The 72,089-nt window shown below is 38.9% G+C and overlaps 1 long non-coding RNA gene across 1 annotated transcript; it reads left to right on the plus strand.

Moving 5' to 3' along the window:
• The first annotated feature begins 9,269 nt into the window (after positions 1-9,269).
• On the plus strand, positions 9,270-22,351 carry LOC135968543 (uncharacterized). Its single transcript, XR_010583404.1, has 3 exons — positions 9,270-12,087; positions 20,412-20,619; positions 21,660-22,351. It is a non-coding gene; the product is annotated as an uncharacterized lncRNA (long non-coding RNA).
• Positions 22,352-72,089: the final 49,738 nt, after the last annotated feature.

Genomic DNA, 72,089 nt, shown 5'->3' on the forward strand with positions numbered 1-72,089 from the left:
GGCACCTCTGCAGTTTGAAAATCTCTGCTGTGTTTGGTCTGAGGAGAGAATTGCATCTTTGTTTCTCATTCTGAAATTTAGACATGCTGATTTATTTTTGTGGCTCATTTGGGGAGTTCGTGTTTATTTCTTTTTTAATTGCGACTAAGAGACAAAGTATAAACTTTTGAAAAACTTCTAACACATCATAATGAAGAAGCATTAAACAATTATAATGAATCATAAGGAAGAAGCATTAAACAAGAAGTTTAGTGGCATAATATTATTTAGCAACTATACTTATTTGTGTTGAAAGACATATATACAAATGTAAACATTGTCTGCTGAGTTACAACAGTACAGAGAAAAATGAAACTTCTGGTGCTGTTCAGGATAAGCCATTTTTTTCTTCAAATATCCCATTATAAATTTTCTGTGCAGTTTTCTCTGCAGACAGAATTCTGTGCCAGATTTCAGATTTGAAATCCTTTTACACTTAAAATGGAGTAAGAAAACTATGTGGTAACTATACCAAAATGGGGGATGCAACTTGAGCTTCCAATTAGCTTAAATTGGAGAATTATAGCAAATGCAGAAAACAAAATGGAGACAATGGAAGAACCAGTTTTCAGTCAGAATATGATGAGTGTGATTTGGGGCATGTTGTGTTCAAGATTCCCACAAAATATTTAAATGTTGCTATGGTTGTGCTAGAGCAATTGACTCAACAGGACAGAAGTATGGAATAGAATTTCTATTTGGGGTGTCATCTCTGTAGTTCACTGAGCTATTACTATATGTAAACCAGTACTGCATATCTATTAATCATCTTATAAATGGGAAACTGAGGTAAGGAAAGGTTGAATAAATTGCCTAAGAGCCCAGAGTTTATATAAGTTAGAGCTGAAATTCAAACTCAAATAGTTCTTGAGATGTTATGTGGTTATCAAATAACTTTCTGGAATAAAAAAAAAACCTAGCAGGACAGAACATTGAAAGGATATGCTCTTTAGTGTCTACCAACACAAATTTTCTATGTGTACTTTGCCCACTATTTATAGTGAAAACAATTTAAGTTTTGTGCCATGATGTGTTATAGTCTCAGTTGTAAGGATATTTTATTGAGCTACTAAAATAATAAATTTGATTTAGTTGAGAAGTACAAGGGCTCCAATATAAATTCCATATAGAGTCATCCCCTGGTATCCACAGTGTATTAGTCCTAGGACCTGTGAAGACACCACAATCCAAGGATGCTCAAATCCCTTACATAAAATGGCATAGTACAGTCATCTGTCGCTGAACTATGGGAATTTGTTCTGAGACATGTGTCCTTAGGCAATTTTGTTGTTGTGTGAATGAGCATCATAGAGTATACTTACACAAATGTAGGTAGTATTTATCTACTTAAGCGTATCTAAACATAGAAAAGGTACAGTAAAAATATGGTACTATAATCTTATGGGACCACCATACGATATGCGGTCTGTCCTTGACCCAAATGTTGTCATGCAGGACTTGGTTATATTTGCATGTAACCTAACCACATCTTCCTGTGTACTTTAAATCACCTCTTGATTACTTATAATACCTAATGCAGTGTAAATGCTATATAAATAGCTGTTATGTTGTACTGTATTATTTTTACTTTATTTTATTTTTTTAAGGCTAGTCAAGTGAAGCAGTGGGAGTGGAGAAAAAGAACTCTGTATTGGTTGTGATCAGTTAGTTGTAAACACCACTGCATTCAGACCAGACTATTTGTGTCATTTTTAACTGATGTGTTCTTACTTTTTATTGTTTTAGTTTTTAAACAATATTTTGGATCCATGGTTGGTTGAATTCATGTGGATGGGGAACCTGAGGATACAAAAGTATCAATTGCAGTGGGTAATCTTGAAATGCATCATCAGAGAAATCTCCAACATTAGATTGCTGGGATGAGGAAGGTAATTCTGCAATACAAACAGTATTTTCTCCATGCTGTTGACAACATTGGATAAATTAACCTTCAAAAATCTCACAAATTAATCAAATTTGCTGGATTTAGGTATTGGAACCACACTAGCCTTTTAAACATGCTTTGGATAAGTGGATTCTTCTGTAATTGGCTAACAAATGCCACTGTTCCCATTTCCAATCTCTTAGTAGAAATATTCTGAATACGGTAGACCCTAATATCTCACTTCTGCCTCTGTACCTAGAGGACCTCCTTCTGAGTCCACTAAGGACAGGAGACAAACCTCTTTGTACTTCAGCTTGTTGTTGTTGTTGTTGTTTTCCCTTTCTTAGCACTCAAGCCAACTTGTTTTACCAGCATGTCAGTGAGAAGTTGAGGATCTATGTTTGAGCCAATGAATTGTCAAGAGCCCTACAGTCCCTGCCCAGGATGCTCAATTTTGCTTGTTTTCAGAGAGATTACAGACCTCTAAACATAGAACTCTTAGGCTGGGTGGTATTTTGACTAAACAGATTAGAGATCAATGTAAATACTAAATCTGTTTCAACTTTAGGAAGAGTTCTTACCAATTGCTTTTCAGGGGCTTTTTACAGTGCTACTGCTGGCAATTTAGTCGTAGAAATCTCATCATATCTGCCAAGGATTCGAGAATGTATAGATCTTCAATAATTTATATTTTTTAAGATACGGGGTCTTGCTATGCTGCCCAGACTGGAGTGCAGTGGCTATTCACAGACACAATCCTAGTTCTCCACAGCTTAAATTCCTGGTCTCCAGTGATGCTCCTGCCTCAGCCTCCTAAGTAACTGGAACTAGAAGTGTGCACCACTGTGCCCAGAGACATTTTTAATTAAATAACACTTACAGGTAAAAGCCCTATTTAAATTATGATGTAAACATTAATGTAAGATCATCCAGATAATAATACAAGTCAACAGGCACAAAGGCCTTTGGCCTATGCAATGGTACTTGAAAAAAATTCCAGCTCAGTAGTTTCCATAGGATTTATGACTGTTTATGGTTTTTGACATGTCTAATATTTCATTTTCAAAGATTCTGATAACGAATATCTTAAGAGAAAAAGTATAATTTTTCTCTTAAAGGACCCATATGCTTTACCAAAAACCTGAATTTTTTTGCATCTCTATTAGCAGTTCTAGGAAGCACAGGAATACTACTTAAAAGATAGTAACAATAATATTTTTAGTATCTCCTAAATTCTATTTTTCCAGAGCAGTATGCAGGTCTCCCATATTTTCTACTTCATCACAAATGCTATTCTCCATCCTAGATGTGTAGCTGTGATACTATTTTTTCTCTGTTTCACTGAGTTTTAATTTGGCATGTGAAAGAAAGATAAATGTTGTGGACTCCAAATCACTAAGCTAAAGGGAAAAGTCAAGCTGGGATCTGCTCAAGGCCAACCTGCCTCCCATTCTATTCAAAGTCATCCCTCTTCTCACTGAGATAAATGTATATCTGATTGTCTCCCTGGAGAGTCTAATCAGAAACTCAAAAGACTGTAACCATTTGTCTCTTATCTACTTATTACCTAGAAGCCCCCTCCCCATTTCTAGTCTTCCCGCCTTTGCTTCCAGTTGTCCTGCTTTTCCAGACCAAACCAATGTTCATGTTGCATATGTTGATTGATGTCTTATGTCTCCCTAGAATGTATAAAACCAAACTTGAGCACATGTTATCAGGACCTGATGAGGCTGTGTCACAGGCACACTTTCTGAACCTTGGCAAAATAAACTTTTTAAATAAACTGAGACCTGTCTCAGATTTTCTGGGTTCACAGGCAATATTTATTTTTAATTTTTAAAATATCAATAATCTTGGTGTTTATCATTTACCTATTATGTACATAGTGCTGGAGTGGGTGGTATGATTAAGAAATGTTATCTAATTGGAGATATGATCTGACAGACCCAAATAAACACCCCTTTATCAACTGAAATGAAGCCTAAGGTTAAAGAAACAAAAGTTGTCTACAGGTTGACAGTTCAGGGCTTGGCTGGCATGGCAACTTCCTAAATTCTTATGGCTACAAAAACAAACCACACTCTTGCTAAATTATCCAACAATAGGAAATATCAGCCAAATTGTCAGAGCTTTCCTAACTCTGACTTACATCCCAAACCACTACAACTCTGATTGGACAGGGGACTGGCCTTGCAAACATTCTTTTCTAATAAGCAACTGCAGAGCTTAAACCAGTTTCAGTCCGTTTATAATGGCTGTGCACAAACTGTCTTTGTGTCCTGTAGTTCACCTTTTGAATCAAAAAGCCAAATTCCACCTTATTTTAATCCTAAAACCCTACCCCAAAGTGAACATTGGATGTATCTTACATATATGTGTCCCCATTGCACATGTGCTTGACTCCCTTAATAAATATGTTTATCTTGTTCCCTAAAGCTGCTCAATATGTATGACTCTATTGAGTAATACAGATGCTGTGAGGCATAAAACCCGACTTACCTATTCCTGTTTCGAAGACAGCATTTTTGGTTCATTCTGGAGACTGACTGTTCCTGGTCTGCAAATTGACATTGTTAATAACGCTCTCCTTTCTACTATTTAGCCACCCTGGTGGTCTTTTGGAGGACAGAGAGAAGAGATATACCTATCTTTATTAGTTAGGGTAGACTGTAACAAATAGAACCAAAGTGTTATATCTCAAAAACAGTAGAAGTTTATTTCTCCCTTGGGTAATTGTTAAGGTTATTATTGATTATTCTGGGGTGGTGGAAGCCTTCGCTCACTGTAATCATTCAGGAACCCAAACTGCTGGAAAGCCACCATCTTCAACATGTTGCTCTGGTCTTCACTGACATCATTCAGCTTTCAGGAAGGGGGAATAAGATGGAAAGATACTGCTGGGAGGTTTTATGGGCCCAGCCTGGCAGTGGCATACATTACTTTCACTTTCTTTCCATTGGAAAGAACATAATCATTTAGCTGCCTAACTCCAAGGGGTTATAGAAACCATAAAAGAAGGGAAGAATGGATTTTGATGGACAATTAGCAGACTGACAAAATGTCAGAGAGATGAAGCAATGAGAAAATAGCAGGGGGTACATGCCACACAGAGAGGTGGAAATCATTAAAAAAATATTTAGGAGTTGAGAGAAGGTAGAAATCAGTATGGAATAAAGCCATTGGGAAGAGCATCACTCAGGAGATGGGACATGATGAGACAAAAGAGAATACATTGGATAAATGGATAAGAAAGGTGAGAGGTGGGGGAGGGGATGCCTTTCCCTTGTTTCTTTGTTTTTCCTCCTTTTCCTTTTTTAAAAAATTAGTCAAGTGCAGTACTGAGAAGCAGGGAAACAGTAGAACAAGGTAGTTGGATCTGTAACTCACTGTGAATGATCAATTGAAATAACTCACTACCTTCAGACAGCTGGATCTTCCTCCTTTACAAATGGAATCTGTCTTCCCCTCACAATGTCTTTAATGCTGCTGTCATAATAAATCAGGCAGCTATGTGTCTTCTATTTTTTTTTAGACAGTGTCTCACTCTGTCACCCAGGCTGGAGTGCAGAGGCACAATCATGGCTCACTGCAGCCTTGAACTCCTGGGCTCAGGTAATCATTTCACTTCAGCCTCCTGAGTAGCTGGGAGTACAAGTGCATTCCACCACATCCAACTAATATGTCTATTTTTTGTAGAGTTTGAGTTTTTCCATGTTGCTCAGGTCAGCTATATCTCTTTTTGATAATGCTTTGACCACCCTACTCAAACTGCCCTAATTTCCTCTCTTTTCCTTTCTTGTTTATTACTATACTCATGACACTCATGCACACACACACAGAGACCAATGTTGACTTTGAAAAATTTGCCTTTTGTTTTTGGCATTTCTTCTCTGATCTCAGCTTGACGATCTATGGCCTAATGATTAAAACACCTAAAAAAACTTTCATGCATTTACATATTGGACATGTGATATGGTTTGGTTATGTCCTCACCCAAATCTCATCCTGAATTATAGCTCCCATAATCCCTACATGTCATGGGAGAGACCTGGTGGGAGGTAATTGAATCATGGGGGCGGGTTTCTCCTGTGCTGTTCTCCTGATAGTGAGATCTGATGGTTTTATAAAGGGCGGTTCCCGTGCACATACTCCCTTGCCTGCAGCCATGTAAGATGTGCCTTTGCTCCTCCTTTGCCTTCTGCCATGATTGTGAGGCCTCCCTAGCCAAGTGGAATTTTGAATCCACTAAACCTCTTATTCTTTACAAATTACCTAGTCTCAGGTATGTCTTTATTGGCAGCATGAGAACAGACTAATATAGCATGTATTAGAAACTGGGTACAAAGGTAAATGAAACAGAATTCTTGCTCTTGAGAAACATGCAAAAGGGAAGATAATAGATTAATTCTTGAACATCATCTAATTTGGATCCTTACTCCAATTTTGTGTGTTTTGCAAAATAGATACTATTTTAATTATTTTGTTGATGAGGAACTTAGAAATCATAACTTAACTGATTTTCCCAAACTAGGCAGTATTGTAGCTCGTGATGGAAATTATTCCCTAGTCAGTGCTGCCCTGTTGCTGTTCCAACCCACTCATTTTTTTTTTTATTTTTTTCTAAGTTGTTTTCTTGCTTATTCCTGTTTATAGCTATGCCCAGTAACTAAAATAATGTATTTCTTTTTAAATTTTTATTTATTTTATTCATAATTATTATTAATAAAGATGAGGTCTCATATTGCCCAGACTGGAGTGCAGTTGTATAATCATAGCTCACTGCAGTTTAAAATTTCTAGGTTCAAGTGATTCTCCCACTTCAGCCTCATGAGTGGCTAGGACTACAGGTCCACACCACCATGCCTGACTAATTTTTTAACTTTTTGTAGAAATGCTTGGTTGCCCAGGCTGGTCTTGAGCTTCTGGCTTCAAGTAATCCTTCCACCTTGGACTCCCAAACAGCTGGGATTACAGGCTAAAATGATATATTTCTTGCAATCAGTTGTTATTTCTGTAAATTCACTTTAACCATATATTTTCTTATATTCTCAGCTACAATATTTCTACTTTAATTATTAAAGCAAAGGAATATACACAAAACAATAAGCATATTTTAAAGGTAAAACATGAAGAGCAGACTTCTGGAATGAAATATATATATTTATGTATATACACACACATATAAAATACATAAATTATGAGCTTTGTGGGAAATTCAGGAGTTGAGAATTTAGTACAGAAACATATTATATTGCCAAAATTATGAAGTGGGAAAATTGTCTCATTCATGTTTCCTCCAGTTCCTCATAACAGACCTCCTTCCCTTCCTCCCTCCCTCCATTTATCCATCTATTCATTCATTGTTTTTCACAGCACAGTTATTGTAGGTCTAGTATATGCTAGATACTGTTTTGTGCTGAAAGTACCAAGACACAGGTTCTGCCCTGGAGGGGGAAGGCAAATGAACCAAAAATTGCAGAATATTCTTCAGTTGCCCAGAGTCCTTTGACTTCAAGGCCAGGTCCAGGTCTGGATTCCCAAGACATAAAACTATGTCCTGGACCTTTCCTTTCCTGGCCTATTTACTCTATCTGTAAGAGATAAATGATTTTCTCTCATATGGGACATGGAACTCATTATCTCAAGACATGTCACAAGCTAAAAATATAAACAAACAGCTTAACAAAAACAAAAGGGTTAAGATAAATTCATGTCCGATATTCATAGTTGGCTCCAAATAAAAACTAGGACACTTTAACTTCTGAAAGTTATGGCAAGAACAACCAAGCCTTTCTATGATACTTTGGAATCACTGTCACCAGGAAAATTGAGATTGTCAATTGAAGAATGAGGAGGTTCATAAAAGGAAAGGAGAACTTTATTTCTTTTTTTTTTTTTTTTTTTAGACGGAGTCTCGCTCTGTTGCCCAGGATGGAGTGCACTGCAAGCTCCGCCTCCCGGGTTCACGCCATTCTCCTGCCTCAGCCTCCCGAGTAGCTGGGACTACAGGCGCCCGCCACCGCGCCCGGCTAGTTTTTTGTATTTTTTAGTAGAGATGGGGTTTCACTGTATTAGCCAGGATGGTCTCGATCTCCTGACCTCGTGATCCACCCGTCTCGGCCTCCCAAAGTGATGGGATTACAGGCTTGAGCCACCACGCCCAGCCGAACTTTATTTCTTATAAAGGATTGTAGCCTACAGGTAGCCATTTTGACAGGCTTGGAAGTGTAGTCTCTGACAGAAACTGATAACAGGCACTTCAAGAAGGTAAAATGTAAGACAGGAATTCATACTGAATAGGGTAGCCAAATATACATATTCAATAAGCTAAAGGGACGTCATGAGTATGAAGGGAGAATATGCAAATGTGCAATTGAGCTTCATGCCTTTTCATGAGTCACATGTTGAAAAAATGATGGTGTTAGCATGATCTGAGGGTGGCGTTTTCAGCCCTCTGATGTCAAAAGGTGAAGCAGAAGACACAAAAACCCACACTGCACATCCTCTGTGAGTGGCTCAAAACTAGACATGGTGGTCAGTTTTTAGTAAGAGGTGCATTGTGAAACTGGTGAATTGTCATGTTGAAACTGCAAAGAGGTAGGTGGAGTCTGGTAGCAGCCTCAGATAACTGGCAGAAGATGGTAAAGAAATGAGTTGTCTGTTTCTTGTTTTCTAGAGCTGGTTTCTGCTTACTCCTTAGGAAAGAATTCTGGTTAAAGATCAATAAGGAAGGGGCATGCTAAGGCATCTCTGACCTCTCATCCCATCACCGTCAGGAACTCAGTGTTTAAGGTTTCTCTGTTTTCCCCTTGGTTGAGAGGGGGTCCTTTTAGTCAGTTGGGTGTCAGGGGGCAGTTTAGGATTTTGCTTTTATTTTTTAAAAGGAACAAGGGAAAGAAAGAAATGGAGAAATAAATAAATAAACAAATACACTTCATTAGGTTGGGCTTCCATACTAGGAAACTTAATTGATGTTTTTTCTGGTTGTGACATGGTGAAATTTAAAAACAATGTCTCTTTTTTTTTTTTTTTTTTTTGAGACGGAGTCTCGCTCTGTCGCCCAGGCTGGAGTGCAGTGGCGCGATCTCGGCTCACTGCAAGCTCCGCCTCCCGGGTTCACGCCATTCTCCTGCCTCAGCCTCCCGAGTAGCTGGGACTACAGGCGCCCACAACCGTGCCCGGCTAATTTTTTGTATTTTTAGTAGAGACGGGGTTTCACCGTGGTCTCGATCTCCTGACCTTATGATCCGCCCGCCTCGGCCTCCCAAAGTGCTGGGATTACAGGCGTGAGCCACCGCGCCCGGCCTAAAAACAATGTCTCTTTTAGGGCAGAAAAGTATGCAAAAAGAAAAAGAATACTTTTGAGAAAAATTGGTGGGTGGTTTATTTATTATCTGAACTATGCATAGACTTTAATAATCTTTTGATTAGAGTCTTTAGTGTCCTTCAAGAAGGGAAATAACATTTGAACTACAGCATAAAAATGACACATTTTAATTGATAAATCTGAATGCAAAATGATGACGACTAAACCATAAAAAGATTGTGTCTTTCTAAAGCCTAAAGCTTTATAGTTGATTGAATATTTGTCTTCTATTAGTATATTGCTGTGCTCATTTTCCCTAGGCACCTAGGTCTCTCAGCACCAGTAAGTATGTTCCATTTGACTAGATTTAAAGTGCTAGTGGATAAAGCTCTGGATTCTGGGCCTGGCAGGCTATTTCTCATGTTCTCTAATAAACATTGAAAAACACCTCTAAGTTCTTCCAACATGGGACATGTGCAAGATGCATTTCAATTTTCCATGGCATTACAACTGTAGTTGCCTGACTGGTTCTTCTTGCCCACTGCACAAACAAAACCAGTTCACTGAGACTATGGTACTGTGGTACAGAATTAATTATTAGCACAAGGCCAGCTATGCAGAAGAACTGGAGTTATCACTCAAATTAGTCTTCCTGAAGGGTCAGAGGTTAGGGTTTTGCAAGCATAGTTTGGTGGGAAGAGAACTAGGGAATGGGTACTGCTGATTGGCTGGGGATGCAATTATAGAGGTGTGGAAAATAGTCTGTGTGCATTGAGTCTGTCTCTGGATGGGTGGTGGTGGGGTGGGTGGGGGCCCACAGGACAGATGAGTCATGAGTGACTAGTCCAGGTTGGGTAAGTCTGAAAAACATCTCAAAAGAGCAATCTTAGGTTCTACAATAGTGATGTTACCTATAGGTGCAGCTGGGGAAGCAACAAATCTTGTGACTTCTGGCCACATGACTCCTGAGCAGGAAGGGATTGTAGAAACAGCACCTACATTTTAGCAGAATTCAGGCTCCTCCCATAATCCTAATCTTGGTAGGTTTCATTAGTTTTACAAACCTCAATATAATATGATTAGCTATGGCATTGAAAATCAGTATAATATTGGTCCATCTTATTGTAGGAACCAAAGGAAAACTTCCCCTTCACCCTCCAAAGGATCACTAAAAATCAGTTGACAAAAGACAGATAAGTAGGAGAAAAGGCACGTTATTTTAACATGGTTAGCACTGGGGAACTTAAGGAGAAAGATTGCCTAATAACCCAACGTGGTACAGAAGTTTATATACTCTCTTCCATAGGGGAGAGGAGAGATGGGGACTGTAGGCAATTCCTTTGAGGGACCACAAATGATTATTAGGGAGAACAATGAATTTGTAAATGATTCTCTTTGGAATTTGAATGAGCCCTAGAGGCTGGCATTATATTGTGAAAAAGTCCATCTCCCTGTGGTTGCATTCCTTAGTCTTCTTTTCTGAGACAGATAATGAGATTTCAGAGAAGGGAGGAAGACAATTGTATTTCTCTTAGAAAGAAGCTTTCTTGGTTAGATAAGGAAATTCCAGAGAGAGTCCCTCCCTGTGCTTGAGGCAAGGGCTGTGGGACAAGGCAAAGATAGAGGGACCTTGATTTGGGGGCTGTGTCTAAGGCCTCTTAGCCTGTCATAGCGCCAGTGTTTGGGTTATTGCTTTCTGAGCCCCAATGTTATACTCTATCCAAAGGTTCATTTTATTTTAATTTTTGATAAACTCTATGTCCAAACAACTGTAAAATTCACAACATGTGACCTAAGGGTATCATAGTGAGGTTATAGTGACCCAGTAGTTAGTGTGTCATTCCTAGGATTTAAAGAGTAAGCTGTTTTCTCTGTAGAGTATGACACTATAGTACACTATTTGGGGTTATGGGCAAGCTAATAGATTTGGCAGTTCTCATTTTTTCCCCTTGGTCAAAAACTACTCAAGTTCTGAATGCAAATAAGAGATCTCAGAGCAGCCTCAAGTCCCCAAAACACTGAACATGGCAGCTCTATAAAACAACAGGGTACAATGAGCTGTCCTGGTTTCCAAACTGGGTCTGGGATTTTCCAACTTTTACCCCAAATACTGTCCTTTTGGCTTTAATACTCTCTGTACCAGATATATCAGAATGAGAGAATCAAGAGTAAAACAAACTTGCATTTCCCAAGCAGGGAATCAATAACCTTTTTGGAAGAAAATTTTAAAGGATATCAATCATTAAAATAGCAAATCTGGAAACAACGATGTGTCACTCATTATGCAAATACCATGCTAACTCTTAAGGGTGCTTTTCAGACCAGATTCTTCTACTTTCAGACAAGGCCACCATATTAACTTCATTGCACAATATTTAATCTCTGTCCTTGAAGTTCACAAATTAACTTGCTCTGTGATTTCCTCCTTGTGATAGCCTCTGGATGTGTTTTTACTGCCTTAACAGCTACTGGCAGGCAGCTTGTCTCCCACATTCACTACAAAGTAAACAGGAATTTGGTCCCAGGGTAATTGGCTGTTCTCCAGCATAAGAATGCAAGTTATTCATGAGCTTTGTGAGTTTGCTTCTGACTAACACAGACTGTTTTCACTAGGGAGCATAGGGACAAAAAGAGTTGTGAAGTTTTGAATTGTCAGGATTATTCCTTTCAAGTATGTGATAACCCGTGATTCTTCTCCGCAACTATTTTCTACCCTCCCCGACCTTTTCCACTTCCTTTCATTTTCTAGTGACTACCAGAAATTTACCAAGGAAGCTGCCATGAAATAACATATTTCTTTTAGAAATACAACTGACTCAATAGACAGCTATGGATGTGCTGTTATTTTGGAGATGCAGTAATTTTACAGAACTTTTAAAATTAAATCTTCAGGAAAATGTGTGGGTAAATGCCAAATGGATTGGTGAGAGCCTAGGTTAACAGTAATTCAAATAATAATAATAATAATGATGGAGAAAAAGACTTGCAGTTTTAAAGATAGGAGCATATATACTTTAAATTTTGAGATGGTGAATAATAGATTTAAAGTTTACAAAAAATTAAGAGGTTTAAACAAAAATCAAAGAAAGCAAAAGAGTTACCCATTCATCATGGTTGGAAGAAAGTATAAAGTGAGAATTCTAAGCTCCTAAAAATAGGGGCACCTAAAAAGATTTTCCTCCTTTATTGTCTTACCTGAGAGGTCCATACTGTAAATCTAGATAACGTGTTTTCTAAATTATTCTGTGAACTACACTACCCAGAAGACTGTAATATTTAAAATTATTGTCCAAAAATTTATTTAACAGAGATACCAACAATTGTTTTGAGACTTACAAACAAGATAAATTTTTTAATTCCTTTAGTTCACTCAAAGCTGTACAATGATCAAAAGACAAAATATTAAATATACTATACACCCTGATTTATTTAAATTTTTATGATTACTTGCTGAAAACTTGAATGGAAAGATTTTGTTGTTTTGTAATGTAATTGTCAATTAAAAGAGTTAAACTCTGTAAAATATTTGAAGAGATTTATTCTGAGCCAAATGTGAGTGACCATGACCCAGGAGGTCCTGAGAACATGTGTGCAATGTGGCTGGGGTGCAGCTTGGTTTTATACATTTTAGGGAGGCATGAGACATCAATCAAATACATGTAAGAAGTACATTAGTTTTGTACACAAAGGCTGGACCATTTAAAGTCGGGCTTCCAGGCTATAGGTAAATTTAAACATTTTCTGGTTGACAATTGGTTGAGTTTGTCTAAAGACCTGGGATCAATAGAAAAGAATGTCTGGGTTGCGATAAGAGGCTGTAGAGACCAAAGTTTTACTATGCGGATGAAGCTTTTAGCTAGCAAGCATCAGAGAAAATAGATTGTAAAATGTTTCTTATCAGACTTAAAATCTGTGTTGATGTTAATGCCGGAGAGGTATAATGAAGCATGTTTAACCCCCCACTTCCTGTCATGGCCTGAAACAGTCTCTCAGGTTAAGTTTTAAAAGACCTAACTGAGGAGGAAGTTCACCCAAATGGTTGAGGGACCTTAGAATTTTATTTTTGGTTTATGTAATTTATAAGCGAATCAATTCTTTCATACTTCAGTTCCCCATCCTTGTGTGGCATCATCTCTCTTTCTTGATCATGCTTCTACCTTTGGCTTGGCGTTTGGCAGTTTTGTGGAACTCTCTGAGTAGATACACGGAGATTTGCAAAGATCTGTTTTCCTTAGATATCCGAGGAGGTATATTCATTAATTTTAGCATGCCACCTGCGGCTGGTAAACCCAGTATAGTTCACAGATCAAACACTTGCATTCCAGCTGCTGGAGCACTAAAGTTAAATGGTTGGGATTTTTGCTCTCAAGGAGTCTTCAGTCCAGTGGATAATCCAGATGCACAAACATTGATGATGAAATATAAGTGTAGGAAAGAGGAATGTGGCAAATTGTGTAGGGGTGAAGGGAAAGCTTCCCCTTTACTCTCAGAAGGTTCCCTGAAAAATTCAGTTCACAAAAGGCAGATTAATAGGAGAAAAAGGATACTAAAAGAAACTATGGTCAAACTTGTTTGACCATAGTTTATTTGATCATAGTTTCCCATGACACAGGAGTCTTCAGAATGAAGATTCAGCTCCCCAGTGGGGTGTAGGAGCTTGTATATCACCTTGAGGTTACAGAAAGAACAGGAGCTCGGAGCATGGCCAAAACTAGGTTATGTTGGTAAATCAGATTTTAGTGGTGAGACAGGTTATGGGAGGGAGAGGAGGAGAGACTTGGCTAGAAAAAGTGGTCTTGGTATGGAGATGAAACGTCACAGGTAGCAGCCCTCAGAGAAAATAAATGGACAATGTTTCTTTTGGATCTTTAAGAGATGTCACACTCTCAGTTAATGTTTTCTAGATCTGGACTAGGGAAGGCCTGGCTGCGTTAATGCAGATTGTCTAATGATGCAAATTTCCCCCACAAAAGACAGCTTTGCAGGGCCATTTCTATTTACTGACCCTCTGACAGCTATCACAAAATATGTCAAAGAAATATATTTGGGGCTGAAATATTTTTATTTCCTTTAGCTGCCATGGGAGCCTGGATGAGAAAGCAATTCATCTTGAAATGGAGATTGCTAAATGTGAGCCTTAGAGAGGATGGATGTCTGAGTATGTCCGGAATTGGTGGGTTCTTGGTCTCGCTGACTTCAAGAATGAAGCCGCAGACCCTCGCAGTGAATGTTACAGCTCTTAAAGATGGTGTGTCCAGAGTTTTTTCCTTCAGGTGTTCAGATGTGTCTGGAGCTTCTTCCTTCTGGTGGGTTCGTGGTCTCGCTGACAGGAGTGAAGCTGCAGACCTTCATGGTGAGTGTTACAGCTCTTAAAGCCAGCATGTCTGCAGTTGTTCATTCTTCCCAGTGGGTTTGTGGTCTCACTGGCTTCAGGAGCAAAGCCACAGACCTTTATAGTGTTACAGCTCTTAAAGGCAGCGTGGACCCAAAAGGTGAGCAGCAGCAATATTTATTGTAAAGCGCAAAAGATTAAAGCTTCCACAGCTTGGAAGAGGACCCAGACAGGTAGCCCCTGGCTGGCTCCCGCAGCCTGGTTTTATTCACTTATCTGGCCCCACCCACATCCTGCTGATTGGTTCGTTTTACAGAGAGATGATCGGTCCGTTTTACAGACAGCTGATTGGTCCGTTTTGACAGGGTGCTGATTGGTGCATTTACAATCCTCTAGCTAGACATAAAAGTTCTCCAAGTCCCCACTAGATTAGCTAGACACAGAGCACTGATTGGTGCTTTTACAAACCTTGAGCTAGACACAGAGTACCAATTGGTGCGTTTACAATCCCTTAGCTAGACATAAAGGTTCTCCAAGTCCCCACTAGACCCAGGAGCCCAGCTGGCTTCACCTAGTGGATCCCAAGCTGGGGTTGCAGGCAGAGCTGCCCGCCAGTCCCAGCCCTGCGCTGGCATTCCTGAGCCCTTGGGTGGTCAATGGGACCCGGCGCTGCTGCGGCACGGGGCAGCTGTGCTCGTCAGGGAGGCTCAGGCCTTGCAGGAGCCCCTGGTGGTGGGAGGGGATTTCGGGCATGGCCGGCTGCAGGTTCAGAGTCCTGCCCTGCGAGGAGTCAGCTGAGGCCCTGCGAGAATTCAAGCACAGCGCCTGCCGGCCAGCACTGCTGGGGGAGCTGGCACACCCTCTGCAACTGCTGGCCGGGGTGCTAAGCCCCTCATTGCCCTGTGCCGGCGGCACCGGACAGCTGCTCCCAGTGCGGCCGATGAGCACGCACCACCGCCCGCCAGAACTCACGCTGGCCTGCGATCACCATGCGCAGCCTCGTTTCCACCAGCGCCTTTCCCGCCATACCTCCCTGCAAGCAGAGGGCCTTGGCTCTGGCCTAGGGCAGCCCAGAGAGGGGCTCCCACAGTGCCATGGCGGGCTGAAGGCCAGAGTGGACTCCAAAGTCGAGGAGGCGCTGAGAGCTAGGGCTGCTAGCATGTTGTCACCTCTCATGAGCAGAGCCTTGAATCACATGCTGGGGAGGTAGAGTTTGGAAGGAGGAAGGCATGATGCTATGAGAACAGGGTACTTCTGGGGAGTGGTCAGGGGAGAGTGGCTAGAGAAAGAGGTGGACATAGTGAAGGGCCATGAGTTTTGAACTTTGGATTTCCTTCTGTAGATAGGAGTCTTCAGAGAAAGTAGCATAATCACAGCCAGGTGCCACTTGGAATTTTACGAGTGAGGCATCCAAGCATTTGTTCAATGCTTGTAAACCAACCTCAATGTAGGAGTGGATTCATAAACTGATTTACACACTTAGATAATGGGTTATTATGAGTCAGTTATTTCTTAGAGACTGAAAAAGTTCTTAGTAACTGAAACCCTCTGCCTCAGGACATAGGAAGGGCAGGATAAAAGTAATCAGGCTTAGAATGTTTCTCACCAAGACCAGTTTGAGCAAGATTAGACATTTTAATAGTCACATCTTCTCTCTTCAGGGCAGCTGCAGCAGCATAGCAAAACTCAGATGTGAGTGCCAGGGTCTGTTTGAAGCTTCCTCATCAGCTGTGAACTATTTGGCAAGCCACTTGACTTCTTTGATTCTCAATTCCTCTGTCTATAAAATGAGGTATATACTCATACCTATTTGTCTCAGAGGTGGTTGTGAGGATTAAACAAAATTAAATGAACTAATATAAGCATTTTTTGGATGTCATAAAATATCGCGAGAAGTATGGGGTTATGGTTATGACTATCAAAAGTAGAAGTCTAACTGATTATAAAAATACCAATAATGATTATTATTTATTGAAGATGTGTTTTATGCTGGCACTATTCTAAATTCTTTACATACGTGATCTCATTTATCCTTATAGTAATCCTATAGGGGAGGATTTTACAGAGAAGGAAACTAAGGCTTGACAAGGCTGAACAATTCATGAGCAATAGAGCCAGAAATCAGAAGTCATACTTTCCTGACTACGAGCCTGGGCTTTTAATCACTACTTTTCCAATCAATCTTTTATATTCCTTTCTTTGTTTTTTTTTTATTATTTCTTTATTTTTATAGATAGGTCTTACCTATATTGCCCAGACTGGTCTTGAACCCTTGAGCTCAAGTGATTTTCCCACCGTGGCTTCCTAAGTTGAATCTATCTTTTCAAAATACTTGTTTTTTACTTTAAAGTTTAGGCAACTGACAAAAAATTATCAACACATGATAGTTGCAGAATTACTAGGCTAAAGTTTATCGTGTTCCTTCTCACTACAGAACTAGGAATCTAGAGATAGAAAATGTGATCCCTTGCTTTTTTTCTTATATACAAACAAAAGCTATTGTTGTTGACTACAAATAAAATACGCTATGAGTTTTGTTGTCAAAATATGACTTGAGGAATAGTTTAATATGAAAGTCATTTCTTTTTTTAGGGAGGCAAAACCATACCGTCTTTCCAATTATGTTATCTATAATTTTGTCCTTTAATGACAACACTGTTTAAGAAGAATAGAGCAGAGAAAGCCTGGAATACTGTTCCTCACCTCCTATTCCAACATTAAAGATCCATCTTCCCTTGAAGAATGAATAAAGAGGACACAGTTTGTTACTTTCAGGTCCAAGAGATACTGAGAAAACTAAAATAGGGGCAGCTGTGTTTCCATAATGTTGTTGACTATTCAAAGGGGCTATATAAATTGAGCTTTTACTCCAATAGTGTTGAAGTTTTAAAAAGGGGTGGACTATAATTAGTTATACATACACCATATTAGAAACCCTGAGTTGGTCTAATTATTAAAGGGGTTAAATCAAACCCAGTGTCTGTTCTATGTTGATGGAAACCTTGCTGCATCTCTAGGATATAATCTCAGTGGCTTTCATCCCATCTTTCTCTAACTGGGTGTCAGTGCCCTAGCAATGACCTTGGGTACTGGAATAGACATAGGTCTCCCCCACACATGGTTTTACTGCTAGGCAGTAGATGGCAGAATTGAGCTTGGCTTTTGTAGTTGCCTTTCTTCTCACTTGCCTTCATTGGTGAAGTTGAAGTACTCTTAAGCTACTTGTTAAAATAGCTTTTTTTTTTTTTTTTTAAATCACAAATAATTCTATGTGTCTGTTTTATTCCACTTGAATCTCATACACTGCATACCATATAATGCTTTTTTTAAAAAAAGCTTATAGGAACTATACTTCATTTCTGCCTCTTGTTCCAAGGTTTTCTAATCTCAAAAGAACATCACCCTCATTTTAATACTTTTTTACCTCTATTTTCTGCTATCCAATGTTATTAAAGCTTTCTTTTATCCTCTTCCCCATCATTTAAAAATTTTTAAAAAATCAACACTAGATTTTTTCTTTTATGTCCTTCAGATTATTTAGACAACTCTACTGGTCTTAAGACTATTATAAAAATTCCTCTCTCCACAGCGTGGGAGAATTGTCAAAGAAGGCAGGATCCTCTTTTGATGTAGTAAGTTTGTGCAAAAGTAATTGCGGTGTTTGCTATTTCAAGGCAAAAAGACACAATTACTTTTGCACCAATCTAATAAATGTGGGCTTTGATAAAGCTGCTGTTTTAAGGGACATACAACTTGAAACCATGAAGTGGCCCTCAGGACAAAATTTAGGGGTTGATTGAGAAAGAACAAATGGAAAGTTTGTGAAAGCAGAACTCTTCAAGTAGGATATTTTGTTTAAAGATGGGAGTGTTATGGGAAAAGGCAGAAGTCAATAGACTCAACCCTATTATTGAAGACTGAAAAGAACATATATTTTTTAAAAATCTACCATTGAAGTAGTTTAGGAAAAATGACTGTGAGCTGCAAACCCCCAAAAGGAAAGAACGAACTGAGAGGAATACCTCTGCAAGAACATGTTGAGATGACTAGGGTACAAATTGGGCCTAAAATTCAATGTATATTCTGGAGAGACTAGATAAACACTTAGTACTTTAGCATTAGTAGAACTAAAAGAAGACACTTAAATCGGCTTAGCATGGAAGTAGACTGCAAAAGTTCAGCCTTGAGTAAATTAAAATAGTCAATTGTTTTACTTACTTATACATAATATGTACCCTGTATTTCTCCATGCTAATAGATAATATGATTTTTGCAATTTATCTGCCCTATGAAACATTTTATGAAAGATCTCGGGTAGGAAGGTTATTTAAGAGGGAAAAAAAAAAGCAAAAGGTACAGATATCAAGGTGGGGATAGCCAAAAAACTAGAGAGCCTTTCCTGTGACTGCCCAAGACTTTTTTTCTTTTCTTTTCTTTTTTCGTTTCTTTTCCTTCCTCTTCCCCTTCCCCATCCTCTTCCCCTTCCCTTTCCCTTCCCTTCCTCTTTCGAGACATAACCGAGTCTTACTCTGTTACCTAGGCTGGAGTGCAGTGGCATGATCTCAGCTCACTGTAACCTCCACCTCCTGCGTTCAAGTGCTTCTCCTGCCTCAGCCTTCTGGGTAGCTGGGATTACAGGCGTGCGCCACCACACCTAGCTAATTTTTTGTCTTTTTTTGTAGAGACAGGGTTTTACCATGTTGGCCAGGCTGTTCTTGAACTCCTGACTTCAAGTGATCAACCTGCCTCAGCCTCCCAAAGTGCTGGGATTATAGGCATGAGCCACCGTGCCAAGCCCAAGACCTATTTCTTTGCAATAATTTACACAGCAAAATCCAAGATTAACACTTGAGGCCGGGCGCGGTGGCTCAAGCCTGTAATCCCAGCACTTTGGGAGGCCGAGGCGGGCGGATCACGAGGTCAGGAGATCGAGACCATCCTGGCTAATACGGTGAAACCCTGTCTCTACTAAAAATACAAAAAGAAATTAGCCGGGCGTGGTGGCGGGCGCCTGTAGTCCCAGCTACTCCGGAGGCTGAGGCAGGAGAATGGCGTGAACCCGGGAGGCGGAGCTTGCAGTGAGCCGAGATCGCGCTACTGCACTCCAGTCTGGGCGACAGAGCGAGACTCCGTCTCAAAAAAAAAAAAAAAAAAAAAAAAAAACACTTGAATTATTCCCATGCCTTCCTTCCATTTTTCCTTCCTTCCTCCTTTTATTCCTTCCTCACTCCTTTTCTTCTTTCCTTCCTTTCTTTTTGTTCTTTCTCTTCTTCCTTTCTCTCCTCCCTCACTCCTGTCCTTCCTCCCTTCTTTCCCCTTTCCTTTTCCCTTCCCTTTCCTTCTTTTCTTTCTCCCCTCTTTCCTTCTTCCTTTCCTTTTTTTCCCCTCAAAAAAATTTAAAAAAGGTTTAGTGGCACTCATGTACTATTAAAAAAATGATAAAGATTGTGAGGAAGAAAAGGTCCATGAACACTATTTTAAATGCCATGTCTTAATATCAGTTTCCCTTGTTATTTGCCTAGCCAGTCTTTGGCAGGGAAATAGCAGTCATTTTCCTAAGCCTATATTTAACAGACACCTGATAACTCTGTATAGTACTTGCTGATAGAAACTAAAGTAAACAAGAGTGGCTCATAGCACTGTTGTCATTTCCACTCTACTGAGTCTATGCGGGTATGGAGATAGAAAGAATGTGACTTGATTGGAAAGGAATTGGTTGTTGAATGAGAGGTTAAACTATGTTCTATAACTTTTAATCCTATATGCAAAGCCTTTTAAATAATTTGGAAATAATATTACAAAGGAACAATTTAACCTAAGTTAGCTGTACTTTACCGTTACTTTTTAAGAGAGAAGAATCAGTAGAGCTACATTTTCCTGGCTTTCCAAAATGTCGATTTCAAAACTGTTAGTTCAGAAGTGTTCAACTTTTGCTGCCCGTTGGAATTAACCAGAGAGTTGTAAAAGGACATTGATGCCTGGGCTGTACCTCCTGGAGGTTCTGATTTGATCAATCCAAGGGAAGGCCTGGGCAGTAGATTTTTAAAAGCTCCACAGGTAATTCCAAGTTGGGAACCATCGGTAGCTGGAGTAGAAGATATTTATTAAGTAATGGCACAAAATGAGGTTTGGGACAAACTTTGTATATCAAGTGAAGAAATTTATCCTGTAAATTTTTGGGGTAGACAGATAAGTGCCATAATTTTGTTAGTTTTTAAAGTGGATTGATGTGGGGATCATTGAACAGCAGGCTTCAAATGTTGCCCCCAGAGTTCATGATCCTGCAGTTTGCAGGCTTGCTCTCATTCCTGCAATCACTTTTCACATTTTGATTCTGTCTTCCGTCCCTTGTCTTTTAAACTCAGGTGGTCTTGTTAGTATGCCTTACTATGGCATCTCCTTCAAGGATGATTTGTTCTATTCAGGATGTTCTCTAAGTTATACCATTAAAGAAGTTTCCTAAACCTCAATAATTGTTTGACAGTAAAGTCTATTTAGTCTCCAAGACTCTTCAGTTTTGAATACATGTATGTGTGTGTGTGTGTGTGTGTGTGTGTATATGTATATATTTATCCTACTTTTTTGGAAACATGTTGCTCTTTCAAATAACCTGAAACTGACTCCTTTTCAAGAAGATACAGTGAACAGATTTTTATTTTACATGAGGAAATTTATGGTTCATAAACTGGAAATCAAATGACATTGATTTTATCAAATACATTACAATGAGAATCACCTTTAAAAAACAACTACTCTACTTAATTTAAGCCTTGAGAGAGTCCTCATTGCCAGGACCAGGGACTTCCTTAAGAAGTACTGGTTTAATAAATGTGTCAGAAAAAATTATAAAAGTCTTCGAAATGAGCAAAAATACTACTAAGTGTCTTTTCAATAGAATGCTGTGCTTTGTCTAGTATATCCTCCAGAGTTATTTGAGTCTATAAAGGTCTATATCTTTCATTGTTTTGAATCCATTTTACAACTCTCTAAATTGAAAAAAATGGATAGTATTGCAAATTATTTTGTTCAGTGGAAATGAAAATGAACTTCATCCATCCTGTAAAAGGCATCTTTAATAGATGTAAATTCTTTTTCAGCATTTCTGATGGCCTCACAGATCAGGAGTCTGCAAGGCCACTCTCAGGCTTCATGCACTAAAAGGACTCACAGGACTCAGAAAAAGCTGTCATACTCATGTTTATGGTTTATTAGAGTGAAATACTACAGATTAGAGTCAGCAAAAGGAAAAGGTGGATAGGGCAGAGTCTAGGAGAAACAGGGCACAAGCTTCCAGTTGGCCTCTCCCAAAGGTGTTGCATGAACAGCACTTAATTATCTCAGTAACAATGTGACACACATGTAAATTTTTCTATCCTATGAATCTCATCTGAGCCTTGGTGTCCAAGGATTTTTATTGGGGTTAGTGGCAAAGGCATGTAGCGGCTACAGGACAACATTAGCTACTCAGTCTCCAACCTCCAGAGGGCAGTGTGGTTCAACAACTGATGCAGTGTGGTTCAACAACTTAGACCTACAAAAGCACTCCAGGCAGGTGGGAGATTTCAAGAGAGCTCAGAGGTCACCTCCTGGATGTCAGCCAGGGAGCAGTCCTTTTTCTTGGAATGTGCAGGGTTTGAGTAACCCAAGATTGCTGTGTTAACCTTTTCCCGAACACCTATATGCATATGTTTGTCTGTTCTTTGGATTCTCCATTGAACTGGGTAGTGCTGTTACTGTTTTTGCCTTCCTAGTTCCTCATTAATGGGCTAAAATAAATCTTTGACACATTTATGTTTGCATATGAGTCATTATTTTACTTTTTTTTTTTTTTTTTTTTTTTGAGGCAGGGTCTCACTCTCGGTCAGGCTGGAGTGTAGTGGTGCGATCCCGGCTCATTGCAGCCTCGACCTCGTGGGCTCAAGTGATTGCCCCGCCTCATTTTTTGATTTTCTGTAGAGAAGAAATCTCACTAAGTTGCCCAGGCTGGTATTGAACTCCTGGACTTAAGTGATTCTCCCTCCTTGACCTCTTAAAGTACTGAGATTACAGGCATGTGCCACCATGCCCAGCAATTTTACCTTTTTTCTTAAAAGTTAACCTTTAACAAATATATGAGCATAAAAATTGCTAATTTTTTTTGCTTATTTCTCCTGCCTACCTCCTTTCTTTCTGCTCCCTCTCCCCTTCTCCTTTCTCCCTTTCTCCTCATCCCCTTCTCCCCTCCCCTCCACACCCCCCCATCCCTGCATCCCTCTGTCCCTTCCTTCCTGCTTTTCTTTTTTCTTTTCTTTTGTTTTTCTCTCTCCTTCCCTCTCTCTCTTTCTCTCTCTCTTTCTCCTTCCTTCCTTCCTTCCTTCCTTCCTTCCTTCCTTCCTTCCTTCCTTCCATCCATCCATCCATCCATCCATAAATGAATGTATATTTGCCAGTTAGGGTACATGGGAATGCTGAAACTTAGTGTATGCCCTTATTTCACATTTCCCTTATCAACGTGAAAAGTTATCTGTGACTAAGTGCTCTTGCACATCTATACTGAATTACAGTTTAGAGAGACCGTTCATAGATGCTGCCTCATCTGTCTTTCTGTCTGTCCTATTGAGGCAAACAGATGATGGGTTTCCTTTTGCAGATAGTGAAATGGAGTTCAGAGTCGTAAGTATTTTGTCCAAAGTTTCCAACTGAAAAGGAGTCAGACTTCTTCTTGCTAGGTACACATACTCAGCAGCTTTCTAGTGTTTACCTGAATGTCCTGCAGCCATCACAAATTTAATGGACAAAATGGAAAATTTTCTCTTTCTCTGTCCTCCTTCCCAATTTCTTTCTGCTCCAGTTTTTAATCATCTATTAAATAGCACTTCCTACTTAGTTGCTTAAACCACAAACCTGGGAGCATTCCCTGACTACCCTTTCTTTCTCTCTTACTTCCCATATCCAGTCTATTACCAAGTCATTTGGATTCTGTCTTTACAATCATATCTCTACTCCATCTCCTTCTTTCCATCTCCACTGTGTCCACTCTAGGTCCAGACACCAGGTTCTTCTGTAGTTTTTCTTTTCTTTCTTTTTTTTTTTTTTTAATCTTTAATTTGTTTCCATACTGCAACCAGAGTGCTCTTTTACTAAAATTAAATCTCATCGTTATATTTTAAATCCTTCCATGCCACAATAACTGACGGCCTGATATGCTCAAAAGTCCGTGTGGTTTACTTCTTCAACTCTCCTCCCTCTTTCTGTCTACCATGTTCTAGCCCATGAACCTCTGTGTTCCTCAAACATGCCAAGCTTGTTTCAGCTTCAAAGCCTTTGCCATGCTGTTTTCTCTGACTGAATATTCCTCCCCGCTGCTCTTCGTCACCCAGTTGCCTGGCTAACTCATGTCCATCCTTCAGTTTCAATGTCACTTCCTCAGAGAGGCTTTCCTTAAACCCTCCAATTCAGTGTAAGTACCTCCTGTCATTTTCTAATTACACCCTGTAATTTTCCTTGTGGTACTTACTGTAATTGTAATTAAATATACTTTTGTTTCATGTTCCACGAGCTCCATGAAGGCAACAATTAAGTCTGTTTTGTCCACAACAAAACAGACTCCCAGTGATAGGCCCAGAAACTATAAAGTTAGAAAAGGGCTTGGCATACAGTAGGTACTTAATACATCTTTTTTGGAAGAATGAAAGCAAAACTTCTCATTCCAAATTCAGGGATGTTTTCCTGATGTTATACTGCCTTTCTGAGTAGCCCTTTTCACATTTTTACTATCTCTTCTTCAGTTTTCCTTTTATAAATTTAATTTTTTCTACCCCAAGTAAATTATAAATAACTCTTTGATCATTAATATTTTCAACTACTTGCATTGAATGTTTGAAAATGACCATGCCCTAAAAGGTTGTTAAGTCAGTGAAGGATGTTTGAGGGTCTTATTTTTGTTTTTTTTAAGACAGAATCTTGCTCTGTCACCCTGGCTGGAGTGCAGTGGCGTGATCTCGGCTCCCTGCAACCCCCGCCTCCAGGGTTCGAGCAATTTTCCTGCCTCAGCCTCCCGAGTAGCTAGGATTAAAGGCGTCCACCACCGAGGCTGGCTAATTTTTGTATTTTTAGTAGAGACAGGGTTTCACCATGTTGGCCAGGCTGGTCTCGAACTCCTGACCTCGTGATCCGCCCGCCTCGGCCTCCCAAAGTGCTGGGATTACAGGTGTGAGCCATCTCGCCTGACCCCAAGGTTCTTATTCTTAAGGTATTAAATACTAGTCCATATTGGACATTCCCATTTTCCATACAATCCTGTTTTCTTCCTTTATTGCCTCAGTGGAGTCTATGCTTTTCAAATATCTGCCAATTGGCCTTTCTACACAAAACAATTCCCTTCATTTCAAATTTATTTTAATTTGAGGTTGAAGGTGACCATTTTTTCTCTAACCTAGGCTGAATTAAAAATTATAGATAGGTAAGTGATGCAGACAGTAGCCCCCCACATAGAGGAGGCTTGGTAATAGTGAGAGCTACCATTTCTTAAGGAGAGGCTCTGTGACAAACATAAGATATACATACATCATCTCCAACCCTCACAACAATCTTGGAATAGAGGTGTTATTATTTTTATTTGCTTTAAGTTATTTTCTGCTGTGTAACACCCACCCAGTCCCCAGTTTCCAATTTAGCAGCTTAAACAACACACATTCTTAAAACTCACAGCTTCTGTGGGTCAGAAATGCAGGCCCTGCTTAGCTGGGTCCTCTGCTTCGAGGTCCTCCACAAAGCTGCACTGAAGATGTGGGCTGATGCTGCAGCCATCTCAAGGCTCAATTATGGAAGGTCCACTTCCAAGCTTTCAGTAAATTGTATTTCCATCTTATGTGGCTCTTGGCAGACCTCAGTTCATTACTGGCTATTGGTCAGAGACATTAGTGTGTGTGTGTATGAGAGAGAGAGAGAGAGAGAGAGAGAGAGAGAGAGAGAGAGAGAGAGGCAGCACTAGATGGAAGTTACATTACTTATGTGACCTAAGCTTGCAGGTGATAGCTCACCACTTTTGCCACATTCTATTCATTAGAAGCAATGCACTAGGTTCGACCCACCCACACTGGTAGGGAATTACACAAGGGCATGAATACCAGAAGGTATGCATTGGGGGCTATCTTAGAGGTTGCCCACAACATACTTGGACAGAAAAAAAAGAAAAGAGGTGCAGTTAAATTGATCAATGATGAGGCTGGAATTCAAGCCTAAATCCATCAGATCCAGGCCCCTCATTCCTTCAATTGCATTTTGAAGTCTTATGGTGTTCAAAAAATGATTGTTGTTGAAGATGAGTCTAACATCACAAATTGATGCCATAAAATAAAACCAGGTATTTTTCATACCTATAGACTAAACTTGTAGGCCATTCATTTAATAATGGCCTACATTTGTTCTGAAGAAATACCGGGTTAGTTCATCAATATAGGAGAGAAACATGGGCAACAATGCAGAGGGTGCAACCTAAGAGTGGTGGGTGGTGTTGTGAGTGACAGACATAGCTAATGATTACTGTAGGATCATAGAAGACTGACACAGCTTCTACCCAAATAAACAGTAAATATAGTCGGGGTTGTTGGCCTAAGTAATCAAGTATCTAATAATTCCATAGGTTCCTGCTTGGTGTAGAAATAAGTCTCTCAGGCCTAAGATTATTTATTTATTTTTCTTTTTTACATAATTAAAAAAAAATTTCTGTAGAGATGGAGTGTTGCTACATTGCACAGGCTAGTCTCGAACTCCTGGGCTCAGGTGATCTTCCTGCTTTGGCATCCCAAAATGTTGGGATTACAGGCATGAGCCACTGCACCCTACCTAAGATTATTTCATTTATTTCTATTTTTTTCTGTTCAATTGTTGAGTGCTGTCCATTCTGTATTTTCTGTACTCCAACTCTTTAGATGGATAATAGAGTCACCCTTGCATATTCCCCCCTTCCTTTTCTTTTAACCTGTGTTCGATTCATTCAGAACCTTTTTTTTTAAGCCTGTGTTCAGATTCACTGTGTTCAATTTCCGCCTTTACTCAGGCAGAAAAAAAAGGTCAATTAAAATAGTCTTTGGGCCGGGCGTGGTGGCTCATGCCTGTAATCCCAGCACTTTGGGAAGCTGAGGCAGGCCGATCACCGGAGGTCAGGAGTTCAAGACCAGCCTGGTCAATATGGTGAAACCCTGTCTCTACTAAAAATATAAAAATTAGCTGGGCATGGTGGCACACGCTTGTAATCACATCTACTTGAGAGGCTGAGGCAGGAGAATTGCTTGAGCCTGGGAGATGGAGGTTGCAGTGAGCCGAGATCATACCACTGCACTCCAGTCTGGGTGACAGAGCGAGACTCTGACTCAAAATAATAATAATAATAACAACAATAACAACAAAATGTCTTTGGGTGCTGACCACTGGAGATAACAAGGAATGACAGGGCCTATCACCATCCCTTCTGTCCTTGACTTCTATCCCAACTTCTGTCCCTCTGCTTCTGCACTCCCAGAGGCTCCAGAGGAGACAGGCTGTAGCAACTGCCAGGCTCTTCTTCCTGCAAGCATTTATGGCTTGAACTCAAGATTTTCGAGGGCTTTAAATCCTAATTGTAAAGGTTATTCTTCATATCATTAAAGCTAGTGCTGAAACAAAATGGGCATAACATTGCTTGATGTCCACTAACTGGTCATCGACTGTCATGGAAAGCTGGGTGTTGTGTTATTCTTTAGAATCTGGGGATGAGAATCTGAATAGACTAGCATTTTGTAGTTCACATACTTTCTCCTAACCCTTTCTTAGAGCAAAAATGAAAAAAGGGGGAAGTATATTTTTTAAGTGAATAATATTCTTCTCTACATGTAAAAAATCTTGGGAAATATGCTATTTAGAATATATGGATTCTGTCTTCTTGATGCTTCTATGAATTCATTACAGGTCACAGAATATAATTCACTCTGCATGAAACTTAGAGAACAGCTTGGTCTTCATAATAACCCTTCCAAGGTGCTCTCTCAATGTCAAATTGCAAAGAAAATGCTCTTATCAGATCCGTTGAATGTTTCTACATTAGAGAAATAGAAGAAAGGCCAAGGATTTTATGCTAATCTCCTGTTTAAATCTCATCTAGAAGAAATAACTTATGTGTAAGTGAAAAGAAAATTAGCACCTTTTCTCGATAAGTGTCAAAGTACATGAGCCCTTTGTTAGAATAAAGTCTAGGGAAACAAGATAACCATAGTCAGCTTGATGGCAGGTAACCAGCCCTGTGTAATTTGGCTTTCTTTGAGATTTCCTTTTACATAAGTGCTAAAAACCAAACCAAAACAAAAAAACTCCTGGCAATTGTGCAACTGAATTGCCAGTGTCTTTCTTTCTTAGACAAGAATGACTTCTTATTCATGTGACAGTCATGAATAAGAAGAGAATACACTCTGGTACACTTAACTCCCTTGAGGGCACTTGAACAAACAGCTCTACAGATCATTAAGTTGAGTTCAGAGAACATGTTTCTCCCTCAACTCAGTAACACATATAGTGGGTTTCTCCCTCAACTCAGTAACACATATAGTGGGTTTCTCCCTCAACTCAGTAACACATATAGTGGGTTTCTCCCTCAACTCAGTAACACATATAGTGGGTTTCTCCCTCAACTCAGTAACACATATAGTGGGTTTCTCCCTCATCTCAGTAACACATATAGTGGGTTTCTCCCTCAACTCAGTAACACATATAGTGGGTTTCTCCCTCAACTCAGTAACACATATAGTGGGTTTCTCCCTCAACTCAGTAACACATATAGTGGGTTTCTCCCTCAACTCAGTAACACATATAGTGGGTTTCTCCCTCAACTCAGTAACACATATAGTGGGTTTCTCCCTCAACTCAGTAACACATATAGTGGGTTTCTCCCTCAACTCAGTAACACATATAGTGGTATGTGTGGTGTGGTCAGCCGGTGGTCCATAGATGTTTTACAATTCTCAGGGTTGGCCTTAATATAACTTATATCACAAAAAGTCCAGAACTTCTCTACTGACCAAAGTTCTTAAAAGACAACAGCAGCACTGTAAAAATCGTGGTGTCTGATCTTTTCATCTGGAAGGCACACATGGTATTTATATGCCTTACTGAAACTGCCCCAATGGAATCAAAGAATTTTAGAGCCAGAAGGAAATTTAGACATATAGTCAAAAATGGTGATGTTTCTAAAGAAATAATCTTTTAAAATCCCATAGTACTTAGGTGAACCTGCCATTCTATTGAATAGTGGTGAAGCCCAGCTGGACTCAGAAGGATTCTAGTTATGGGTACAGAAATAAATCTTGGGTGATTTAGGCAGAAAAAAAAAAAGATTGACAACTCACAGCTCACATCTCCAGGAAGGTTAGAGAGCCAGGATCAGAAAGGAGTTGAAAGAAGGGATTGCTGGGCTGCAGGCAGCACCATATTTCAGAGCCAGTCCTGTGAGGTCACTGGTGTAACTCTCACAGACCTCTGGACGCTGTTGGGTAGATAATGCTGGTGGCACTGCCCCCCTTGGAGAATGAATGTGTCAGTCAAGGCTGCCTCTGCCACCAACATGATGGATTCCCCCGTGTCTCTGCTTGTCAGTGTCATGATATCCCAATTTGAAAGATGTAGCTTATTGGGAGATCCGGTTACCAGGGGCTCAGGGAAGTGAGTATCTAGCTTTATACAGAGGGACATTCTTTAAACATATGAAGAGGGTTTAGATCATTGGAAATAATAAAAAAAAATTGAAAAATGTCCAGTATTCAGGTCCCTTGTCTTGCAGTTTTCCCGAACTTCACTTCATGGTTTTATATATAGTTCATTCAACATAAGTTTATTGAGAGGCTAGAGGATTCTGAGAATATAACCATGAATTAGGTACTTCCTGTTCTTCAGGATCTTATAGATACTCAGCCCTGTAAAGAGATAAATCATAATAAAACAGAAAGAATGTAGTAATAGAGGTATGAGCCAATGGTCCAACAAAGTAAATCCCTCCCTAATCTAGTAAATAGACTATATTCTTCCAGTTACCCAGGAAATTAAATTATTCTACAATAATTTTCTAGGTTAAATAAATTATATAGTTATTTGTCTGCTTGGTAGTAGTTTAGGAGTTCTGACACACACACACACACACACACACACACACACACACACACACACACCCTAGAGGGACAGGTATTGTGTTCTTATTGGAAATAAACTTACCATTTTCATGCCTGGTAAAATAAACATTATTATTTTTCTCTTTTTGTCCAATAAACATTTAACAAATGAAAATACTGGATTGTAGTGAATTTTGCTTGGTTTGAAAATATAAATTTGGATTTAATTTATTCTTATCTTGAAATTTAACAATAAAGGTTAAAAGTAATCTATTTCACTTATTCTTTTCTTTCTTTCTGTACAAAGATATGTACGTAATAAAGTTTTCATCAATTGTGGTCTTTGCTCAGACATTTATATTAGAAATAATAAGATCAGACATGTTTTTAATATACTGAAAGGAAATACGTTTTATTTGCTGAAGGCCCATGGGAAAATTGTGAAAGGAAGTTTGTTTTCAGTTCCACTGCGCACGGACCCTGTCGCGCTTTTAAAAGCCTTTCCAGGCCAGTCGCGGTGGCTCACGCCTGTAATCCCACCACTTTGGGAGGCTGAGGAGGGCGGATCACGAGGTCAGAAGATCGAGACCATCCCATCCCGGCTCACACAGTGAAACCCCGTCTCTACTAAAAATACAAAAAACTAGCTGGGCGTGATGGCAGGCGCCTTTAGTCCCAGCTACTCGGGAGGCTGAGGCAGGAGAATGGCGTGAACCCGGAAGGCGGAGCTTGCAGTGAGCCGAGATCGTGCCACTGCGCTCCAGCCTAGGCGACAGAGCGAGACTCAGTCTCAAAAAAAAAAAAAAAAAAAAATTAGTCAGGCGTGGTGGTGGGCACCTGTAGTCCCAGGTACTCAGGAAGCTGAGGCAGGAGAATGGCGTGAACCCGGGAGGCAGAGCTTGCAGTGAGCCGAGATCTCGCCACTGCACCCCAGCCTGGGCAACAGAGCAAGACTCTGTCTCAAAAAACAACAACAACAACAACAACAACAACAAAACCTTTCCCTCCCGCCAGGCACCACTCCCTTGTGCTCTGTGTCCTGGGCTTGACTGCAATGGCACAGGCTGGAGTAGCTCCAGGGCTCCTCCTTTCTGTGCTGTTTGCTGCTGTTTCTACCATCATTTTTCTTTAACCAATTTTGTATTTTTTCCCCTGGGTTTGGTTCCAGGTGGCACTTAGCTGAACTGATATAGATGGATAAATAGATAACTTTTTCTAGAGACAGGGTCTCACTATGTTGCTCAGGCTGGTCTTGAACTCCTGGGCTCGAGTTATCCTCCCATCTCACTCTCCTGAGTAGCTGGGACTACAGGTGAGCGCCACTGTATCCATGAACTGATAAACATTAATTTTGTAATGAATGAAAGGGGACTAGAGGGGAGCTGAAGAAATTATGCTCCATGTCCTTTGATGTCCTTCGTTCTCTCTTCTAAATATATATATATATATATATATATATATATTTTTTTTTTTTTCCTTGAGATGGAGTCTCGTTCTTTTTGCCCAGGCTGGGGTTCAATGGTATGATCTTGGCTCACTGTGACCTCCACCTCCCGGGTTCAAGTGATTCTCCTACCTCAGCATCCCGAGTAGCTGGGATTACAGGCACCCGCCACGATGCCCAACTAATTTTTTGTATTTTCAGTAGAGAGAGGGTTTCACTATATTGGCCAGGCTGGTCTCAAACTCCTGACCTCAGGCGATCCACCCTTCTCGGCCTCCCAAAGTGCTGGGATTACAGGCGTGAGCCACCCCACCCCACCGTCTTCTAACAATTATTGTTACCATATACTGAATGTTTCTGACAGGCTGCTGAACTCTTTATAATCCTCACACCAACATTTGTAGGCAAGTATTAACAGTAGTGTTTCCATTTTACAGAGTCATGAACATTATATGACTTCTTTAAAATCACACATATGTTACTGGGATTTAAATTTAGATCAGTATGATCACAAAGTGATGTATTTCTGTTAAGAAATAACTTCATTCCTGCAAACTCGTGTGCTTTCCCTCTCATTTAAGATTATTCATAATAAACTCTGTGTCTGTATATTTTCTTTTCTTTTCTGGGGTTTTAAGTTTCCCTCTTTTCATTCATTTTTCAGAACTGTTTTCATTCATTTGTGTCTTCTTTTACTTTATAATTCTTTTCCTTGCTATCTGTAATAGTAAACCATGCACCAAATTTGAGGTAGCTGTGGGTAGATCAATTTAGTTTTATACATAGGCAGTGGCCTGCATGTCCTGGATGCAAAAATGAATCAAAACAAAAGGAAACTGCCCCAAAAAACCCCTAGTGTATGTAAAAGTATAAGAAGATAGGCTGGCTAGGGCTCTCATAACAAATTATTGTAAACAGCGTGGCTTAAAACAACTGAAATTTATTCCCTCACAGTTCTGGAGACGGTTTGAAATCAAGGTGTTGACAGGGCCAGACTTCCTCTGAAGGCTCTAGGGAAGAATCTTTCTTTGCTTCTTCTTAGTTTCTTGAGGTTCCTTAGCCTCTGACATTCCTTGGACTATAGATTCATCAGTACAATCTTTGCCTTTGTTGTTACATGGCCCTGTGTGTGTGTCTCTGTGTTTCTTCTCTTCTTCTTGTAAGGAAGTCAGTCACTTTGGATTAAGGGCCCATGCTACTCCAGTATGACCTCGTCTTAACTAATTTTATCTGCAATTACATTTATTTTCAAATAAGATCACATTCTGAGGTTCTAGGGGTTAGGACTTCAACATATCTTTGGAGGGGACACAATTCAACACATAACAAACAGCCTGCTACCAGTTAAGTTCACATTAATTTTCCTTCTTGCGATTCCTTAGAGGTTTGAGTTTGTGCTGTCATTTAAAAAAAAGTGTGAAAAGTAGCCATAACATATAATTATATGGAGAATAATGTAGGTAGGCCTTGAAAAATTATTTAATGAGCATCTAATTGTGCCTGGAGCTAGGCATTATGGAAGATATAAGAGTAGTAAAATCACACCATTGTTAGAAAAGCAAATTCTCAGGATCTAGCACAGATCAAATGAATCCGAGTCTGCATTTTAGGAAGAGCCTAGACTGCAAGGATCAAAATGGCTGGGTAGCTTCACTGACAGCAGGGCAGCTGTTCTTAAACTCTGTCGCAATTTAGGAGAGTCATGATGGCTGGGCTGCACCCCATGAAAATTAAATAAAAATTTCTGGGACTGGGATCCAGGCAACAGTATTAAAAAACAAAAATAAAACCCTATATGCAGTTACAATGTTGCTTCTCAAATTATAAAGTACATACAAATCACCTGGGATCTTGCTAAAATGCAGATTCTGATTCATTAGGTCTGGGTGGACCCTAAGAACTTGCATTTTTAACCAGTTCCCAGGTGATGCTGTTGTAATTTTATTTATCTTGTATTCTCCACAATGTCTAGTTCCAAGCACAAGTAGATGCTAATTAAATATTTTTTGAAAGGCAAAATTTTCTAATTTCAGAATTAGTAAATATTTCAGATATAAAGGAAGAATTACGCTTCACAATGTTTAATTTGGAAGTACTTCAAAGGAAAAAAAATTTTTTTCTCCTACTTGAGGAAGGCAAAAACACTTCAAACAAAATGTCTTTTGTTTTCTCAGGATTCTCTATGAGAAAATAGACTCAATAAGAGAGAACAGCTTGGGTTGTTTTTCTGTTCCTCTTACACAGTTGCTTCAAGTTTCATTATTAGGTTCCCTGGGTACAACACTCAAGAATCATTCCCAGACTGTATTAAGTTCCTGCAGAGTGATTATTTCATTACAAGCGATGTATACAGATTCATGGCTTGATAAACAATAGATCTCCCAGAACTCTCTATTACGGTTCACACCAGTAATGTATTGTTTTCTGTTTCATAGGAAATACATCCCAGATTTGTCCGAGAGATGCTGTTTAGGATAAGAGGTATGTGATTTCTCAGTCCCCAGTCAAAGTTTAAAGTGTTTGACTTGATTTAAAACCATTCTTCTTTAAAACAGAATCCATTGCAGACAATTTCAGATATTTGTTCTTAGACATTCTAGGAGTAAGACTATAAAACAAACTATTCTGTAGATGTGGCTCATCATTCTTACTTCCCTTATCCTCTTTGCTGTAAACCTCCACACACTTTTTTTTTTTTCCCCCAAGAGACTTGGTGTTGCTGTTTTGTCCAGGTTGGTCTTGAACTCCTGGGCTCAAGAGATCCTCCCTCCTCAGTTTCTGGAGTAGCTGGGACTACAGGCGTATACCACTTTGTGGTTGATTTTTTCCTATTCTCTTTTTTAAAGATGTTTTTTACCTCTGCCTTAGAGCAAGGATGGTATAATTCATCTGGTTTTATAACAAATGCAAACCAGATACAATAATAATCTACTCAGCCCTATGTGTTCAAATGCAGTTTGCACTCAGCACTGCACTAGATGTCCCTGCCCTCCATTCCTCCCTCTGTTTTCCCCTCCATCCCTTGGGCATTTGTCCAAGTCCACATTATTCTATTTGATTGTCTGGGTATTGATATGTGTTATCTATATGTTCTAGGTACTGAGCCCAGCGCTAAGTATACTGTGATGAATAAAACACACCATTCCCTAAAACCTTCCTTAGTTTTCTCTTTTGTTGAACTCCTCAGGTATTTTTAGTGAGTACAATGACATTTAGGATTAAATTGCTCTCTAATTTTTCTCCTGTGATCTATTTTTGACTTGCTAAGTAGATCAAAGGCTTATCGAAGATTTTGCATTGGTAATATTCACAAAGAAAATGTATATCTGAACTGCTGAAGAGGCTCTGGAAAAGTATAGGAGCACCTGTCATAACTTCTAGGGTCATGGAAGACTTAGGAGAGGACATCTAAGCTAAGTAGGATGAGTAGGATGTAATCAGGTGAAGAGTAAAAGTGGGGAAAAGGCTGGCAGAGTGTAGGATCCCATTCCATATTCAAGAAGTGGTTTTGCAAAGAGAAGATAAAGTATAGCATGTTTATTTTTTATTTTTATTTTTATTTTTTTGAGATGGAGTCTTGCTCTGTCATCCAGGCTGGAGTGCAGTGGCGCAATCTCGGCTGACTGCAAACTCCACCTCCTGGGTTCATGCCATTCTCCTGCCTCAGCCTCCCAAGTAGCTGGAACTACAGGTGCCCACCACCACGCCCGGCTAATTTTTTATATTTTTAGGAGAGATGGGGTTTCACCGTGTTAGCCAGGATGGTCTCGATCTCCTGATCTCGTGATACACCCACCTCAGCCTCCCAAAGTGGTGGGATTACAGGCGTGAGCCAACGCACCCGGCCAAAGTATAGCATGTTTAAAAGATGTGTAGGTACTTCAGAATCACCAAACACAAACTGCAAGGGGGTAGACATGGAGAATGAGGTACACCATGAAAAATATATAGGGACAATACAAAAGAGCAAGATGAAGGGTCAACATTGTGCTATAGAAACAAAATTCGCTAAAGTAAGTTTTCTGGTTTTGTCAGTGACTTTACAGGGCTGTGAGATAGAGGAGGTCAATGCTAGTTGGAGCAGTATGCAAAGCAGAGATGGCCTTAAATTGCAGAGTGCTTTGGATAGCCAGAGAGGAGGAGGGATCCACTTCAGGCTGCGAAGACCCCCTGAACAAATGCCTAGTGGTTGGCAGTCATGTTTGATGGGCCTGCCTGAAACAAGGATTTCTCCTCAAAGGTAAATGAGATACAAATGTACCCAATGGCACCTCATAATAACTGAAGCAGGAAAACAAAACATGTTCCTCAAGTCCCCACTCAAGCAGCCATTTGCTAGAACACAAAATTATCTGCATCCAAATGCCAGTTTTCTTGAGTCACTGAATATGCTTTCTTTGCCTTTTCATTATTTCTTAATAATAATCATATAGCACTGACATCATTTATATCCAAGTTTGCAGTTAAATAGATCAATTGATGAGTTGTACAAAGAATAGTGTGTTCTATACTGAAATAACTAGCAATGATCTTATCTTCAGAGTATATCATCATCTATTTGGTTCTCAAAAATATTGTCATCATCATCATCATTATAATTACTTTATTAATTCCTTTAGCTACTATTTTTTAAAGTTCTTTTTATGTTCCAAGCACTGTGGTAAGTGCTTTACAAACTATAAGAGACATAAAGCTTTTCTGTGTGTCTAACATCCCTTCCTTCTTTCAGAAATAATGTCTTTTGTTGGGAACAGGCCCCCAAAATCTAGCCATAAACTGGCCCCAAAATTGGCCATAAACAGAATCTCTGCAGCACTGTGACATGTTCATGATGGCCATAACACCCACGCTGGAAGGTTGTGGGTTTACTGAAATGAGGGCAAGGAACACCTGGCTCGCCCAGGGCGGAAAACCATTTAAAGGCGTTCTTAAACCACAAACAACAGCATGAGCGATCTGTGCCTTAAGGGCATGTTCCTGCTGCAGATAACTAGCCACACCCACCCCTTTATTTCAGCCCATCGCTTTGTTTCCCATAAGGGATACTTTTAATTAGTAGAATATCTATAGAAACAATGCTAATGACTGGTTTGCTGTTAATAAATATGTGGGTAAATCTCTGTTCAGGGCTCTCAGCTCTGAAGGCTGTGAGACCCCTGATTTCCCACTTCACACCTCTATATTTCTGTATGTGTGTCTTTAATTCCTCTAGTGCCACTGGGTTAGGTTTTCCCCGACCGAGCTGGTCTTGGCAAGTAGTGTCCATCGTGGGAGCTCAAATCCGGGTCGAAGGGTCACTGGAGTGACAGTTGGAGAACGTGGAACTAGCTAGAGGACACCTGAGTACTCTTACAGCAATCCTTGTGGTGAGTAAGAAGGGGAGCTCAGAAGTATCAGAGTAACAATGAGACAAGTGTGGGATCTGGTTCGTTCCACCTTGGAACATTTTCACACTAATGATGAAGAAGGAGGAGAGTATAATGAAGTAAAAGAAGAGGTTACAGAGCAGGTTTGTTTGCCAGCTAACGCTAAAGTGGCAAAGGAGGGAGAAGTTCATCTTTACCCTTCTGCACCCCCTCATTATTATTTTGAAGAAAAAGAGTGGCCTGACCCTCCAGATCTTTATTTTCCGGAGGACACTGGGTGAAAAGTAGTTGCCCCAGTGACTGTTCGAGCAGCGACTTGAGTGACCGCTCTTAGTTCTATTCAGGCAGGAATTCAGCAAGCTAGATGAGAGGGTGATTTAGAGGTTTGGCAGTTCCCTGTTAGAATACACCCCCCCAGATCAACAGGGAACTATTATAGCTATATTTGAGCCTTTTCCTTTTAAATTACTCAAAGAATTTAAACAAGCTATTCATACTAAAAAAAATATGTAGAAAATATCAGCAAGTCAGGCCACCAGATAAGGAAGAAAAGAAAACTGCTGAGCCTGAAATATGTCCAAAATGTAAAAAAGGAAATCATTAGGCTAATCAGTGTCACTCTAAGTTTGATAAAGATGGGAACCTGATTTCAGGAAATGCCATGAGGGGCCCGTCCCGGGCCCATTCTAAACTGGGGCATTTTCAGCTCATGCCATTTGCTCACCCCTGTACAATGTCTGTCTTCCGCCACAGCCCGTAGTGCTGCGGTAGATTTATACTGCACAAAACCTGTGAGCCTTCTGCCTGGGGAACTCCTGCAAAAGGTCCCAACAGGAGCCTGTGGACCCTTGCCAGCAGGGACGATAGGATTACTTTTAGGAAGGTCTAGTTTAAGTTTAAAAGGGGTACAAATATACACAGGAGTCATTGATTCAGATTCCAATGGGGAAATTCAAATTGTTATATCTACTTCTGTTCCCTGGAAAGCAGAGCCAGGAGATTGCATAGCACAGTCCTGATTGTGCCATATGTGGGGATGGGAAAAAGTGAAATTAAACGAACAGGAGGATTTGGAAGCACAAATAAACAAGGCAAAGCAGCTTATTGGGTAAATCAAATTACTGATAAATGTCCTACCTGTGAAATAACTATTCAGGGAAAGAAATTTAAAGGTTTGGTAGATAAAGGAGCGGACATTTCAATCATTTCTCTACAGCACTGGCTGTCCGTGTGGACAATTCAACCTGCTCAATTTAACATAGTTCGAATTGGTAAAGCCCCTGAAGTATATCAAAGTGGTTACATTTTGCATTGTAAAGGGCCCAATGGACAACCTAGGACCATTCAACTAATTATAACTTCTGTACCTATAAATTTATGGGGGAGAGATTAATTACAACAATGGGGGGCACGAGTTCTAATTCCAGAACAATTATATAGCCCTCAATGTCAACATACAATGCATGAACTGGGGTATGTCCCTGGTATGGGACTAGAAAAATATTTGCAAGGTTTGAAAGAACTGCTTCAAGTGAAAAGACAAAGTTCCCATCAAAGATTAGGATATCATTTTGATGGTGGCCATTGTTAAGGCTCCAGAACCTTTAACAGATAAGCCAATTTGGATAGAACAATGGCAGCTAAGTAAAGAGAAACTGGAGGCTTTAGAGAAATTAGTTACTGAACAATTAGAAAATAGGCACATAGCTCCAACATTTTCCCCTTGGAATTCTCCAGTTTTCGTAATTAAGAAAAAAGTAGGTAAATGGAGAATGTTAACTGACTTAAGAGCCATCAATTCAGTTATACAACTTATAAGAGCATTACAGCCAGGATTGCCTTCTCCTGCTATAATTCCAAAAAATTGGCCTTTAATAGTGGTAGATTTAAAAGACTGTTTCTTTACTATCCCCTTAGCTGAGCAAGACTGTGAATGGTTTGCATTTACAGTTCCTGCAGTAAACAACCTGCAGCCTGCTAAGCGTTTTCATTGTTTTACAGATGGGTCTAGTCATGGTAAAGCTTCTTATTCTGGATCAAAAGGTAAAGTTTTCCAGACGCCATATACTTCAGCTCAAAAAGCAGAGCTTGTAGCTGTAATTGAGGTATTGACTGCTTTTGATATGCCTATTAATGTGATTTCTGATTCTTCATACGTGGTTCATTCCACACAGTTAATTAAAAATGCTCAGTTATGATTTCATACAGATAAACAACTAACGACAAAAACAAAAAAGGGGGAGAAACAGGGATTATGGGACAGCTCATACACAGTTGAATCTAGCATTATTAACTTTAAATTTTTGAACCTGCCCAAATGCCAGATGTTATCAGCAGCTAAACAGCATCTACAGAAACCAGCTGCAAAGACAGAAGCAGAACAACTGATTTGGTGGAGAGATCCGATAACAAAAAGTTGGGAAATAGGTAAAATAATAACTTGGGGTAGAGGTTATGCTTGTTTCTCCAGGCGAAAATCAACAGCTGATTTGGATACCACCAAGACACCTGAAACCTTATCATGAGCCAGATGCAGAGGAAGATATTCCGGGAGGATCCTGAGGACTCCCTGGATGCAGCCATGTCGAGACTGACACTGAGGAGGATCCCAGCTGTCACGAGCAACACCCGTTGAACACAGCCACCCACCTGGGGACAGATCAAGAAGCTGTCACAGATGGCAGAAGAAAACCTGAGGAAAGTGGGACCGCCAGTCACAATGAGTAATTTAATGGTAGCTATGATAGTAGTTATCACCACTGCCGTAAGTATTCCTTCAATAAGGGCTGACGCAGAGAACAATTATACTTATTGGGAATATTTATCAATCTTAGCTGGCAATAATGCCTAGATGTAATCACTCTATGACACAGTTACACATGCTTTCTGATCTCAGTATTTACCATAATAAATCTGCTCCTATAATTGAGGCATACCGCCCTCGAAAACCTATTGGTAAACAAAATTGAACCTGGCCAGAAAAAAAGAACGTACTTGTTTAGGAAGATTTCACTGCAGAACAGGCAGAGGTGCTGCACAACGATTCTTATGGAATCATTATTAATTGGTCCACTGAGGGTATGTTTAGCTTGAATTGCACTCTTAGTCTGCATGCCATGGCCACACTATGTTCAGCTGATCTGAACAAAATGGTCAGAGGGTAGAAATGATAAGTACAGCAAAAGTTCCTATTATTTGGAACCATGGCAGTATAGTGGCACCTCAACCTCAAATGATATGGCCTTTTGTAGGAGCTAAATATAAGGATTTGTGGAAACTATTAATAGCTCTTAATCAGATCAAAATTTGAGAAAGAATAAAAAAGCATCTAGAAAGACACTCTACAAACTTGTCTTTGGATATTGCAAAATTAAAAGAACAAATATTTAAAGCTTCCCAGGCATACCTGACCTTAATGCCGAGAACTGGAGTGCTTAAAAGGAGCTGCAGACAGATTGGCAGCTAGTAACCCATTTAAATGGATAAAAACACTTGGAAGCTCTGTGATTTCAATGATGATTGTGCTTTTAATATGTATTGTTTGTCTTTGTATAGTCTGCAGATGTAGATCCTGACTCCTGCGAGAAGTAGCTCACTATGACAGAGCTGCCTTTGCTTTTATTGCTTTGCAAATCAAGGAAAGGGGACGTGTTTGGAACAGGCCCCCAAACTCTGGCCATAAACTGGCCCCAAAACTTGCCATAAACAAAATCTCTGAGGCACTGTGACATGTTCATGATGGCCATAATGCCCACGCTGGAAGGTTGTGGGTTTACCAGAATGAGGGCAAGGAACATCTGGCCCACCCAGGACGGAAAACCGCGTAAAGGCGTTCTTAAACCACAAACAATAGCACGAGCAATCTGTGCCTTAAGGGCATGTTCCTGCTGCAGATAACTAGCCATACCCACCCCTTTATTTCGGCCCATCCCTTTGTTTCCCATAAGGGATACTTTTAGTTAATCAAATATCTATAGAAACAATGCTAATGACTGGCTTGCTGTTAATAAATATGTAGGTAAATCTCTGTTCTGGGCTCTCAGCTCTGAAGTCTGGGAAACCCTGATTTCCCACTTCACACCTCTATATTTCTGTGTGTGTGTCTTTAATTCCTCTAGCACTGCTGGGTTCAGTTCTCCCCAACCGAGCTGGTCTCAGCAGTCAGTTTTGTTTTTGTTTTTTTTTTTGCTTTTTAGAGACCAGCTCTTTCTCATTCTCACTCTATGCAGTCAGCTCCATGCATTCACAGTTTTACCATTCTCTCTCTCCAGGTTTTATAACGTTGGTAGTCATAGGAGAGAGCACAGGACGCAGGCCTGGCTTCAGTGGACACACGTCCTAAGGTGGTCTGATCCATACTGAGGCCTGCACTTTTGCTGGAGCTATTGGAAAAGAGGTCCCTGGGTATAAGAGCCATTTAAACCCGGAACTGACTGGGCCTACCTGGTACCATGAGAAGAAAATCTGCCTGCCATTGAAGTTAACACATAAGAAAGTAGAGCCAGGAGATGGAGACAAGGCAATAGCATCCTCAAGATATTAAATTCTGAAGCTGGCTGTTCCTGAAGAGAGTATATATCTGGGTCTTTCAGCTATGTGATCCAATGTATGTCTCTTTATCTACTAAACTACTTTGAGTTGGGCTTTTGTTCTTGGCTACTGAAACGGGCAGAACCATTATATGACTAAAAAGCTCCTGTTCTTAACTACCAGTATCTCCAAGGATACTGGAGAAATGCTGGTGAAATAACGTGGGTAAATTTAAAAAGGAATCCCTCTTCACCTACACCCAAGTTTCGTGAGCTTCTTTAAGGGTACATTTTCCATAAGGAATGTGTTTAGTATTGCAGCTTAGCAATGTGTTAGTTCGTCCATACAAAAGCAAGTAGCACTTATTTCCTTGTGGGCAAGGTCAATAACGTGACATGAACAGCTGCTGAAGGTGCTGATGAGCTATTCATGGATCCCCTGCGCTCCTGCCAGTACTATTTCAGTCCTAATAGGGGTGATCAAGGGTTTGAGGCACCCTCGCAATACAAGCCCCAGCCAAGGGAGGGTCCTAGCTCTTCTCATTTGAAAATGGTAACCAAGCACTTCTCACTACTAGATGGGAAGCCTATCAATAACAAAAAATAGTTTTACTTAATTATAGGCGGGCTTGAATTTGATGAAATGGCCCCCTCCGGTGGTTAGAGCAACTGCTATGGTCGCCTTCCTCCTTAAGGTGGGAGACCTAAAATGAACCTTACTTAGTCTGTCGCTTGTAAAGCCCACTGTTCTCTGAAGTTTACCGCGTTGGTAAAATCTGCACAACTTAGACTGCGGTGACAGCTGTATAACCACAACGTTCAAGAAATCCTCGGTGCGAATGACTTCTAAATATTGGATGGATTGCCTTACATTCTGGGAGTGTTACTTTCACACTCATTTATAAGGGAAAGCTCATAAAATAAGTTTCTCAGGAGTATACATTAATAAGAACAAAACAACCCTAACACAGCAGACTAATTTATCAATGTTTAATCTGTCTTGTAAAATAGCAAGATTAAAATGGAGGTACTGTCACAGAAGATCAAAACATGTAGGCTCCTCGAAGTCCCTGCACATTTGGCCTAAATGCTTCCTAGCTTGTTTTTAAATCAGCTGGTGTGAATGAGAAGTTATTTTTAAAAATCGAACAGAGTGCCCTGCACTAGAGAGAGACAACCTGTATGTTGGCTGAACATTGTTCTAGTGCTCGCTAGGGAAAGTTACCTGAAATTAGTAATAGAAAGAAAAGAATCCATTATGGATACTAAGAATAATTATTCTTCTCTCTCTTAAATTTCATGAGACTTAAAATGTGATTCTACAGTTTTTGACGTGATTCTTTATTTGGTTTGAAATGGAGTCTCTGTTGCCCAGGCTGAGAGTGCAGTGGCATGATCTCAGCTACCTGCAACCTCCACCTCCCAGGTTTAAGCTATTCTTCTGCCTCAGTCCCCCGAGTAGCTGGGATTACAGGCATGCACCACCATGCCTGGCTAATTTTTTGTATTTTTAGTAGAGACAGGTTTCACCATGTTGGCAAGGTTGGTCTCGAACTCCTGACCTCAAATGATCCACACTCCTTGGCCTCCCAAAGTGCTAGGATTACAGGCATGAGTCACTGTGTCTGGCCCAGAAATATTTTAACTTACCACTCTGGTGTCAGATTCACAGGAGCCAATGCATACAAAATTATTTATTTCTTTTGAAAAATAATTCTGTAGAGATCATTGCAATGTTGAGTTCTTGATCTTTAAATCCTTTTCTTGTTCTAAAATTTTAGATGGGCATTGCTAACGGGAGAGATACAGTTCACACCAAATAGATACCATTGATCCTTCTCTTTTTAAAGTGTTCTTCTGACTTTGAGATTCCCCATCCCACCTCCCCCTACTTTGCTGTCCCTCCATTCTCAGCAAGCATCTTAAACATTGTTTATCCCCCATCCTCTGTCTTTGGCCGTCTTCTCATTATATACCCTCCTTCTGAGTGTTCTCATCCAAACTCATGACTCTATTTACTATCCATCTACTGCGGTTTCCTAAATTAATATTGCTATTTAAAATTGAGCTGTACCCTGACCTTCGGAGCTATACATAAAATGGGCTGCCCAACATCTTCCTGAATGTCCCATAAGGATTCAATTTCAGTATAGCAAAACTGAACTTAATATGTCTTCTCCCTGAATTTAGTTCCAGTTCATTTCATGGTCTCAAAACCCCATATCTGGGAAACACACCAGAATCTTTCCTTACCTTCTTCCACAACCAACCAGTTACTATACACTATAATATTTACCTTTTTGGCATTTCTGGTATTTGTCTTCTCCTTACCATCTTCACTGATGTTACCCTCATTCAGGCACTTACCTGGACTATTATAAGAGATTCTACTTTCAACTGAACCTACACATTGTAGCCAGAGTTGCTTTTCCAAAATGCAAATCAAATCATGTTCTTCCCCACCCTCCACTTTTTTTTTGAGACAGAGTCTCATTCTGTCAAGCAATTCTCCTGCCTCAGCCTCCTGAGTAGCTGGGATTACAGGCAGGCGCCACCACGCCTGCTAATTTTTGTATTTTTAGTAGAGACAGAGTTTGACCATGTTGACCAGGCCAATTCCCAACCTCGGGTGATCTGCCTGCCTTGGCCTCCCAATGTGTTGGTATTAGAGGTGTGAGCCACTGTGCCCAGCCTATGTTCTTCCCCTTTTAAGACACTTCAGAGTTTGTTTTTTTTTTTTGGAAGCATAAATTTAAATCCCCTGATGCATCATACGTGATCCTCCACATCTGACTACTGACCACCTGTCTATATCAGTTGTCTATTTCCCAGATAATACTATGTAACCAACAACCACAAAATCTCAAGGACATATTTAAGAAACATTTATTATTCCCTCGTCTAGGCTGGTCTACTGTGGACTCTGCTTGAGCTTGACTGGAGTTGCTCTTATGTCTGGAGGTTGGCTGGCCTTGGCTTGTCTAGAGTAGACTTAGCTGGAATAACTGGGGCAACCTGGCTCTGCTCTATGTGTTCCTTGTCCTCTGGCTGACTAACCTGGGCGTGGTTTATGGGGATGACAGAGGTGCAAGAGAGAGCATAAGCAAAAATATACAAAGTTTCTTGAGGCCTAGGTTCAGAATTGGCACATGGTGATGTTTGCTAAGTTGTATCAGCCAAAGGAAGTCCTAAGACTGGCTCAGATTCAAGGGTTCGGGTGACAGATTCTGCCTCCAATTAGGGGAACTGCAAAGTCACATGACAATGGGTTGACTACAGGAAGTGTGGGAGAATTAGAGTTTTTATTACACTGTCCATCATATATTTCAAGAAAGCTTCCACTTTCTTCCTTCCTCAGAACAAACAAGGAACAAAGAAACTCTCCACTGAAATTTTCAAATTTCATTACAGATAATACAAGGAAAAGGAGAAAACGTCAAAGGAACTGTAATTTCAACACCCTTGTAGAGAAAAGAATGTACCTATGGAGGGAAAAAAAATGTACAGGGTACTATGAGAAAATAAACATTAGGAGAATAGAAAAGAGGCATTGGGAATTGAAAATATGATGGCAAAATAAGAAATTCAGTGAAAAGTTTGGAAGACAGAATTGAGGCATTTCCTGGAAAGCAGAACAAAAGAAAAAAAAAAACACTAAGAAATAAAAAGTCAGTTCAAAAATATTTAAATCTGATTAATAAAGTTTTTAATTTTAATTTTAATTTTTCTTGATACAGAGTTTTGCTCTTGTCGCCCAGGCTGCAGTGCAATGGCGCGATCTCGGCTCACCGCAACGTCCGCTTCCTGGGTTTAAGCGATTCTCCTGCTTCAGCCTCCTGAGGAGCTGAGATTACAGGCACCTGCCATTACACCTGGCTAATTTTTGTATTTTTTAGTAGACACAGGGTTTCACGTTTCACCATGTTGGCCAGCCTGGTCGCAAACTTCTGACATCGAGTGATCCGCCTCCCTCCACCACCCAAAGTGCTGGATTATAGGCATGAGCCATTGCACGTGGCCCTTGATTAATAAAAGTTTTAAATAAGGAAAGGCAATTATTTAAAAAATAAGAAAATGCAGATGCCCAGGGTTTGCCACTGGAGAGATCTGATTCAGAAGGTCAGTAAATGGAATTAATACATTAATTTTGTATCTTTCCTTCAGCTTATTTGAAACACCGAATATGAAACACAGACAAAGTAGAACTTCAGAACTGATGAACTATTATTAGAAGTGGTTTGATTTGAAAATGTGGAAGCCGATTGTGGGAAGAGAGCATAAGGATGGAGATAACTATGTTTAAAACTTATTTTGAAAGTAGACAACAGCTAACATTAGTGTTCCGTGATGACGGGAAGTGGAGACAATGCAGCTGCTAAATGAGTCCCTTTAAATATTGACATGACTGACTCTAGTGTGACATGTTTAGTAGGAAGTGGAAGAGGAAGTAAAAATAGACCAAAGCAAACATTTGCTCAAGATAGATGAAGAGCGATACATCCTCTCTGTGCCCCTCCACCCCTACGAAAACATGGCCCTAAGCTTCTGACAAGTTTTTTTCTCACGTTTCTGTTGTTATGGTCATGGTCATGATTTAGCACATTCTAGTGACTTTCATATGTGCTCCTCTGTCTGACCAAATTCTAGATAAATGTTTTATGTTTACATTGTCACAACTCTTCAGGAATGAAGATTACTCTCTGCCTTCATTAGAGACCGAAAATAAATATTAAGCAGTAGAATCTTTTTCAGCATTACTTTAAAAGCGCAATCTCAAGGGGTCTCAGTTTTAAAGATGATGGAATTATGTATAGACTTCTACAAAGTAAATGGGAGAAATGGAGGCAACTGCTTAGGTTCCTGAGGACAGATATTGTGTTTCTGAAAGTTTTAGGTAGTTGAAGAAACAGTCAATAAGTTCTGATGCAGTTGGATGATAGCTCTGTTCTCTACTGTGTCTTTCATGCATGATGTGGATGAAAATTCCTGTAGAGAAATTGAAAAACAGAGGAATGAACAGAACTTGAAAGAAGTTTCTTTTATCTCTCTTTTAATAAGTGAAAAGAATGGGCTATGACAGTTAACTCACTCAAACTATATAGGATGTTAGGCAAGCAATTTTTCTACGTAAAGTAACTGAATTCATTGCATCTCAATTTCTATTGTCTGAGAAAATATTTCTAGAGGCATGTTAGGTAGGATTTGCAGAAAGTTGGTAAACACTTTAAGAAGGGTTCACTTATTTCTCTGTCTCTTCTCACTGTGCTGAGTAGATACATTTAGAATTAGATTGCATTAAAAATTTTTAAATTTTTAAATTTTAAAAAATTTTTAAAATTTTAAAAATTATGATTTTCTACTTGACTTTCTGCTTCATCTTTCTAAAACTGCGTGTTTTATTTAAAACTAAGTCCCTAAAAATGAACAATGTGCTGGTGGGGGTATCCGTTCTTCTGCCTAAGCGCACCTTCGTGAGGAATGATAGGAATAAACCCTGAGAATATATAGGAAGTGCTGTTCTAAAATGAAATCATAAAACTTACACAGAATTACAAGCAAGCAGCAGCTGTGTCCCTCTCCTTGCTTGAAGGAGAGGTAAATGGTTCTGAAATAGAGGCAGAATTCTGGCTTACATCTTGGCACTTTCAGGAGTTGCGGTATGGAGGAAAAAGCAGAGTTGATGTGAATTATTTGAATTTTGCTAACTGGGATAGGCTGGGGAAGGTGTGTCATAGTGAGATTAGTAGCATATACTTTGATACTTGACCAACTTAGATTTGAATTGTAATAGGCTCTATCTTCTAGAGCTGGTGTAAATAAGGTGCTACAGTGTAGTATGCAGCAAGCACTGAATAAATGGCACCTCTATTCACAAGGGAGCAGATACAGACGTGAAGTAATCTGATGTTAACTGGTGGAGTCCTCCTGTCGTCCACCCTCAGCATCTCATTTCACAGTATATGAAATGCCATCTTAAGTTTTAATTTTTTCATATCTTAAAGCCTTTTTAATATTCCAAAAGTCAATTTTAAAAGGTTCTGGATCTCTTCTTATCATTAGCTAGTATAAATAGAGGTCAGTTTAATTTTCTACTATGTATTTTAAATGATCAAAATAACAACTCATTTTATTAATAATTATTAAAAGTACCTATATTTTTGGAAAGTATGCATCCAAGATAAGCTCATTAGGAATTACCTTGTGTCACAGTGTTTCTCAAATTGTGTTTCACTTTATTATAGCGTCTATGATATCTGCTTTGTAAAAAAAAAAAAAAAGATGCCATAATCTAATAAGGTTGACATATGCATACCTGAAGACTCACAATGCACATCAGGCCTGAAACTATTCTATAGAAAAGAAACATTTGCTTAATCTAGAATTTTCCAAACCAATTTGACCAGAGACTACTTTTGTCAGACAACATCTGTTAATATGCCAGAGCTACATTTTGGTTTAAGACTGCACTCTAGTTTAAGAGATTATTTTCCAAACTTAATAGTTAACTGGGAACGTCAGACTCTTTAGGAACAGATCATAGATTAGGCACTTGTAACAAGTGCATAGCAGAGAGGATCCTAAACAGGAAGGCAAGAGGATGATGGTGAACTATATCCTACATAGAAAGAGTAGAGAAGAGATTCATGCAACCATTAGTCTACTTCTAGTTTAGTTACATGCTAGCCACTGACCTGTGTCTACCTCAAATCAGTGAACCTATCTGCTCCCCAGTTTTTTTCTCCATCAAATGTCAGGGGGCAAGGTGAGATACCTTCTAGGGTCCCATCTAGATCAGCTATCCTAGTCTTTAACTATTTGTTTTGAAAAAGAGTATGGTATTTTTACTTTGGTGGAAGTAGTGGAGGTATACATTTATGTTATCTTTATAGAGGTCTATTTGTTTTCTTTCAGGAAACCTAGATTGTCTTATACATCAGTGAAAAATTTTGATATAAAGAATTTTAGTCTTTTTGTATAGTTTGAAGAATACTCTTTATTATAGCTCAAAGTTTCCATTTAAATATGTTTTATTAAAGCAAAGACTGAATTAATTTAGGTTTTTTTTAAGTAATGGGAGTTATTTTAGGTGGACCAGATCAACTCATGATTTCATTGTTTCTTCTTTTGTGTCCACTTGGCTTACGGGCAAACAAACAGAATGAATCTTTAAACAATGGAAGAATTAGAAGATACCTCATGTTCAGTGGCTAACTGGAATTACTCCATAAACCAACAATTGTATTTCACTAATGTGTTCACTGTTGACTCAGGTTATCACGGTCTTGGAGAGGGATTGTTGTATTTTCACACAACCAGCCCTACATGTCAGGTGGTTAGCTTTTGTTTTGAGATGAGCTGTAGAGGATTCAGAAGCTTTATGGACTTAATAGCCATAAAGTGGGTTGGCTGACAAAGGTGCAGAATAAAAAGAGAGATCTAGAGGGCATTACTAACTTCTGAATAAAAGGTATGCATATCACTGGATTTTTAAAGTAGCAGGTGATCATGAATTACTGTTTTTAAACTTGCTCACTTTTGCCTTACATAGGGGAGGTATTCTGGTAAAATCCATGGTTACATGGTAAAATAATTATTCATCCATTAAAGCAATTTCAATGATACCATTTTGGACATAAAGCATACTAATACTGTTTGTAGCCAAATTTAATAATGATACTACAAGAATTATTTTTCTACCCAACAACTGTTTTTTGTTTTTTTATGTTTTTGTTTTTTTGTCTCTTTTCCCTCCTTTCAATTCCTGGCATGGGGGAGAGAATACTTTCTATAAAACTGAAGTCTTTTCTCAAGACAACATGATTATACAGAACATTAGGTCTTCGTTTTTACCAAACAGGAAGTGCTTTGAACTTGTATGATAACATGTCAGCATTTATTTTTGATGAACATCTCAAGAATATGAAATTGATTTGAATTAAAAATTATTAAATATGTTTCATTTAATACTCATCCTTTGGAGCTGTAGTCAGACTGGAGAAATGAACTCTAATAATCTTTAAATCTGTTAAATCACTTTAATAATCTTCATCTTTTAATTTAATTGATTATGTTTATTGTCTTTTAATATCCAGAAAGATAACCATTTCTTACCTTGGTGAAAGGACATTAGGATTAGATACCTCACTGGCTGAGTTTAGAGAAGTGGTAGTTATCTTTAAGTGACAACAAGTGTATAGCTCACAATAGAAGAATTCATATTTCCTAAGATTTTTAAAGAAGTACTGCTCAATTTAGCAAAATTGTTACAGTTTTACAATTTTACCTCTTCTCTTTTTAGGTGTTAAATTGCATTTGGACTTTCATGGCTAAACAAAACAAATATTTCAAGAGGTAAGAAGGTACATGATGAACACACTTCCTTAGTTAAATGAAAATAAAGGAGTTTTAAAGAGGAAAATTGAACTAACCAAGAGGAAATAAGATCTAAGGAAAATCTAGATCTCAGACACAAAGGAAATCTCTATCTTTTAAAAAATTCCAAAAGGCTTGCACTTATACCAAGCTTTTGAGTTGAGAATAAAGGCCAAATGCAATAAGTTAAAAAAAAAAAAAAAAAAAACAGTTGGAAATGTTTAAGGAAATACATGGAGACATATCCTTCAATCCGGATATGAACTTGGAAATTTAATATGAAGTTTGTATTACTAAATGTACAATTATAAAAGGGAGGATGTGCAGTGGCCTACAATTTTCTGTACATAGCCTTGGACTTTGGGGAATAGAAGATTCATGTTTGTGTCCTGGTTCTCCATTCATGAGTTTTGTCACCATGTACAAATCATGTCATCTGAGCAGCCTTAGCTTCTTCATCTGCAAAGGGACAGGACTATCAATTATTGCACTGACCTCTAAGACTATTTTCACCTTATTATTTTATAATTCCATGATTTTTATGGGTAGTTTTTCTCTAGATAGCATTTTTCTGAGATCCAATTGGATCCTTTGAGGTAAAATATTTTTGCACTTAAAATAGCATATGGCATCGTTTCAATTACCTGAAGAGACAGAAAAAGGTTTATTGCAACTTTAGGAAGCCTTATTTTTAATTATCCTGAAATTTTGAGACATTGACTATTACTAGACACAGGCCAGATTAGGAACTGGGGCTTATTAACATTTTGCTCTTCTGAAAGTTTTATCATTAAATCATTTTTTGAGGAAATTTCAAGTAACATAGTTAAAATTCTCAGAGAAAAACAGAAATGAAAATGAGTAAGATCAACATCAAACCACCACTATTCATCCTGATAAATACCTTATAGTTCCAAAAATTCTCACAAACCGTTTCATAGATTTGGGCCTTGATCCCATCACCATTCCAGGAAAAAACAAATACCTACGTGAAGCAACTTGGTAACTTAGTCATAACTCTTAAGATAGCTCTTGCGTTAGGGAAGCTCAAGTGTGAAAAGACAATGAGGATTTCCTTTCGTTTGGCGGGACAAATAGGATTATAGAGTAAATCCATTGAAGAGGAAGAGAAACAAGCCACCTTGACCCTGACTGAACTTCCTTATGTGATTCCCTCCAGGGGTGAGGAGAATGAGCTGACAGATTCTCAGTAACGCAGCCAAGGATGTGAAGAGGCAGGTCCAGAGCTCGCTGGAAGGACCAACTGTGCACACTCACGTTGGCAAGGTAATGAGTGGGAAGACAATACGTGCTCCAAAGCATCAAGTGGCCTTGCTGTCCCTCTAAGCTTCTTCCTCTATTATATAACATCCTAACAAGGCTTTAATGAGAACCCAAATAGCATTTTATTTAGCTGTGAACTGTAAACGACTTGGATACACTCTCCACTGGCAAAGTAAAATAACAGTTTTTATTACACCTGTGGTATAGATGGAAGGATAATGTAGCCAAATGAAAATCTAAAACAATTGATTGTTTCTGCAGCAAGTCTTTTGCTATGATTTGCCCCAAATACGCAACTTGATGGCTCAGCTTCACTCCCTTTCCCTTCTTTGGCTCATGAGATTCAAAGAGCTCTAGAATGTTAAGGAGAGTCAGAAGGAACAGGAGAGGAAATAGAGCAGTAAAAAGAAGAAAAGGTGCTAGATTTTATACAACCTGGGCAATCAGGACAGAAGTTTCTAAGGCTTACTGCTTCAAATACTCCTCAAGGATCAAACTAATTAAATCAAACAATGTAAAAGGGAGGACAGTCATATTCATTCATTCATCATTTGTTAAGTTAGTCAACAAATGAATGTTTTATTGCCCACTCTGTTCTTGCTACAGCCTAGAGGTGAACTTGTGTCCAAGAATCTTTCCTTCCTCTATGAACAGGTTCAGCTCCTCGCCTGCCCTCCCCCTTGGGCTCAGACACCTGAAGGACACACTTCCCTGCAGGCACTGCTACCTCTGCCCATCTTCCCAGGCTGGCTTCCTGAATGCCACTGGCTCTTCTTATCCGTTCACTGAATCTTTGCTCCTACCCTTGGTTTGGGTCCCTTTCTTGTCTTCATTATTTCCTGTAGCTTAACAACTAGCTGAGCAACCCCTGGCAAACATAATCTTCAAAATTCTGTTCTTTCCTTCTCTAACACTCTCGTACTTATGAAGGCTCTCTTTCACCATGAGGTCACAGGGCCCTGGCACAGTGCTTAGTACACATTAAGCACCTACTGTATGTTTATTGAATAAATGAATGAGAGCTTTAGAGTCTCTTTGGCTCCTTCTACCCTTTCCCTGAGCCATAGATGTCACTTCCCCTCTGCTGTCACCTATAGCAACCAGTCTCCCCCACAGACTCACTTCCTTTATACTTTCAGCTCCCGAATCCCAGCTGAGCCAAGGCCCGGGCTTTACCTTCCCTGGGAGAAGAGATCAGACCTCTACCCTTCCAAATATCTGACCATTCATCTGGCAGATAATGGAACACCCTGACTGATTTCCTTGAGTTGGCTGTGTTAAAATAGCTTAAAAATTTCCATGCAACAGAACTCTCTTGAGTAAATGTGAGGTTCAGACCCACCAGTGTTTGTGGCAATTATTCTGAACTGTTTTCCTTTAGTTAACCTGCTCTCATTTCCATCCTTCCCCTCACTTCCCAGATCTTACTTGCTCAGCATTCCAGGTACCCTTTTAATCTGATCCCTTGGAGCTAGTGTTTCTTACCTCTGATTCCTGATTTATGGCTCCCTCTTGTGGATATTGGCTCGGGTTTGCTCCACCAATGTATTCAGTTGAATTCATCTAAACAGCCGCTTCCCAAGAAAGGAGAGGTTTGAATAATTATAATATAATGGTATAGTAATTATGATACAACAGAAATATGGCTAAGGTATATTACACATAAGGAAGGCCTAAGTCTGTCTGGGAGAGTCAGGTTAGCTATACAGAATTGTGAATTGGAAGGAAAAGTGGGAGGTGTCCAGGCAGACAAAAGGAAAAGATTGTTGGGTCATAGGCACAATACACTTTGGTAATTAGGGTAATGGGGCCAGGCAAAAGGGGAGTCCAAGACAGAGTTCAAGCCAGGTTTCTGACTTCAGCAACTAGCTGCTAGCCCCATGTTAGAGAAGGCTGCAAGTTAGGAGTTGAGAGGCACTTATCTTGGTTTAATACGATACTTCATAGATAATGGAAATTACTACTAACACTATAAATTACTAGCCTTAAATATTTTGAACACATAGTTGAATATTTATAAATATCATTTACATTCAGGTAGTTGATAAAAATATTATTTTGGCCACCACTAAAAGAGTTTTTCCAATCTTTTTTTTTTTTTTTTTTTGTTCTGTAGACCTCCTCTGTGGTCATCCAAAAACATTGATCAAGATACATATTTTGGCTTTAATGTACTCTTAGAATAGTGAAACTATATATGGATGCTCTTGTACAATATAGGCTTTTAGTATTTGACCCTGCTTCATTAGTCCAAACTGATGAGATTCATTCACTTGTTCATTTCGTAAGAATGTGTTCGGCTTCTTCGAGGTGCATGCCCTGTGTAATACATGATGGTGACGAGCATGTAAAACTGGGCTTATCGAGTGCAGCTGTACTGGAAAATGTGCAATAGTGATCCTGCCTTCTGCTTTGTTATGCTTTATGAATGGTTAATAGCTTTTGCAAAGCATAGTTTACCTTAACATTTATGGAATTAAATGTGTTGAAGGATAGCTCTAGCTATTGGGCTGTACCATCACTGAGCAAGATTTTCGTAGGTTCTGAAATATTGTCATTGCAGCGGCACCAATAAAATTAAGTTCAAAGTTGTGGTAAGTGAGCAAAGTGAGTTAAGTGTGTATTCTTTGAAAATACTCTTTATTTGATGTGAACTCTTCTTGACAGACAATGTAATTTTACTCAAAATTGAGGTAGGTAATCTACCTTGAAGAAAACAATGCCACAAAACTAGAGCATATTATTCATCTTACCTTATCATGAGGTTGATTTGTTTATCTGTACTTAATTTGGGATTGGGAGAGGGTGAGTAGGGACCCATGTCACCCACTACTTACTTAAACTTGTCAGAATTTACAACTTTCATATCATTAGTAGAACAAATAGTATGCATATATATTTTGCTTTTAACTTTTTTAAAATGGAAATAAGCCTCAGGGAAGAAACAAAAGTTGTTTTATCCTCAGCTAACTTAATATTTGACTTATATTGGCCTCACAACCATTTAAAATATCAATGCATTTAATTTCATTTATGAATACAGTATGTAAAACGAACAAACAAATGCTAGATTACTACAAGGATACTAACTTTGTTGTTTATTTCAACTGGATCCTAAAGGGAATAATAACAAGAAAATAATTTTATGTGTGTGTACACATGTGCATAGCCATTTTTTTCCTGGGCTTTTATGGAGACCCCAAAGAAAGAAGACAGTTGTTAATAGGGAGCATATGGTACCCAGCACAGTGTCTCTCACACAGTGGGGGACTCAGTAAATGTATGCTGAGCCAGTGGAATTGCATCTGTCAGATCATTTTGGTTAGTAGAGAAGGCAGCTACCAAGCTTCCCTTCTGCTGAAATTAATGTTGCTTTCATTGAAATCTGATTTTCATAGCCTTTGGTTTTTCATTTGCAGAGATGATGTCCAGTGTCTATTTTTTCACCAGGCATTGTAATTGTAGCTGATGAAAAGAATGATTAGACAGACACACACAGTCCTTGCCCTTAAATGGCTGTCTCATTGGGGTGATATAGACCAACAGGGGCAAAATGATGTAATGATGGAATGAGTCAAGTGACTAGGAAAGCAAGCAGGCCCCTTGAGTTCCAGAGAATGGGCCTGGGAGTATGGAGCCCAGAAAAGACTTGATGGAGGGCAGGAGTCCAAATGCATCTTGACGTTTTTCCTTTGTTCCTTTTTAAAAATCTTTTGTAATGGAAATTTTCAAACGTATACGAAGTAGAGAGATAATTTAACAGCTATCCACACATAACCAATCTTGTTTTATCTATACTTCCTCACTCCCTACAACCCCCAATAGGCTATTTTATTTTAATTAATTTAAAGGAATTTATTTCTTACAGTTCTAGAGCCTGAGAAATCCAAGGTCAAAGGGTCACATCTAATGAAAGCCTTCTTGCTGGTGGGGACGCTGCAGAGTCCTGAGTTGGTCCAAGGGAGTATCATATGGTAAGGCGGCTGAGCATGCTGCTGTGTTAGCTCAGGTCTCTCTTCTCTCTTTTCTTTGATGACATGAAACAGAGTCTTGCTACATTGCCCAGCCTGGACTTGAAATCCTGGACTCAAATGATCCTCCTGCCTCAGCCTCCTGAGTAGCTGAGACCACAGGTGCATGCCATAGAGCCCAGCTAAACAGACTATTTTAAATCCAATTTCAGACTGCATATTATTTCATCCATAAGTATTTTAGTGTGTATCCATAAAAGATCAAGACTCTCATTTTTACTAAAAAACATAATTACAATACTGTTGTCTCACCTAGAAATAACAATTTCTTAATATTTTCAAATATCCAGTAAGATTCAAGTTTCTTCTGTTGTTTCATGATTTTTTAAAAGGTAGTGTGCTTGAAACAAGATTTAAACAAGGTCCACACCCTACTGTTTGTTACTATGATATCAGAGTGTGTTTTGAATAGCATGAAGAACTATCCAAGGAATGTATGCCCTATGTAGGCAGGTGCTTATTTTGTGTTTCGTTCACTGTTTCGTTATTGTTGTTGTCATCATTGTTTACTGTTTTGGTTACTCATAACCTAGAACAGTGCTTACCACATAATAGGTGCTCAATAAATGTTTGTTGTATGAAAGGATGAATAAAAGAATGAGGTAGGGAGGCATTTCAAGCTGAGGGAGCAGTGTGAGTGTGAAGGTCTGAAGGCCTGTGAGATCACAATGCATCTGCAGAACAATCCATTACGTGTATGGCTGGAGCATAGAATTTAGGTGATAGCTTAGGACATGTGACTGAACCTAATTTGAGACCAGCTCATCCAGTGCTAAGCAGACTGATTTGGAACTTCTGAAGAATTTTCAGGAGAGGAGTGACATGATCAGATTTGCATTTTGGAAAGATTGTGGTTTCAAGTTGTGCCTGAGAGACCGAGAGATCCCTTGTAGATGGTGTCACATTCAAAACAACACCAATCAGGCAATGAAAATTAATTCAAGGGAATTTAAATGTTTATCACAATGTCCCAAGTAAATTTCTTGCTATGTCGCCCATGCTGGAGTGCTGTGGTGCGATCTTGGCTCACTGCAACCTACAACTCCCAGGTTCAAGTGATTCTCAAACCTCAGCCTCCTGAGTAGCTGGGACTGCAGGCACACACCACCACACCCAGATAATTTTTGTGTTTTTGGTAGAGACAGGGTTTCGCCATGTTGGTCAGGCTAGTCTCAAACTCCTGATATCAGGTGATCTGCCTGCCTCGGCCTCCCAGACTAATGGGATTACATGGGTGAGCCACCTTTCTTATCATAGTAAACCTCTTGAAATTTTCTCTCCCACATCTCTCTCCTGCCGAAATCTGTCCTGTGAACTTCATTCATATATGCTGTCTTGAATTCTTCACCTTTTATCCTTTGCTCATCTATTTTGTATTCCTGCTTCTGGCCAGTAGTTCTCTAATATAAATCCAGATAAACTTCAGGCTTTTCCCATTTCCTCTTGGCCCATCAGGCCAGATGGAAGTATTGTCAACTGAATGGGGGCAGGATGAAAGTTATATAGTAATGTCCATTCTTTGTCACTCTTACATGATGCAAACTTCCATAGATCCTACAGCATCTATTTGGATGATGGTGAGATTCTGCCCAGTGCTGTTTCCAAGAGTGCAAATCCTAATTATTACAGTTGAAATTGGTTTTTCTCCTTTTTCTGCTGGAACACAGTTCTGCCACATACTTCAAAATTCCATCATCAGTGCCTTGACAATGTGTACAGTTAATTGGAATGCCAATGCCACTGTTTAAGACTCCAAATTTTGCCTGGGTGCTTCATATACAGTAGGCAGCATTCTGGGGCTTTTTGTTGAATGCAGGTCCTCAGTGAAAAACTGCTGGGCGGGAGCGGAGACAATGTGAAAAGATGTGGGGCTGGAAGCCACCAGGGGACTGCAGAAAGCTGATTTCTTGTAGAATTCAGATTTTAGAAATGCATAAAAGTATATCCTCTTGGGATTAAATTGGAGACTGGATTGCTTTGGGTGAAATTTAGAGTAGCTGGTGGCAGTATAGTGATTATACATTCTGAGCCAGTCATTTTAGATTTGTGTACATATTTTAGAGTCTACTAATTTGCATAGAAGTATTGAAATCTTGATACTTTTAGAATTTCATTTAAGCAGCATGAGCTTCCCAGAAGAAACCATTATAGACCAATTATGATGGCTTTTTTTCTCCCAAGTAGCTGCTGTCATACTATCTTTGCTTTTATTGGATTTCTTTTGAAAGTTTATTTAGAAACACACTTCTTTTGAAAAAGCCTTGGGGAGAACTCATGTACTAAAAATATTCTGAGTATCACTGTGAAAGACACCAAAAATGTCCTCTAATAAATTGCTACAAGGAAGGTTTCTTTATATGTAGAATTAGGACAAACTTGAATTGCTTCAATGTGGTAAATTGTTAAAATGAACTTTTTGTAGTTCAGTTGAAATTTAAAAGACTTTTCTCAAATGAATGTTCAAGGAAACAGATGGGTAAAGTGCTAGGAGTTTTAAAAACTTATGTTCCCATAAAATAAAAGAGAGTATGAGTTTCACTGCTTGCTTTCTGCTGCCAAAAATTCCCTTTTCCATTCTAAAAAGGTATCAATATTCAAACTACTAGCAGTTACTTCTTAAATTTATATTAATCCAGGGCACAGTTCATTAAAAAATGATGTGAAACAGACCAGTGATAAGCCTTGTTGACATACTGAGCAATTCCATCAATGAAGCAAACATTCTAGCAGATTAATGAATTGTTAGCACCAGCTACCATCTATTTTCTCTCACAATTTCATAGATGACCAAAGTAACTTGTACAAAGTCAGTGGCAAAGTGGACACTAGAACTTCATTCCTTCCATCCCTCAGAGCAGTGCTTTCTTTTCCTTTTTTTGTGATATTAGGCTCCCACATGCTTTGCTTTGCTTTTCAAGTAAGTGTTCAAAATACATTAAGATTTGTCAGTTTTCAAAAGGTCAGAATGTGAAAGGAGTTGCAGGACATCTCAAGGAACTTGAATTTTATCCTAAAGATGATAGGAGTAGCTGATCACATTTGTATTTTAGAAAGTTTATTTTCTACACCTCACTATTCTTTGCTTGTGTAATTTATGTCTTCTCTCAATCTCTAATTCTTGTTACTTTTATATTATCTTGCAAGATAAATTATAGAATTGCCAATTGTATCATGTGGAAGTGTGGGTTCAGACTTCCTACATTTAGATTTTAGACATGCTTGTAGCATATGTGTATACTTATAGCTTTGAAGTTCTTTCTTCTATTGAGGAGGAAATAAATTGCAGAATGGCATATAGCTTCTGGCAAGAATACCATTTCAACTGCATTTTTGGAGCAAGGATTTTTTTTCCCTGAGTCTGGTGCAAATTATGAATCCTAACACTAGATTTATTTTTATAGAAAACACAATTTATCTTAAAAACCACTGTTAACAGCCGTGAAAGCTAAGGCCAAATATTAATGCACAGTGTTTCAATGAAAAGCACTCTATCTTCCCAACTTTCAGCAAAATTTTGTGTAATCCATTGAATAGTTTTTTTCTCAGCTTTACTGAATTAACAAATAATAAATTGTGTACATTTAAGATGTACACCTTGATGTTTCTATATATATCTACATCGTGAAAATAAAGCTAATTAACATACCGATCACTTCACGTAGTTACTATTTCCTTCCTTCCTTCCTTCCTCCCTTCCTTCCTTCCTTCCTTCCTTCCTTCCTTCCTTCCTTCCTTCCTTCCTTCCTTCCTTCCTTCACTCTCTCCCTCCTTCCCTCCCTCTCTCCCTTCCTTCCTCTCTTTTCTTTTCTCTTCTCCTTTCTTTCTTTTCCCTTCCTTCCTTCCTTCCTTCTTTTCTTTTCTTTTCTTTTCTTTTCTTTTCTTTTCTTTTCTTTCTTTCTTTCTTTCTTTCTTTCTTTCTTTCTTTTCTTTCTTTCTTTCTTTTTCTTTCCTTCCTTCCCTTCCTTCCTTCTTTTCTTTTCCTTCCTTCCTTCTTTTCTTTTCTCTTCCTTCCTTCCTTCCTTCCTTCCTTCCTTCCTTCCTTCCTTCCTTCCTTCCTTCCTTCCTTTCTTTCTCTTTCTTTCTCTTCTTTCTTTCTTTCTTTCTTTCTTTCTTTCTTTCTTTCTTTCTTTCTTTCTTTCTTTCTTTCTTTCTTTCTTTCTCTTTTTTCTTTTATCTCTCTCTATTCTTTTTCTTTCTTTCTTTCAAAAGTTTAATGTTGTTAGTGATAATAATGGAAAGTTGATGAGGAATTCTGGTCTAACAGATGCTGGACTTTCCTGAAGTCAAGAGGTTTCATGCCAACTTTCTAAGTTAAGACAGGTGATATCACCCTTCTTCCGTTGTTTTTTTCACTCTAGATTGTATTCAAATTGGCAAGCCCCAGGAAAAATATAATCATTATAATTAATCCTCCTCTACCATTTATTTTCATTGATCAAATCAATGTAAATCTGAAAAGAGCTATCTAAAGTAAAACAAACACTATACTCTGAACTTTATGTACATTCTCTTCAACAACATAGAAATACACATACTAAACTCAGTGTAAAAGAAAAAGAGGGGATTCCGTGCCAGATATCAAATATCTGCATCCAAATTCATGATAGAGTCTTTAAAACAGAGGAATTTAATTCTCAACCTAGGGTATTATTGACATTTGGGCAGCACAATTCTTTTTTATGTGAGAGGTCACCCAAAGGCAGGAAGTTTAGCATCTTAGACCCCTGACCACCAAGTGCCCACAGTACCCATCAGTCAGCAATGTGACTCCCTCCCTCACCTCTGACATTTCCAAATGCCCACCAGAGCGGTAGCTCCATCTATGTGGAGACTAGATGATAATCATCCTCCCTTTACTCAAATTTCACTCCTAAAATAAGAGAAATTATTTTAACCTTTTTGACCAAGACAAAATTTTGGACCAACCTACTTGACTAACCAAATGAATGGAACACTTTAGGCTGCCTCATGAATGAAGGCGGCTGACAGTGATACACACCCCACTCCCTTCCCTGCCACTAACATGAAATAGAGCAGTGCATCCGTATAGTGCTGTAACATAGCTACAATACAGCAGGAATTGCTTGGAGTTTTTATCAGAATAGAGATTTTAATCCAGTAGGTTTGGACCAGGGCCAGTACCTGCATTTTTACTTGCCAGTGAACAGGTGACAACTTGAATCACATTTATCTGGAGTGATCCTGTAAAATCACTCCAGATAAATGTGATTCAAGTTGTCACCTGTTCACTGCCTTAGAAGATTTTAACTCCAGGAAAACTCTTATAGACCCACTGGCAATAAAATTCCCTATAATAACAGCATGCAGAATACAAGAAAGGTTCTCGTAGAAGTTGAGAGCAATATTAGAGGAAGTAAAGCAGTGGTTTTATGTTAGGTATAAGTCTTTTGAATAAAACAAGCACTATGCTATGAACTTTATGTACATTATCTTCAACAACATAGAACTATACATATTAAATTCAGTGTATAAGAAAAAGAGAGGATTCTGTGCCAGCTATCAAATATCTTCATCCAAATTCATGATAGAGGCTTTAAAACAGAGGAATTTAATTCTCAACCTAGAGTATCTTGGCAGTGGCTCAGGGCTCAGCTGTACCTTAAGGGAGAGAAAATAAACAGCCTGATCCCTTGGGAGTGCCACAGTTTTGGGGACTTGTGTATCACCTTCAAAAGATAGGAACCATGGGAATCCTCTCACCACAGGAATAAATTGAAAGGGAGAGGAGAAGTAGTGGCCTTCTGAACTGTTGTGGAGAGGAAGTCCATGTTCGTGAACACATCTTTCCCTCTGTCTCCTGGGCTCAATCGATCCTCCTGCCTCAGTCTCCTGAGTAGGTGGGACTACAGGTGTATGCCACTATGCCTAGCTTCTGTTTTTACTGAGATTGCTTTCAATAATGAAGAGTCTAATTAGAATATATATGGCTAGGATTTATTGTCATTCTTGGCTGATCTTCTATAGAGGGAAGGCGTTGTATAAAACCAATTAAAAATGACAGCATACTTCCTGTAACAACCTCCCATAACTCCTCATTCGCAGGGATGGCAAACTTGAGGAAAGAGGTGAAGTTTGTCTTTAGTGTCTCATTCCCTCTTTACCTACTCTGTTTTGCACCCCTCCCTCTTCTGCCACATAGGCCTACTAAGGAAGGGTTTGGATCATAATCCCAAAAGACACAATTCCAAACAGCATAATTCTGAATGTTGAAATCCCAAAAGTTCAAAATCCCTAAGCAGAAGATAGTAAAATTTTAATAGGGAATGTTCATGTCAATGTATATATAGAATCACAGAAGAATTTCCCAAGGAGCAGCACCATATAGAAAATGAATGTAAATGTATTCTCCAAGGAGAGTCTTCTCTTAAAAGAAAAAAGCAGGTATTTATTGTGATGCCAGACTTCAAAATATAGCTAATAATCATGAAAGTTGGCCAACTCTTATGGACTATCTCCCTGCAATTGCCCGTAATCTATTCCTGTAATTCACTTTTTCATATGTCAAATTCTGTTTTTAATTTCTTTTTCTTGGCTGGGCATGGTGGCTCACACCTGTAATCCCAGCACTTTGGGAGGCTGAGGGAGGTGGATTTCTTGAGATCAGGAGTTCAAGACCAGCCTGACCAACATGGTGAAACCCCATCTCTACCAAAAATACAAAAATTAGCAGGGTGTGATGGCTGGCACCTGTAATCCCAGCTACTCAGGAGGCTGATGCAGAACAATTGCTTGAACCCAGGAGGTGGAGATTGCAGTGAGCCAAGATCGCACCATTGCACTCCAGCCAGGGTGACAGAGTGAGACTCTGTTTCAAAAAAAAAAAAAAAAAAATCTTTTTCTTTTTTGTTTTTTTCCACTAAATTGTCAATTTTTTTTTTTTATCATTCTATATGCTATGTATTTCATGTTCACATCATTTCGAATACTGGAGGGATAAACTGTGTAGAATTTTTAGAGACTTCTGATTCATTTCATGCATTTTTTAAAAAATTGACTCCATGAAAGTGTGTTATAATGTGTGTTACAAGTGTGTTAAATTGACTCCATGAAAGTGTGTTATAATGTTCACTTTGCAGATAAGCATTGTGCATGTATGTAAAAACATTGAAACTTTCTCAATAAATGAGTTTATTCTCAATAAATGATTGTAAACTAGTTTACAGTCCTGCCAACAGTGTAAAAGTGTTCCTACTTCTCCACATCCTCTCCAGCACCTGTTGTTTCCTGACTTTTTAATGAGCACCATTCTAACTGGTGTGAGATGGTATCTCATTGTGGTTTTGATTTGCATTTCTCTGATGGCTAGTGATGATGAGCATTTTTTCATGTGTCTGTTGGCTGCATAAGTGTCTTCTTTTGAGAAATATCTGTTCATATCCTTTGCCCACTTTTTGATGGGGTTGTTTGTTTTTTTCTTGTAAATTTGTTTGAGTTCTTTGTAGGTTCTGGATATTAGCCCTTTGTCAGATGAGTAGATTGCAAAAATTTTCTCCCATTCTGTAGTTTGCCTGTTCACTCTGATGGTAGTTTCTTTTGCTGTGTGGAAGCTCTTTAGTTTAATTAGATCCCATTTGTCAATTTTGGCTTTTGTTGCCATTGCTTTTGGTGTTTTAGACATGAAATCCTTGCCCATGCCTATGTCCTGAATGGTATTGCCTAGGTTTCTTCTAAGGTTTTTATGGTTTTAGGTCTAACATTTGAATCTCTAATCCATCTTGAATTAATTTTCATATAAGGTGTAAGGAAGGGATCCAGTTTCAGTTTTCTACTTATGGCTAGCCAGTTTCCCCAGCACCATTTATTAAATAGGGAATCCTTTCCCCATTTCTTGTTTTTGTCAGGTTTGTCAAAGATCAGATAGTTGTGGATGTGTGGTATTATTTCTGAGGTCTCTGTTCTGTTCCATTGGTCTATATCTCTGTTTTGGTACCAGTACCATGCTGTTTTGGTTACTGCAGCCTTGTAGTATAGTTTGAAGTCAGGTAGCATGATGCCTCCAGCTTTGTTCTTTTGGCTTAAGATTGTCTTGGCAATGCGGGCTCTCTTTTGGTTCCATATGAACTTTAAAGCAGTTTTTTCCAGTTCTGTGAAGCAAGTCATTGGTTGCTTAATGGGGATGGCATTGAATCTATCCATTACCTTGGGCAGTATGGCCATTTTCATGATATTGATTCTTCCTATCCATGAGCATGGAATGTTCTTCCATTTGTTTGTGTCTTCTTTTATTTCAGTGAGCAGTGGTTTGTAGTTCTCCTTGAAGAGGTCCTTCACATCCCTTGTAAGTTGGATTCCTAGGTATTTTATTCTCTTTGAAGCAATTGTGAATGGGAGTTCATTCATGATTTGCTCTCTGTTTGTCTGTTATTGGTATTAGAATGCCTGTGATTTTTGCACATTGATTTTGTATCCTGAGACTTTGCTGAAGTTGCTTATCAGCTTAAGGAGATTTTGGGCTGAGATGATGGGGTTTTCTAGATATACAATCATGTCATCTGCAAACAGGAACAATTTGACTTCCTCTTTTCCTAATTGAATACCCTTTATTTCTTTGTCCTGCCTAATTGCCCTGGCCAGAACTTCCAACACTATGTTGAATAGGAGTGGTGAGAGAGGGCATCCCTGTCTTGCGTCAGTTTTCAAAGGGAATGATTCCAGTTTTTTGCCCATTCAGTATGATATTAGTTGTGGGTTTGTCATAAATAGCTCTTATTATTTTGTGATATGTTCCATCAATACCAAATTTATTGAGAGTTTTTAGCATGAAGGGCTGTTGAATTTTGTCAAAGGCCTTTTCTGCATCTATTGAGATAATCATGTGGTTCTTGTCTTTGGTTCTGTTTATATGCTGGATTACATTTATTGATTTGCATATGTTGAACCAGCCTTGCATCCCAGGGATGAAGCTCACTTGATCATGGTGGATAAGCTTTTTATGTGCTGCTGGATTTAGTTTGCCAGTATTTTATTGAGGATTTTTGCATCGATGTTCATCAGGGATATTGGCCTAAAATTCTCTTTATTTGTTTTGTCTCTGCCAGGCTTTGGTATCAGTATGATGCTGGCCTCATAAAATGAGTTAGGGAGGATTCCCTCTTTTTCTATTGATTGGAATAGTTTCAGAAGGAATGGTACCAGCTCCTCCTTGTACCTCCGGTAGAATTTGGCTGTGAATCCATCTGGTCCTGGACTTTTTTTGGTGGGTAGGCTATTAATTATTGCTTCAATTCCAGAGCCTGTTATTGGTCTATTCAGGGATTAAACTTCTTCCTGGTTTAGTCTTGGGAGACTATATGTGTCCAGGAATTTATCCATTTCTTCTAGGTTTTCTAGTTTATTTGCGTAGAGTTTTTTTTCCAGAATTATATTTTTGGGATTTTGATTTTTAAGGATTTCAACATGTGGGATTATGACATTTGAGATGGTATCTTTCAGGATTATGATTATAATAAATTCCTCCCCAGGGAAGATCCTCAGTCCTATGTTTCCAGAAGTTTGTTCTTAGCTAGTTCTTTTGTAATCCTCATTGGTGTCTTACCTAGAAAACATTTTCCTCTGGGAAATATTTATTCAAGTGGTTCCCGAGAACTGATAAGCCTTTATCACACAAAAATGAAATATCAAATGATGAGTTCAGATACCCATGTGAATGGATCTTTTGGGCCATCTATTTAGCAGCTTCAAAACAAAACAAAGTGCCACTCTGAAGGCTGATTGTGCGACCGTGTGGGTTTGAAATTCATCTAAATTATGTCAAAGTATGGAAGGGACCTTCAACAATTATGTGATCCATCTATAGGTTTTCAGGCACATCAATATTTTGACATCTGAAAAAATGATATTTTTTATTTGCACAAATTTCCACTAAAGAAGGTTACAATGAATAACTAAGCTATTTCATCACAACAAGGTACAATGTACCATCATCTCTCTCTCACCTGGGCTATAACAGTAATGCCCTAAACTGCACTGACTCTTGTTACCATTCTTGCCATTCCTTCCCCCTTTTATTTTATACTCCCCTACACCCAGTAACCTATTTGGCACACTGAAGCCCAAGTGATCTTTTAAAAACGCGAGTTAGATCATGCCAATTCTCTTCTTCAAATCCTTTGGTGGCTTCTCATCCTTCCTAGGATGAAAACGCATATGGTTGACAAGACACTCCGTGATCCTGACTTAGCCATCCTTCCTCCTCACTCTCACCTCCAGCCTCTCTGGTCTTTAGTATCTTCCAATGTGCCATCATGTTCCTGTCACTTTATGGCCTTTCCATAGCATCTGAGTGCTTTTATCTGTGCTGCTCCAACCCCCAGTGTCCCTGTGTTACTTAACCTGTATTTTTGGTCCATTGCACCTATCACTCTTTCTCTTTGTTTATATATTTGTGTGCTTATTTGATTAATGTTTGTTTTCCCAACTAGACTATAAAGCTCCATGAAGTAAGGCCTTTGGGCTCTTCTACTCACCAGTATATCCCCAGTGTCACAGAAAGAGTCACATAGTAAGCTCACAGTGAATATTTGCCTAATATATGAATGAGCTATCCCTTTTATCAGCAAACATGTTTCATGCATTAAGTTGAGCCCATTTCCAATTATTAGAAGAGATGGAGAATTGCTATTCACTTTCTTCTAGTTCTGTCTTTGCTTTGGGATGCAATATACTGTTACTTTGGTGAAAATGCACAGATGTTTCATTAACAATGAAATTGGGCAGTATACATTAATTTAAATATCATTAGTTTAGTTAACAGGTGTTGTTAATTTTATTCTTTTTTAAGTTAATTAGTTATTCTTTGTGTTCAAATTCTGATTTGGTGGTTATTGGAAAGGGTTAACTCCACTACATAAGAGCTTTAGTGTTATTCAAATTTTTCCTTGCTAGAAGAAAAAGTTCAGTTTTTGTTGTTGTTGTTGTTTGTTTTTGGTGTAAACAGCAGCATAGAGAAATAAAGCAGCAAGGGACATCTTAATAAATGTTAGAATAAACTTTAAAATGACAATAAAGAAATGGGAATTAGGGATAGGTTTCAAGAAAGAACAAGGGATCTTACGAGAGTTATTTATTTGAAAGGAGAAAGACTGTTCTTTAAGCTGTATCAATCTGTTTTCATTTAATCTAAATCCAAAACAAATACAGATTGTATCCTGACTAAACTTTCTCCCATGACTAGATCTCAGAAAGTATTGCCTACATGTGACCATTTTTCTAATAGTGTATGTAATCTTAAAAATAGTAATCATTTATGAGGTACCATATGCCAGACACCTACATAGAATACTTTATTTGGTTCTCAGTGACAGATATGATTATTATTTCACATTCTAGAAGTAAGGAAACTGTGGTTCAGGGAGGTTAAGCAATTTGCCCAGACTCATGACTTTGGGCAGATCCAGATTCAAATCCCAAGTTTTGCTGATTGTGAGCCCTATGCTCCTAACTCTTTTGTCTTATTTCCTCTTTAAAATGAGATCCTAACATTTGCTAAAATTTAAGATGTTTTCCCATTTTCACAGGCAAATTACTTAGAGCAGTGGTTCTCCAAATGTAGTCTTCAGATCAGCAGAATCAGCAACACCTAGGAATTTACTAGAAATGTTAATTTTCTGACCTAGCACCAAATTTACCGAATTAGAGACTGGGGGGTGAGAGTGGGATGGGCACAGCAATTTGCATTTTGAGGAGCCCTCCGTGTGATTCTGATGCATGCACAATTTGAGTACCGCTACCTAAATGGAAAATTGAACAGCCCCTATTGCCATCTAAGCTAGTAACTGATCATCTGGCCCCTTGCATTCCAGGGGTCACTTTTGGATAATGTTTCTCACTCACTCACGTTCCTCTGCAAATCAGTAATGGTGATCTGAACGCTTCCTACAGATTTTTGTTTTGAGCCGGTGTTGCTATTTTTGCAAAGGCTCTGCTGGAACTCCTGATCCTCCCGCCTCAGCCTCCCCAGTAGCTGAAACTACAGGCCTGTGTCATTGCACCCGGCTCAAGGATAGATTTTTATTTGTTTTGTTTTTAGAGATAGGGTCTTTCAACGTCGCCCACGCTGTTTCTACAGATTTTGTTTTGGTTTAATATGGTGTCACATAAACTTACACTGGTTAAGTAAACAGGCAACATTTGAACTAAATTTAACTTCAATGTTGTGGTGGTCTGCAAAAGGTCATTGTGCTTCTTGGTTAACATTTTCATGTTTCTCCACTTCTGCTTTCGTCCAGAACAGGAAGCGGAAGTTCTAAACTACTGCGGAGTCGTCTCTTGGTATTTCCGGCCTCGCTGAGACCAGAAAGTAGCGGAAGGGACAAATGTTTCTTGTTAGAGTCCCAATTTGATTTCTAAATCAAGGTGTACAGGATCAAAGGTCTCTTAAGTGCAGATCTCAAACTTTGATCGTTATGTAAATAAGCAACTTGAAACTCTCCTTTACCACTTGTAACACAGGCAGGTGACTGAATGAGATCAATCAGAGCTGAGGAACGAGGGGAAATTCCCACCTAATAGCTGAGAGCAACAATACTTGAGTTTGTGCTTGCCTTCCCTTTTAATTTTCTAAGGTATAGGTGATCAAAACTCTTAATAAATTGAAGATTGAAGGTCTTAGAATCTGAGTAAGCTAAGAGGATATACAGTTTCCACAAATGAATTCTTTCATTACAATAAAAAATAACAGAGGAACTTTAAGGCATTCGTTCGCTGCCAAGAATTTCAGCTGAGGTTGTGGGTGGCGGAAGAGGGTAGTTAATTTAATTAACTTCTGTTTTGTGATCTCTGAATAAAGGCACCTGGAAGTAGAAGCAGAGAGAAAAGATTGTACCATGTTTTCTATCTGTTATTTAGCTTGGATTTTCTGTTTCGATAGTTGGTTGTTTCTATAGGGAAGAATACTTATTCACACTGAAAGAAAGCAAAAGAAATGGATTTTTTAAAAAAAATAATGAAACTTCTAGATGAGTAAACCCGGAGGATAGTTTGTGAATTAAATAAATGTGTTTGGTGTATAATCAGGGAAACTGATAAAACCCATTCATCTAAAAAGAAGGTGAAAGTTTTCGGCTGTCACCAGGGTCTAACTTGGTAAGTCAGTCCCATTATCACATACCAATGAAATAAAACTAGAGGCGTGTTTTATTCATTCGATTTAGAATCTTTAGAACCACTAGTCCAGTAGTGCTGTCAGGTTAAAGGATTAGTTGTTCAATATAAACCATATATTTGGACTAAAATAATCACATTAGCCTTTGTTAAATGTACTCATGATGAAGTGATATAACAATAGTGTTCTCCCTACTTGAGATTTAAAGCTTGAAATTTCTAATATGATCAATGTCTCCACTTTGCTGTCTGACATAGTACTGCTTAAACCTTCCTCAAATACTTGTATGCCATATATGTTTCTAATCTATATACAATACTACTGATATATAAGCACTGTGTTTTCTTCTAGCTTAAAATAATAAGTCAATTTCCTTAGGATAGGTACAACTCTAACCTTAGATAAGAAGTTTTGGATTCTAAATTGAGCCCTGCTGTGAAAACTAATCTTTGCTTTAGATCTCCACCTTGTGGTTACATGTTTAAAATGTAAATTCTTGTGATTTTATGATCCTGGCTTATAGATTATTTCAAAAAAAAGGTAGAATGGATGAACATTTTCTGACAATAACTTGAGACTTATGACTGGATATTTAGAAATTTATAATTCAGATTCAGTGCACTTCAGAATGTTTTCTCTCTGAGACCCTTGTTTACCACTTTTTATTCAACTACCTTGAAAAATTGGTTTTGGGTTTCTTAAGGATTGAAGAGGCTTTTAGAGATCATCTTTTGGATTAGTGCTAGTACAGCAGGAGCTAATAGGAGGAACCTCATTAGCGTATCTTTAGTAAACTTGAATGAAGGGAACATATGGGTTTAGAACTTACCACTTCAGAACATTGAGGAAATCTGTAAGAAATACTCCAACATTTCCCTACCACCGTGTGTTTTTTAAAAAAAAAAAGAAAAGAAGAAATACCCCAACATGGGGTTTACATTGGTCAAGAAAAGAAGACAGGTTTCAACTATAACATCCTGTGACTTCATTTTCTAAGTTTCCTCATCACAATATAGAAAAGCTATATGATGTCCGCTGGGTATACAGCAGTGCTCTGTGTAGCTTAAAGAACATGTAGTTCCAGCATGAAGTCCTGCAAGAGTGGGCCTGGTGTGCTGTGTGTGGATCAACTCTAGAGCTCTTTGGATTTATATGAGACTTGATTTACAGAATTTAGTTACAAAGCACAATAATATTTTATTACGTTCATTTGTTTATATATTGTCTTTTTTTTTTTAACATTCAACAACAAATATTGGTGACTCCACCTTAAAAACAGACTCAGAATCTACAAACTTCTTGTAATTTCCTCTTTCACAGCAACCAGCTTTATCCTATTAGAACATGAATCAGATTACTGTTACTCCCCTGCTTAAAAACAGGGATTTTCCCTCACTCAGAGGAAAAGCCTACGTTCTCATGGTGGCCATCAAGACCCACTCTAACTGGCCTGTGTTCCCACTCCAACCTCAACTCCTCTATCACCCGTCCTCCTTCTGCTGCAGCTACATGGCCTCCTCGGTGGTCTTGGTACGTAAAGGCCTTTGAATTACAGTTCAGTCGACTTGGAATACTCTCCTTCCATACACTCACATGGTGTGCTCCCTCCCTCCTTCAGGGTTAGTCAAAACTCATACTTCTTTCTGGCCACCCACCTAAAATTGCAACACTCCTCCTACACTTACAATCCTACTTGACTGCTTTACTTTCTAAGCTTTATCCCACATACTATACATTTTTCTTATGTGTCTCATGTATCATCTGTCTTCTCCCCTACCATGTAAGCGCCACAAATAGTGATTATGCTTGTGTTTTTCACTCCTACTTCTCAGCCCTCACAACAGTGCCTGGCTCAATAAACAAATATTTGCCAAGTGAATGACTGTCTCACCCATTACATCTTTAAGTCCCTTAGGGCCATGTCTTGTTTGCATTTCTAGCACCTAGCATAGTGGCTGGCATTTAAAAGAGTTTAAATAAATGTTTGCTGGTTAAACGAATCACTGTTGAAGTACCCTCTTAAGGACTGTCAACATATTGTACATATAAATATGAGATGATTGTATTTATTCTTACTGATTTTAAATATTATTTAATATTTTAAATATCATTTAAAAATCTTAAAATCATCTTGGCTACATTTCATTTTTTTTTATTCATTTGATTATTGAGTCACTCTTATTTGAGTACTTAAGACTGTTCGTTTGAAAACTTTTTCTTTCTCTTTCTTTTTTTTTCTTTTCTTTTCTTTTTTTTTTTTTTTTTTTGATGGGGCCTTGCTCTGTCACCCAGACTGGTGGCAATGGGGCTATCATAGCTCACTGCAGCCTTGAACTCCTGGGCTCAAGTAATCCTCCTTCCTTAGTCTCTAGTAGCTAGTACTGTAGGCACGTGCTACCATGCTTGGCTAAATTTTTTTGGTTTTGCTTTTGCAGAGATGGGTCTCTCTATGTTGCTCAGGCTGGCCTCAAACTCCTGGCCTCAAGCGAACAATTCTCCTGCCTTGGCCTCCCAAAGTGCTGGAATTATAGACACAAGCCACCATGTCCAGCCAAAAACTTCATTCTTAAATATTATTTAAGACTTCTTCCTGTTCCTTTCCTTGACACTATCTACAAGGTGATCTGAAATTTGATGTATGTCGATTTTTGTTTTCTTTTTAAGACAGGGTCATGTTCTATTGCCCATGCTGGAGGGTGGTGGCACCATCATGGCTCACTGCAGCCATGACCTCCCAGACTAAAGCAATCCTTCCACCTCGCCCTCCCAAGTAGCTGGGACCGCAGGTGCATGCCACCATGCCTGGCCAATTTATTTTTTATTTTAAAATTTTTTGTAGAGATAGGGCCTCCCTGTGTCACTCAGGCTGGTCTTGAACTACTGGTCTCAAGCAATCCTCCTACCTTGGTCTCCCAAAATGATGGGATTACAGGTGTTCAGCCTTTCTCTCTCTCTCTATTTTTTATAAAAATAAATTTTATTGTATATATTTGAGGTTTATACCGTGTTATAGGATATATACAGATAGCAAAATGCTTACTATAGTGAAACAAATGAACATATCTATCATTTTACATAGTTTTTTTGTGTGTGATAAGAGCAATTAAAATCTACTTATTTAGCAAAAATCCCAAATACCATGCAATTTAATTAACAGAAATCCTCATGTTATACATTAGATTTCTAGGCTTCATCCTACGTATTTACTACTTTGTATCTTTTGACCTATATCTTCTTTTATCCCCCACTGCTGTCCTTGGTAACCACTGTTTTATTCTCTGTCTCTTATACTTGACCTTGTTTTCTTTTCTTTTTTTTTTTTTTTTAAGGTTCCACATATAAGTGAGATCATGCAATATTTTTCTTTCTGTGTTTGGCTTATTTCACTTAGCATAATGTCATCCAGGTCTATCAACGTTGTGGCAAATGCAGGATATCCTTCTTTGTAAAGGTTGAATAATATTCTTCTGTGTGTGTCTCTCTGTGTGTGTGTCTGTGTGTGTGTTTGGCATATTTTCTTTTTTTTTTTTTTTTTTTCTTTCTTTCTTTTTTTTTTTTTTTTTTTGAGATGTAGTCTCGTTCTTTCACCCAGGCTGGAGTGAAGTGGCATGATCTCAGCTCATTGCACCCTCTGCCTTCTGAGTTCAAGTGTTTCTCCTGCTTCAGCCTCCTGAGTAGCTGGGACTACAGGCATGTGGTACACTTTCTTTATCCATTCCTCTTTTTGACAGACATTTAGGTTGTTTCCAGATCATGGCTACTGCGAATAATGCTGCAAAAAATATGGATATCTTTATGAAGTGGTGACTTCATCTCCTTTGGATATATACCCAGAAGAGGGATTGCTGGGTTATATGGTAGTTCCATTTTTAATTTATTTTGGAACTTCTATACTGTTTTCAACAATGGCTCTACCAATCTACATTCCCAATAACACTGAACTAGGGTTCCCTTTTCTCTACACCCTCAGCGACATTTGTTATTTCTTGTTTTTTTGATAATAGCTACCTTAGTGAGTGTGAGATCATATCTCATGGTGTTTTTAATTTGCATTCCTTAATGATGTTTCCCCAGTGATTAGTGATGTTGACCACGTTCTCATATATTTGTTGACCATTTGTATGCCTTCTCTGGAGAAATGTCTGTTCAGGTCCTTTGCCCATTTTAAAATAAGGTTATTTGTTGTTTTGCTATTGAATTGTTAGAGTTCTCTATAAATTTTGGGTATTAACCCCTCATCAGCTATGTGGTTTGCAAATATTTT

Source organism: Macaca fascicularis, chromosome 1 (genome assembly GCF_037993035.2).
Source record: "Macaca fascicularis isolate 582-1 chromosome 1, T2T-MFA8v1.1".
NCBI lineage: Eukaryota > Metazoa > Chordata > Mammalia > Primates > Cercopithecidae > Macaca > Macaca fascicularis.